Consider the following 72,089-nt stretch of genomic DNA (forward strand, 5'->3'; position numbering starts at 1 on the left):
TTTCAATGAGGAAATCATTCTCACGTGGAGAATGGCTGATTTCACCAGAAGGTGGCCTTTTCTTACTCTAAATATTCACATACCTTTGCAAAATGTTTTGAGAAAACAGGCGCCGTATCAGCGGGTAGCAATAGATTTATCCGGGATCAATATATCGCGTCTCGTTAAGACGCGATATGTCAATCCCCGAACGCGCTCACCACCGACTCCGGAACTCCACCAGAGCGAGCGGTGGTAGCGCAGTCGACGGAGGAGCCGTGGCCGTCAATCCTGCGCTGTGTGGACCCCACGTAATTCGATCTTAGATACTTCGACTTCAGCTACGCTATTCGCGTAGCTGAAGTTGCGTATCTTAGATCGATCCTCCCCCCCCCCCCAAGTGTAGACCAGGGCTTAGTGTTGGAGTTATTACATTTCTAAATATAGGGAAAGTATCAAGTGCTGTGGCAGGAAGTTGGCCATTGTTAAAATCACTATACTTTAGGCGGCTAAAATTTAAAACATAAAGGGAGTGGATGAGACAGACCTTGCTTGATAATGCAGCATCTTGAGCAATGCACTGATCCAATGGAGATGTGAGAAAGTGGGACGCAGACCCAAGCCCATGCCCCGTCCAGTTGCAAACGCTCCTGAACTCTAAAGACATTCAACATTTAAGTCCAGATTCAGATATTGTGACTTAATTAAGGGTTGCTGTTAACCAGAAGGATCCCCCGAACTCATCTGAGAGTTTTATGGAACATCATAAAAGACCGATCTTGCCAATTCAAAAAAATATTGCCTTATTCGTTTGAAGGAGACAAAATGGTTGCATGGGAAATAGCAGAGGTAAGAGGTTGTGCATTATTTTCATTATGAAGCTCCACAAGGGAGAAAAATTAGAGAAGGAAGTGGGGAGGGATCAGCAAGTATAGTGAGATTTCATGAAAGGGAGAACACACATGGATAAGCCTAGAATGTGTCTGCTTCTCTTCCTCTTACCTTTATCACACAAGATAATTATTAAGAACTAGAGCCATGTCATAAGGTTCCCTCACAGTGGCAAAGAGGAGTCTAACAACTGATGGAAGTGTAATTATTGCTCACAGTACAGTCCAGCTGGGAAAAGAATTGACAGAACACAAGGATAAGACCAGCAGCTGTAACTATCCTTTAAAGCATTATACAACTAATTAGTATGATCACTAAAACCTAGCCCGGACCAAGAATTGCATTCTGGGTCTTGATATAGGTGGGTTTTTTTGTTTGTTTGTTTTAAACATGGCAGTTGTTTTTAAATATAAAAGTGGGAGAAAGGTCCTTCTGGCAGGGCAAGGCTGAGACAATGAAAATGTAAATGGCGCCCTGCAAAACCAGTGACTATTGCCGTTCCCAATAGCGAAAGGAAAGAGTAAAGCAGAAATATGACAGGAATTGGAAATACAAGGGTTAGGGTAACCCCACCGAGCTTTTGCAGTTTTCTTCTTCTGAAAATATGACTGGGAAACTAAACTATATCCCATGCATTACAGCTACATACAAAATGTAGCACTATTAGTCCCTCTATTAGGGCCTCCTATTGGGCCTGATTCTCTGCTGCCTAGTAACTCCATTGTATGTGCGAGGGGCTGCTAAGGGATCTCAGGGGCTGGGGCGGGGATGCAGGAGGGGGTGAGGGCTGGGGGGGCAGAAATGAGGGGTCCAGGGTGTGGGAGGCGGCTCCAAGATGGGGCAGGGAGTTGGGGTGTGGGCTCCAGCTGGGGGTGCAGGCTCTTGGCTGGGGCCAAGGGATTTGGAGTGCAGGAGGGGGCTGCAGGCTGAGGTGGGGGGGTTGGCCTCTGAGCTGGGCCCAGGGATGAGGAGTTTGGGGTGCAGGAGGGGGCTCTGGGTTTGGGGGGGGGGGCTCAGGCTTTCCTCTGGCAGCTCACAGTTAGCAGCGCAGCAGGGGGGGTAAGGTAGGCTTCCTGCCTGTCCTGACTCCACGCTGCACCCCGGAAGTGGCCAGCAGGTCCATCTTCTAGGCAGGGAGGGACCGGGAGGATGCATGCACTGCTCTTGCCCACAGGCATTGACCCCTCAGCTCCCATTGGCCGGGAACCTTGGCCAATGGGAGGGTGAAGCCAGTGCTTGGGGTGGGGACAGTGCATGGAGCCCCCTGGCCCAGGAGACGGACCTGCTGGCCACTTCTGGGGTGTGGAGTGTGGCCAGGACAGGCAGGGAATAGCCTGCCTTAGACCCGCAGCACTGCCGCCCGGACTTTTAATGGGCCGGTCGGCAGTGGTGACTGGAGCTGCTAGGATTGCTTTTCAAGTGGGCGTTCCGGTCAAAAACTGGACACTTGGCAACCCTATTACATTTTCCAGCTGTTCTAATATTCCTATATTCTGTGCTAAATCTTGACATTCTTCAATTGTTTGGTCTCGTGGTTGCTTACATCTAGTACAACCCTTAAACATACATGATAATGGAGAGTTTAGGAATAAGGGGAAATTAACCTTATTTGTATCATCGCGAGGAGTGTGATTAGTATGCATAATCTAGTTGTGTGATTGCCCCTGGGCAGGATCATCCCAGTTGCATTCCAGGATAGTCTGTTTGAAATCCAATAAGGGATAACTGTCACATGGGCTTTGGATTTAGACTAGTTGCAAGCTGACTCAAGGACAAATGGGCAAGAGCTGTGAGGGCTTAGAATGAAAACTTATCATTTGGTTGAGAACGCATAAAGAAATTTCCCAAAAGGCGAGGTCAGAGATAAAGGCAGTGTAACCACAAGATAAAAAGATGTCATCACCAGTAACTACAGGATGCTTCCACTACATACAATGTCCACATTTATCAGCAGTCAGTCAGCACCACACCCTTCAAGATTCCTTTCTATTCTAACCATAATGAAACACTGCAGACACCAGTCTTTGGAGGCTGTGAGCAAATGCTGACTTTTTCCCTTAGTGACAACTGACTGCGTGCGCTGTGCTGTAGCTCACAACTCCCAGTATATATCAAAAAGCAATTCTAGAACCAGTGCACAAATAATGGGCCAAACCTTGAGGTGCTTACACATGGAAAATTCCAACTCAGGTCCAATGAGTTGCAGTGAATACAATATACCTGAATAGATTTGTGTGAAAAATGGATTTTTTTTAATTGATTGGCAATTCCTCCCTCCCCCACAAAAAAGTGCATTTTGGGTTGAATTAAAATGTTTTGTTCAAGCTGAAGCAAGACATTTTGTTTGAGTACTTAACCAAAAAAAAAAAAAAAAAAAAAGTTAAGAAAAAAAATAGGGGAAACTTCCAAACAAAAAGTCAAAATACTTCATTTAAAATATTTCAGGTGTTTTATCTTTTATTGGACCAACTTCTGTTGGTAAAAAAAAAAAAAAGACAAGCTTGCAAGCTACACAGAGGTCTTCTTCAGATCTAGGAAAGAGTGTCAGGGCAAAATATGAGGCAGAAAAAGATTGTTTAGCATAAATTAACATTCTAAGGGACCATTGAAGATGAAGTGGCCCATTAACACCTCTGCAGTCCTAGGTCAAAAAAAGTAGGGTTAGTGGGTTACACGTTGTAATAAGCCATGAATCCAGTATCTGTACTAAGATCACAATTTTAGTGTCTAGCAAAGTTCTGAATTTAAGCTCCAAGGTTTGTATTTTGAAAGTGTTGTACATGTGTCCTTTAAGCACAAGAACAGAGGTCAAATATGGTGTAATCAGTTTGTGAAAAGTGTTCTCCCAGAGATGGTATGATGTTTTTGTCTTTTATCACTTTTTCCTGTGTGAGTTGTTTTGAGAGCATAGTGATTGTCTGGTTTCACCCACATAGTTATTGGGACATTTAGTGCACTGGATAAGGTACACCATGGGTCATAGATCTTGAAAGGTGTTGTGGGGGATATTGATCACTGTTGCAGTGGACATGTGCCTGCAGGTTTTGCATCTGTTATGGCAGGGTCTGGTGCCGCTTTGAGTTGGTAGGTCCTGGTTTGTGAGGTGCTTGCTTCTGATGGTGAGCTAGATTAAGTTGCTGGAAGACCAGAAGAGAGGGTTCAGGAAAGATTTCTTTCAGGATGTGGTCCCCATTGAGTATGGGTTATAATTGTTTCCCCACCCCCATATTGAAGCAGGTTCTCTCAGGGTATGTGGGTGGCCCATTCCATGATGCAATCTACTTCTCTGCTGGAGTGTCCTTGTTTGGTGAAAGTGGTTTTAAGTGCATTAAGGTGTGTACCCCGGACTTTCTCTTTGGAGCAGATTCAGTAGTGTCTGAAAGCCTGCCTCACTGTAGACTACATATTTCTTTGTGTATTTGGGATGGTTACTAGATCTGTGAAAGCAAATATGGTTGACACATGCCCCAGGGTACAACCTGGACTGTAAAACTGCTGTGCTCTCTAACTCTCCTGCCCATGCTGTCTCATACAATAGTCAACAGCAAACCCCTCCAGGCTCTGTTCACTCAGCCATCAGCCTGCAGAGGTACACCCAGCAAAATTACATGAAGGTTCTCACAGCTACTCATGAACGATGTAGAGGGAGATACCTGCAAATTCTCCCAGCCCCCGCCTTGCACCCCAGAAATGTGCATCTTACACTGCCCAAGACCCCCTTGATCAGAGTAAACTCAATTAATTTGTCATACCATCAAAGGGTATGAATATGCACCAGCCTTTATAACCTGAGTAGATTCCCCAAACTTCAATCAAAAACAAAAACTTATTTTAATGATTTATCTAAACCAATGTATTACCTACAGAAAGGTTTTAAATAGGATAGTCATAGAACTTCAGAATTGGTAATAAAAATTAAAAAAAAGATAAAGTTTAGGAATTAGACTGCAATTTTATCAGACTAAAGTCAAATATGAAGCAATAAGGTTTCTCTTACCCAAAAGCCTACAACAGACTGTGCTAAATTAAAAACTTTTCCAGTTAGGACCACTTCCCCCAGTTCAAATGGTTCTTTGTCTTCCCAACATTTTTGTTGCCTTCAGTGTAGGTGGGGAAGAGAGATCAAGTGATGTTGTCACTCTTCCTTATTTTATTTTCTCCTTGAGGTGCTGCAAAGATCCTGGATATGGGGGTTAGGTAGCCCCATTGTGTACATGTTCCAGCAACTGTCTTTCATGTGACTTGTAAATATCTTGTTTACAACGTATCTGCTGGTGAATGGCCAGGGATGGTCACTTGACACCTGACTGGGTGTTGGTCACTCCTTTGTTGCTACTGAAGAGTTAATCTGTGGGCGTTTCCCAGAGTCACAACATGTTTCTATAACAAATATATAGCAAAATCTTATACATTCATGTACACTGATGTTACACACATTTAAACAGAATGAGGTTCATCAAATTAAGACTTTTCAAATGATACCTCACAAGGCATACTTTGTACGAAACATATCAATCATATTACAGTGATGAATATGTGGGTACAGTGGTGAATATATAGGGTACAGTATATCACAATGGTGATCTGTAGGTTTCTTGTATATAGTGATCTGAATGGTTCCATTGTTGAAGCTGATCTTGGTGTCCAGGAAGCTAATGATGATGCAGGAATGTTATAGAGAGAATCTGATGGATGGGGGATGGTTGAAGTTGTGGTGGAAATCTATGCAGGATTACAAAATCGATAATTACCTGAAATACAATTGATGATATTGTCATCCTCAGGATAGACGACCTAAACTCCCTCATGGTAGGCGACTACATGGTAGTCAGTCTCAACTTTTTTTTTTTTTTTTTTTTTTTTTAAAAAAAAAAAAAAACAAAGTAGGCTATTTTTGGTTTCAGAATCTCTCTCTCTCATATATCTATCTATATCTATCTGGAAGCACAATAATAAATCTGCATTTAACTATCACAGGAAAACCTGTGAAATTAAAAAACCACTTAAAACCGCCACATTAGGTCCATGTTTCAGTTTCTAGTATAAAAGGATACATTAGAGAGAGTCCTTATTATGCATTACAGTGAATAGTTCAATAGAAGTACAGTACTATTCTCAATTTAAGCACGCAAAATAACATTCAAATAAAATAATAATAATAATAGCAGCAGCTTGCATACAGGACCAATTATATCAAACTAAAAAAACTGCTTAAGATTCAGCTGCCAGTTGGCATTTACTAAGTTTTCTTCCTGTAGTAACTGGAGAGAGAGAGCGCGCGCGTGCGCACCAAGGGGAAAAAGAAAAAATAAGAGAAACCTTTTGAGACATATTAATGACCGAAGTTTTTTTATCCACTCTACTCAAAACATCTTTTCTATGGTAAGTACAGTTCATATTAAGTTCATTTTGTAGAACTCTCGGAACTCTTTCAGTGTATGCTGTTAATTATCAGCCGGAATGAATCACTAAAGTCATAACCTGACTCTTTAATGAGTTTCCCATAAATCTCTTCTATTCATTAGAGGTCAAACTGATCACCACCATGAATGAATATCAACGCTCTATAGAGTTGTGTAAAAAATATAATACCTCAAAAAAGTCTTCCCCCACAAATATTTTAAGTCAATAATTCTAAAAAAATAAACCAACTCCTCTTAAAACAAAACAAAACAAACAAACAAAAAAAAAAAACCCCACAGATTGGGAGGTATTATCTCTACGCAATTTGAGTGCAGTTTGATTAATACAGACTATTAGTGCAGTTTATCTTCAAAGCTATTAGTGATACAAGCAGAGTAAACTAGCATTGTCACTGAATTCTTAATTCACTGAGCTAGTCTCAAAGTAGTGAGCTATAAGTTTGTCTTTCAGTCTATTACTCTGTCAAAAAAATCCAGCAAAATAATTACAAAAATGAGACTTTTTTCACCATCTACTATAATTTCTATGGAGTGGAGACCTAATGCTCTAAGCTAAGTTATTAAAATCTTAAAGATTTATAGCCAAGTGTTTTTATAAGTCCATTATTGTAAACAGTAGTATGGAAAAATTCCATGTGGTGAAGGCAACAATAGAGTGAATCAATATAAACATCCAGGCATTATATGAAGAACGATTCAGTCAAATATCCTTCAGAACTCAAACAGAAAGAAATTCAACCTTTTTTTCTTCCAATCTTCAACAGTTAGAGATAATAGTTTCTCCTCTTCTCCCCCTTCCCTTTTTTTTTTGCACGCTGCTGGGTAGCTGGAAAAAAATATTGACAGAAAAATTGAGAACAATAAAAGTTTAGAAGAGATCCCACTTAAATGATATCAGTTGGTATAGATTTATTCTCTGAAAAGATAAGACACTATCTGTAGCTATGAGACATACCCATGTTTCACTACAGTTGTAAAAGACTAAAGTTTGGCCTTTCTTCATATCTTATTTAGTGCATTCTAAATTAGACAAACTTCTGTACACACAGTTAGGTCACAGCTAAATGGGATGGGAGGGGGAAGCTGGAAAAAAAAGTCAAGTTTTAAGCTATAGATGCAAATCATACAGTATATAAATAAAAATCACAGCATAATTTGGACAAGTTGTATTTATGACTTTCAAGGAGAAGAACACTGGAACTTTACAGGTGCAGTTTTAATTTATAGCCAACTGTGATTCCAAAAAAAAAAAAAAAAAAAAAAAAAGTTAGCATGAACATGCAAACTATCTCTGGAAGAACATTGAATGAGTCACAGAGTTAGAGCTCCATGATTTGCTTCTGCCCCTTCCTTTCAATATTATAGAATCATAGAACTGGAAGGGACGTTGAGAGGTCATCTAGTCCAGTCCCCTGCACTCATGGCAGGACTAATTATCTAGACCATCCCGGAGCGGTATTTGTCTAACCTGCTCTTAAAAATCTCCAATGATGGAGATTCCACAACCTCCCTAGACAATTTATTCCAGTGCTGAACCATCCTGACAGTTCGGAAGTTTTTCCTAATGTCCAACCTAAACCTCCCTTCCTGCAATTTTAGCCCATTGCTTCTTGTCCTAGCCTCAGGGTTTAAGAAAAAACAAATTTTTCTTCCTCCTCCTCGTAACAACCTTTTGCATACTTGAAAACTATTATGCCCCCTCTCAGTCTTCTCTTTTCCAGACTAAACAAACCCATTTTTTTCCAGTCTTCCCTCATGTTTCCTAGACCTTTAATCATTTTTGTTGCTCTTCTCTGGACTGTCTCCAATTTGGCCACATCCTTCCTGAAATGTGGCACCCAAAACTGGACACAATAATCCAACTGAGGCCAAAACAGAGCAGAAAAATTGCTTCTTGTGTCTTGCTTACAACACTCCTGCTAATACATCGCTGAATGATATTTGCTTTTTTTGCAACAGCATTACACTGTTGACTCATATTTAGCTTGTGGTCTACTATGACACCCAGATCCCTTTACGCAGTACTTGTTCCTAAGCAGTCATTCCCCATTTTGTGTGTGTGCGCAACTGATTGTTCCTTCCTAAATGGAGTACTTTGCATTTATCCTTATTGAATTTCATCCTATTTACTTCAGACCATTTCTCCAGATCATTTTGAATCCTATCCTCCAAAGCACTTGCAATCCCTCTAGCTTGGTATCATCCGCAAACTTTATAAGTGTACTCTGTATGCCATTATCTAAATCACTGTTGAAGATATTGAACAGAACTGGACCCAGAACGGATCCCTGCGGGACCCCACTCATTATGCCCTTCCAGCAGGACTCTGAACCACTGATAACTACTCTCTGGGAAGGGTTTTCCAACCAGTTTTGCACCCAACTTATTAGTAGCTTCATCTATGTTGCATTTCCCTAGTTTGTTTATGAGAAGGTCATGTGGGACAGTATCAAAAGCTTTACTAAAATCAAGTTATACCACATCTACTGCTTCCCCCCATCCACAAGTCTTGTTACCCTGTCAAAGAAAGCGATCAGGTTGGTTTGACGCGATTTATTTTTGACAAATCCATGCTGATTGTTATATATCACCTTATTATCTTCTAGATGTTTACAAATTGATTGCTTAATTATTTGCTCCATTAGCTTTCTGGGTACAGAAGTTAAGCTGACTGGTCTTTAATTCCCTGGGTTGTCCTTACTTCCCTTTTTATAGATGGGCACTATATTTGCCCTTTTCCAGTCTTCTGGAATCTCTCCCATCTTCCATGACTTCTCAAAGACAAATCGCTAATGGCTCAGATATCTCCTCAGTCAGCTCCTTGAGTATTCTAGGATGCATTTAATCAGGCCTTGGAGACTTGAAGATCTCTAATTTGCCTAAGTAATTTTTAACTTGTTCTTTCCCTATTTTAGCCTCTTCTGATCCTACCTCATTTTCACTGGTATTCACTATGTTAGACATCCAGTCACCACCAATCTTCTTGGTGAAAACTGAAACAAAGAAGTCATTAAGCACCTCTGCCATTTCCACATTTTCTGTTATTTTTTCTCCCTCATTGAGTAATAGGCCTACCTTGTCCTTGGCCTTCCTCTTGCTTCTAATGTATTTGTAGAATGTTTTCTTATTACCCTTTATGTCTCTAGCTAGTTTGATCTCATTTTGTGCCTTGGCCTTTCTAATTTTGTCCCTACATACTCGTGTTATTTGTTTATGTTCATCCTTTGTAATTTGACCTAGTTTCCACTTCTTCAGTGCCTGCATAAACTTACTAATTCTCATTTGCAGTATCCTGGTTTCATACATCTTTAAGTCTCTAGAACAGTACATTCCTTAACAGAACAACACAAAAGTGCTACATGCAAAATGTCAAGGCTGGTGGTTATGCATACACACATTGTTCTTTGCTTTATATTTATTTTTCTGTTGTTTAAACCTTTACTGAACAGTTTTGCAGAGATGTGAACTTTGAAGATGTTACCTTTGTAGATTCACCAAAAAACAAAATCCAAACCCAAATCTGAGTTGACAATTTTTTTGTTAAATGAGAAGAATGTTTTCTAGTACATAATCCTCACATGATGTAAAGGTCTGTAGCTCGACTGAAGTCAAACATCCTGATAAAGACAGGATTAAGTCACTAGCTGTGCCAGTTTACTCTAATTAGGGATCTGGCCTACAATGCTTTGCAAATACCCAATTGACTGATGAGTAGGCAGAATTTTGTACGGAGAAGTTTGGGGATGGAATCCTATGTTAGAGTTCACTTAGCTCATGCCTAGTTTGCCATGTGCTGTGCCTACACTAAGAAAAAATGGCCATATTTAATGTAAGGATAAGAAGTGCTGGGACAATTTGTATAGTGGGGGTGCTGAAAGCCACTGAACCAAACTGTAAACTCGATATTTGATGGGAATCATTTCAAGCCAAGGGGTGCGGCAGCACCTATGTTAAGGATCCATTTATAAAATAGTTTAATCTCATCCCACAGCCTCAGAAATCGGAGGCCTTGTCTGAACTAGCAAAGGAAATAAAACTCTTGGGCCAGTTTAAGAATTTCCCCTCCCTTTTCCTCCCTTCCTTGTGGCACTCAGCTTTCTCATGGACTTGAGTGGGGGGCTGGTTGATTGAAGGGTGAAGCTCCTTGGCTCCTGCATACCTGGGGGAAATGCTTATAAGCCCTTTCCCCTGCCTAGGCACCATTCTGTGCCCAAGAGCAACAATTTACATCCCCATGGGATTAGCTAAGGGCTGTGTTTTGGAGGCCTGCTGCGAGCATCATGCTAGAGCCTTTTGGGGATTCGGAAGGAATTCATCCCTCAGTGCCAGACTGGCATAGGCGGGGAGGGTTTTTTTTAAAACACCTTCCTCAGCAGCTCAGGGACCCAGTGGGCAGGTTATGTCAGAATGTATTCATGTTGTTGTAGCTTGGCTGATGTCCAGTGGAGATACTCATTTAGTGGGGGGGAAATGCTTCCAGAATAGGAAATCCCTAATCTTCCCCAGGGATAGAGGGCTAGTTTACAGATGCATGGTTTCCTTTAGATCCCTCCTTTAGAGCTATTCATTTTTTTTCCCCCCAAGGTGAGACAGATGTATCAGGAGAATAACAAACTCAGGTAGTCAGTGCAGTACTAGTGCTTGAGACACTTGCATAATTCTGAATGGGGAACACACACATCCACACTTCTTCACACCATTGTACTGCGTTGGCTTCAGCACGGAGATGGGTTTGTCCTGGTCCAACAGCTCTGTTCCCTAACCCGAGCATCCTACACTATTTAGCTTGTCAGAGAAACAGTAAGAATCATCTCTGACTTGTCTTGAGGCCCTACTCAAGGTTATAAAAGCCCAGTTGAAGACTCCTAAACCCCATAATAGCTATAGCCTTTCACCCTCATGAAAGTGCCTCTGTATTTTGTTTTATGTGTTTTCAGCTATCAGTTCTGCGATCTCTTCAAGAAATACTCCAAGGTAATCCTTCACCCCTCTCTCTCTCTCTTTCCTCTCACCAGCTGCTTCAAAGCAGCCAACATATTTTGAAGTCCTGGCCCACAGTTCCCAACACATAAGTGATCTAATTAATTTCATGCCTGTTCACGAACTGTCCAGAAGTGGTTTGCAATAATTTCCAAGTGCCTCAATACAACCGATCCTTTGTTTCTAGTATGTTTGTGAGCTGCTTGCTGAGAATAGTTGATAAGATTGATCACTCTTAAGTCACATGGTGCATCTTTCTTTCCAGATTGATTAGACAATTCCTAGAACTAGAGTTCCAATGGTAAGTGCTCATAGAAAAGGAGTTTACAATTCATTGTGTGTGAATATTTTCCAATAGTTGCATAAACCGCCCTGAAAACAAACATATTCACTAGAGTATTTGTGGAAAATGAACCAAAAAGTGGCACAAACATAGCTAAAGTGAATTTGTTTAAAATTCTGACAGCTATCAATATTTTTGCAGTCTTCATTCTGCTCTATAGTGGAAATACACATGTTGCCAACTCATGATTTTATTGAAAGGCTTGCTATAATTGGTGTTTTCTTAATGCTGTCACTTCAGAGGTTCTGCAATTATGTGAAAAAACTCAGCTTTCTTTCCTTTTATTTGAAGTCAGTTTCTAGCCCTCATGATTTCAGAGAAAAGCATGAAAAAGTGTACCTAATTTTTTAAAAAAAGTAAAGTTAAAGTTCCTATGAGTTTTAACCACTCAGGATTTTTAGAGCCCAGACTCAATTGGATAGTATGGTTTGGCAATAATATATGCTTGTACCTGTGCAAAATGCATCCAGTGACTTGTAACCTTAGGAAGTGCAGTTGCTACTTTCCAAAGAGGAGGTCATCAGCTAGGAATTTCCTTATTTTCAGAGGATCTTGCTGTAAGAGATGGGATAGCATGCTGGGTATTCAAAAGGGTTAGTTGGGATTGGAAGCCTAGGAGGAGTAATATGTGCCATCATTTGCTCCAAACCTGGCTAAAACAAACATCTGTTTTGTAGTGGTCACTCATCTGCTTCAGGACTTGTCTACACCAATTTAGGGTGTGCACGTCTGGGAGTATATTTACAGCACACCAGATTACCGCACTCTAAGTGCCCATGTGGGCCCTGGTACCATACACTGAAAACCGTAGTATGCTTTGATATATTACCACCATTTGAAACAGCAGTACACCAGAGCACTATGAAACTTTTGTACACATGGGACATTATTGCAGGGCAAGATGGTGCATTGTAGATTTACACACCAGCTTGCCACACACTAAGTCTTCATAAAGACAAGCCTTAAGTCAGACAATTTATTTTAAAAACGGTCTACCTCCTCTATCAGTAAATTGTAGGCTTTCAGAGGCCTTATTGTCTCCTTTGCTAACATCTTGTTCTTTATGTACTTGAAAAAATTACTCTTTTTTATCTAAGCCTCAAATGCATTCTTTTCACTTTTTACCTTTGCATTTCTTATCAGTTATTCTCTGAAGGTCAGTTTAGGATTTATCTGCTCCTCAATAGAGCCAGATTTTTTCCATCTTCAATTATTTCTATTCTTCTGATACACTTATCATTGCCCCTTCATGTTTGTTCTTAGCAAACATAACCCAGAGAGCATCCATGACCCTTGGGAATACCTTGCATAGAAGTGTTTTCTTGGGAAGGACATGATAAAAAAATACCCCAGCATGATAAACATCTAAATAGCACCGTTCTCACATAGCATCTTGCAACAAAGAAAGACTAAAAAACAGAAGAGTCCAGAGACAAAACAGTAGCCAAACACCTAGATAAAAAGATAGACTATTGAGCTCGTCTTAAACCAGAACTATTCCAGATTGCTAAATTCAACAATTAAAGGCACCCAATTCAGCAAAGCACTTACACCCACAGGGTCAATGAGATTTAAGCATGCACTTCTGTGCTTTTATTAACTAGCCATAATGAGTAAGCAAGAGCATTTTCAAGACCTCCTTTGGGTGCTTTGCAAAAGATTTGAGTGTCTAGTTTGGGGGACTCCAAAAAGCAATGGAATTCTCAAAACAGAGAAGAGTGGTACTGTTCTTTGAAAATTTGCTCAGTTCTAGAAGCCCAAGCTGTCAAGGTCTCAGCCAGGTTTGTCAGCCACGGAAATTTTCAAAACCTCATTACTACATGACACCATGCTCTCCAGGCACAGCTCTCTCTGCAGTCCAAGGTTACTCAAGACACTTCAGCAATTCTCTCATGGTTTCCTGTGGCCCACTGGGAGAAAGCAATGATCTCCCAAGCCCCTTACTGAAAGAAGAGTCTAAAAAATTAAGTGAGGGTGCAACTAGTTGATCATTGCATTATATAAGCATAGTAAAAACCAGTTTTCCCATTCTGTACTTGAGAGAGTTGTGGAATGGGAAGCAACTACAGATCAAATTTGCAAAAGCTTTTGGTAAGCACAACTAACCATTTGGACTCCAATCTAAGGGCTGAAGTGGGAGCTGGGCACACAGGTCATTTTCACTCAAGTCACCTGAGTATGTAGGTTTCAGAGTAGCAGCCGTGTTAGTCTGTATCCACAAAAAGAAGTCTCTAAGGTGCCACAAGTACTCCTGTTCTTCTTTCTGAGTATGTAGTGCTCTGTGGAATTTTCAAAGGCACCCTTGGGAATTCCTTACACGCTATGGGCTAAATAGATATGCCCACCTGGTACTCTGTATGGTGGAAGTTAGGAGCCTGATTTCATATTCATATATATATATATTTATTTTAAGGCTGCTTTACCTCACTAGTAGTGTGAAAAGATGGACTGTAACCCTGCTGATCAGAGATGGGCAAGTGGTAGCTGGGGGGCCACATCTGGCCTACCAGATCATTTTACTTGGCCTGCCAACAGTTAACCAGGGCAAACACAGTGGAGGTGGGGTTTGAGGCACTGGGGGAAACAAAATTGATTGACCTGGGTTGCTGAGGGGTGCAGACTTTTAGTACAGCGGCTGCTGCCGCCCATACTGCTCCCTTCTCCCATCAACACAGGCTCCAACTCCACCCCAAGCCACCTAGCTCCAGTTACTAGTCCTCCATTGGCTCTCAGCACCCAAACAGTCCAATTCTGGCCAGGCCACTCCCAGCAGTGGGTACAGGCAGGATATACTTCTGCCAATGGGGGGGCAATAACCAAAGCTCGGTGGCACGAGATGGAGCCAGAGCCTGTGTTGATGGGAAATGGAGTGGAGCCCAGGACTGGGAGTAGGCGCTTATGTACCGGTTCTGAATACCAGTCATTGGCACAGCTATCTCTGCCATTCATGCAGGAGAGGGGCTCCACATAATAGCTCTGGTTACTGCCGCCCCACTGGCAAAGGTGAACCCTAGCCTGCCCACAGTGTATGTGCGTGCGAAAAGGGGTTGGCCACAATCAGGTTCCCACAGCCATTGGGAGGAAATCCCCCAGCGTGTCATAATGGCAAAGCAACTTCCCTGCTGGCATGACAGAGGGGTGGCTGGGCCAAATGGGAGTGGGGTTGTCCCTGGTGCATGGGATCCTGCTGCTCCCAGTGTCTGCCTCCACTTGGCTCCCCCATGGACACAGGCTTTTGAAGAGCTCAGGAATGGGCGCAGGAGCCCATGCACTGGGTCGCAATGCCACTTAAATTTGTCCCAGCCTCCCCTATCTTGCCAGAAAGAAAGGGTATCTGTGGGGGAGGGATAGCTCAGTGGTTTGAGCATTGGCCTGCTAAACCCAGGGTTGTGAGTTCAATCCGGGGGGATTTGTGGCAAAAATCAGTCTGGGGATTGGTCTTGCTTTGAGCAGGGGGTTGGGCTAGATGACCTCCTGAGGTCCCTTCCAACCCTGATATTCTATGATTATGCAATCCAGCATCTCTTTCTTGAGATATAGGTTTCATGAGGAGTTTCAGACATGTTTGATCGCATGGAAGAAAAATTAAAGGAAATTATGCAAGATGGTTCTTACTTTTCTTCGGCACGAGAAAACAGTGCAGATGTAAGATAGTTACTGATATACATATGGATAGATGACGGAAATTTTAACATGAAGGAAGAACTTATGAAGTCAGCCTCATAACATGGAGGAAAGAGTCCAGATATTTTTGGTGGGTTTGGGGAGCCTGTTGCAGATATTGGAGGTTTTGAAAGTTGTCAGCTGTGATTAATGATGGAGCACCTGCTATGCATGGATCAAAGGTGGGGTTTGCAGATTTATAGAAGCACACTAGGGTGGCCTAACACTGCACTGCATTATTCATTAAGAGTTGCTGTGAGGAAAACTGCTGGACTTTGATCATTTCATGAATGTGGTCATGAAAGTTCAACACGATCTGATGTGGCAACAGAGCACTGAGTCATCACAGGTATGTGGCTTTTCTCTAAAGCGGATGCAGAGTACAGTGATTTGGAGCAATATACTGAAGTGTGATGGATGAATCATGGTAAATGCCTGGAGAGATTCTTTGCACTTTGAAAGGAGATGGTTGCCTTTCAGAAAGACACCGAGTTCTGACACTAGGGAGTTTCAGAAAAAACTGAAAGAGTCAGTTTCTTTACAAGAAGGCATTTTTGACTGATACAATTCAACATCTAAACTGTTTGACTCTACAATGGCACGGCAGGGAGCAGACTGCCTTGGCCCTTGCTGCTTACCCAGATTGTTTCTAAATCAAGCTCAGACTTTTTAAGATTCACCTGTCGCTTTTGGATTTTGCCCACGTGACTGCTGCAGTTCTGATGCAAGTACAAGAATGCGCGTCAGAATTTAGCAGGTACACCGCCGATTTTGAACATTCTTAAAATAGGTTTATTGAAATTAAGCAGCAGCATTTCAAGATTTGACTGCAACTGATCCTTTTTAAATGGAGCCACTTGCAGCTGTTGTCAGTGGCCAGGCTTCTCAACTGCAACTAGAACTGCGCAAACTGCAGACGGATCCTTTCTTTGTTCCGAAGAAGAATAAAAGGGGCATTCAGTTTTAGAAACTGCTTCCTCAGTCCTGTTGCCCAAATCTGAGAAGGTGGTCTCTGAAATGGTGTGCTGGGTTTGGGAGCACGTACATCTGGGAAAGTAACTTCTCTACAATGAATCATTCAAAGTCAAAAGGAAGGAATCGACTGACAGATGAAAACTCTTCCATCTTATGCAGGTTGGATGCATTAAAATGGATATAGATGTGCCCATCTTAGTGCACAGGCCGGCTCACCCTCGAGTTTCACACTAACCGACAAGCAGCAGTGAAAAAGCATTGAGAGGTTTTGTTTTGTTATTTTCATTTCTTAATCTCCTGCTCTTCTGTGCACTGAAAAAGGGTTAGTGAAAGATTGATGTTTAAGCTTTTTTTTTTTTTTTTTTTTTTTTTTTAAAAAAGATGGTGCTATAAAGGACTTCTATATTTAAGACCACTTTGGATTTACACTGTTACATGATTAATTGTACGTCAATATGCTGTACCTTAGCAAACATTTTAGCATTATGCAATATGTAGCCTCTTAAAAAAAAAAAAAAGTGTATGACCTGACAGGTTTTTAGTGGATTTCAAAAGCTGCTCATCCTTGCTGTAGATTATAACCTTTTAGTTAACCCTCTAGGCGCACTGAGGCAGTGGACCTGCTAATGCATTGCCTTGTGGTGAGTTTCATATGGCATATGTTATGTCACATATAGGATGTGTGACCAGCATAGAATAAACAACGTGCATGACATGGAGAAGCTAAAAGGAATAATCTCTTTTCCAAGTGAGAAAATAGTGGGTGGAAAAAAAAAAATCTGAAAAAAGTGACCTAGCTCTCATCTACAAAGCAGATTGAAAGCATTCTTCTCTACCAACAGAGCAAGAATTTGGGGGAAGGGGCAGAAAGAGAGGGAAATCTGTATGTGTAAAACTAATAGCTGTTTATTTGCAAAGAGGATATTAAGTTATTTTCTAACAGCAAAAGCAGCATCTAAACACCAGGGGAGTAATTGTTAAATAATTAGGAAATACCTTGAACGTAGATAGCTAAACTCATTTTAATAATGTGCGCATTGAGTCGCATGTATGATTTAAACAGAGGCAATTCAAATAAGTTCTTTAGTAGTAGAAAAACTGAACTTAATTTATATGTTCATTAATTGTACAATTAAACAGAATACCAATTTGACTGTAGAATGATAGCTATATGGAACACTGCACCGGAGTAATTAGTTCTACTTCTGTTTTTCATTATGAACATAATTTTTGTTAGTCTCACCCTACCCAATTAGTTTTTGTTTGGTTTTATTGATACATAAATCATTCCAGCATGAAGATTTACTCTTGCAAAATATGGTAGTATCATTTTGCTCTTGCTGAAGATGGGTTATCAGTTGAAGGATATCCAGTTACAGGAATTGAATAGCTGAAGATTTTGTAGCTATACAATTTCCAATAAGCAATATTATACCGAATCAGTAGCTAGTGTCAGTTGAGACACCAGAGTCACCACTTATTCCAGGGTCATCAGGAACGGCCAGTCATTCCCCTGGGCTGAATCTATCTTACAGACAGAAAAGGCCTAAGGCAGAAAAACATGCAACAGCTGTAGGTTTGTGTAGGTGAGCATAGACTCATAAGGAAAGGGAAGGGACCATACTGGTTTGCTAGCACAGTCAGCTCTGTTTATTGTTATGAAGCTATAAGTTAAAACATGAAGATACACACACAGGTGTTTTAGCCTAGGTTATATTGCCTTATAAATCTGAAGGTACCATGTTATTTTTCAGGTGAATTTGGTGTAAGTGAAAAATGAGCAACCACTGAAGATGGCTACAACAATTATCTTATTAGTTACTAAAGATTACATTAGCAAGTTGAAACATCACTTACAAAACTTGCCTACCGTACACCTCAATGAAACTGCAAAACCACATTGCTTGGCAAACTAGGTTTTCTTATTTTTGCAATATTAAAGTCACATACTGGTATAACAGAGCCCTAAATGGTATATTGTAATCATCATACAACCAAGGGTGGGAAATGAAAGCACTTAGTCTTTTGAAAATTGTGTTCACATTAAAATATATACAATAGACAAGGCTGGAAGGGATCACTGGTCATATGCTCTGATTGCTTGTATAACACAGGCTGTTTATCCACAGGTGGTGTAATTCGACATAGATCTATTGAAGTCAATGTAGATACATCATTTCACATCAGCCGAAGGACCAGAGCCATAGAGTTTGCCACGGCACATAAGACTCTTAGGCCATCAATCCAAATCTTCTCACTCTGGATGTGAGCTATTCCAGATGTGTCAAAGAAGGTACCACATTACACCCTAAATTATACAGTTCTGCAGATAAGGAGGGAGGAAACGGGATACCTACTATGATCAGTTCACATGTTAAAGTATTAGACTTTATTACCCCCTTCTTCGCATTAATATACAATTACAAGTGTTATTCCCCAAAGTTAATGCTATAGCTTTGTAAGAGACAATACAGCCTGTGTTCATACCTAGAGTAATCTGATTGGTACAAATGGGGAGAACTGTGTCATACTATAAACATTTCAACTATCTGAACAACAGCTCTGGATCTGAGGAGATTTTTAGCCAAGATGTCAGTGGCTAAACAAGGAAAATGCTACAGTTGATCTCAATAAAATAGCACCTTTATTATAAACTATTCCCATGATTTCTTAGATGAGTAGGACAAACAAAGTCCCTCCCTCCTTTCAGAAAAGGTCCATGAAAACAAGGAGTTTGACAAAATTTTGATTGGTGGGGGGGGGGGGGGGGAGTTGATTTTTGGAAAAAATTCAGACAATCAAATTAAAAATATTTTGATATGCAAATGCAGCCACAATGCCCCAGGGAGTTTTAAAAAGATTTTCCAGAAAGTCGTCGTCAATCCTAAGTGGGAGCTCAATTTTCAGAGCTAGAGGCACAAATTTAATACACAAAGATGACGCAAGGAATGGCTTGTGAAAAAGACAGAAAAGAGGATAAGCCTGACACAGAACTGCAGGGTGTTCTCTTCCCCTAGGCTTTAGGAAAGTTTGGATCTGGTTCCAGACCTCAAGTTGGATCTATGGGCCAAGTTAAGAAGTTAATGCAACTCTTGCTCCATTGCACTTAGTTGGACTCTCCTAGACTCGTATTCCCTTACACATGGTTCCAATGTGTGTAAGTTTGTGCAACTTACACATCAAGGAGCCAGAAGGTACCATTTAGAGTGAAGTAGTGCACATACACACCTAATGTAACTTCAGAAGTAAAAGTAACAGAGTAAGCTTAGTATCAGAGGGGTAGCCGTGTTAGTCTGAATCTGTAGGGTCCTGTGGCACCTTTGAGACTAAGAGTAAGCTTAATCTCTCTAACTCTTCAACAGCCTCTCAACTTCTGCAATGAGAGAAATGTACTCCCTACCTTGTTCCATAATAGCCCAAGTTTAACAATTAGAGCATGCTGCAAGACCCATTAGGTTTGGCAGGTGTTTGGAGAAAGCAGATTTGGGGGAGGGGGACAGTTATAGGATGTGGAGTATTCTTTGGACAAATCAGAATTTTGTGGAAGCTGAGGTGGGGAAGTTCAGGTTTTACAGATTGGTCTGTGTTGAACTGAGAATCAGCATTTCTTTGCTATTGCTTTCTCTAGGATTGTATTTTAAATTACACATCAACGATGCTTCTTTTGTGTAGGGGTGGAGATTGGGTAGGAGGTTTTACTGAAGTATACTTCTGACTTCACAAGATAAAATATTTGATTGAAGGACACAATAAAAAATGAGACTTGATTAATCTTCTGCATGACAGTCTTGGTGATGAATGAAAGAACTACAAGTTGTAAAGTGCTCAACACACATTTTCAAGAAATTCCTCTGGGGTCTGATCCGATGTGGTGCCGAGGGCCCTGAACTTCCATTGCATTGAATGGGAATTGAGGAAGAGAGGTGCCACAGTGAATGGAGTCCTTTAAGAATAGGATGGACAGCCTAACTTTTCTGGACTTTGATCTATCTCAAAAGCATGCATTATCAACAGCATATTTTACATGATATTCTTGTTTGTTCATATATCGGTCTTCAAGAGCGCACAATGGTGGAGGGAACAGTTTATCTAGTATGTATTCTAATCTTTTATGACGACGACTTAGGATAACAACCTGGCAGCTCTTGGGAAATACACATTTCATGTTACCTTGTTGAGTTCCTGCATCACCCACAATATTCAATGTTCATTTCATCCCCATCTTGTACCAGATATCTTTAGCCATTCAGCACTGAAATTCCTATCACAGCTAACTGATCTTATAACTGGAGTGTTGAGGTCCAAAAGAGGATTGAAGACTAGAAAGGCTTTTTTGTAAGTACCTTAAAGGTTAAGGCACATTTAGAGGAAAGTGGAAGTTACCCAGAATGTCATCATGCACAAGTAGGCTTATGCTAAAGAGCTCCTGATGTGACTGACAACAACTAGATCATTTTTATAATTACCACTGTATTTATAGCACACTAGGCATGATACTTAAGAATATAATTATGGAGCAGACAGTGCATTTTGCTAGAGCTAAACAAATATTATATTAAAAAGACAGCAGAAAAATTTGGGCAGAAAATAATTTCTCCAGCAGACGCGAGGAAAAACTGCCTAGAGATTCAAACACAGGAGTTTACCTAGAAGTGGAGTTTCAACAGCTGTTTAAGATTTATACAAGTGTTTATTTATATGCTATGGGACAAATTTTAGGTTTACTGGCTACTGCTCCACTAGGGGCTTCAGAAGAGGGTCACTGCATGCATGGAAGTTCAGAGGAAGGGTGAGGATGAAGGCAGGCACAACACTTGCTGAGTGCACAAAGGAATGACGACAACTGCTACACCCTTTAATGTGTGCGGTGTGCACTCCCTCTAGTCCCCCACCCCAGCTACAAGCTAGTGCCGAAAGGTAGAGTATCCTGGGCTATATGCAAGCCGTGCCTACCCATTCCCCCTTTGGCAGCACCATGATTCACCCATGTCAGAGACTAAGTATCTGTTTCAGAGTAGCAGCCGTGTTAGTCTGTCTCTGCAAAAAGAAGAACAGGAGTACTTGTGGCACCTTAAGGTGCCACAAGTACTCCTGTTCTTCTTTTTAAGTATCTGTTTGCTCTCTTCACAGATGTACAGAGCTTTGGAGCAGATATATGTCTAATTGTGATGATCGATTTAGGGATCTATTAACTTGAATAAGAGACCCCCAAACATATTAACCAGTTAGCCTTACTGTATTTTTTAATACTTTGTTCCTTTGGGAAAACAACATATGACAAGGGCTCAAAATTTACAAGTGCATGCAGCATTTGGAGACTCATTTAAAGATGCTCAAGGGAATTAAAGGAGAAGTACAGGAGTATGATATTGCTATCACTAGATTTCCACATCGATTAAAAGAATAAAAACTATTTCACAAGAATAATGGAAAAAGTTGGCTTCTTAACTATGCTAAGGTAACATACATTGTATTAGAAGACTACAAAATCCACAGTTTGTTACAAAATTGCATGAATTGAAATAAAATATGGTGTGCACCAAGTTTTCCTTTATTCACAAATTTGATGAAATCCCCCCACCCCTTGTCTCCCCCAATCAAAAGTTTTCCCCCCGTGTTTTCTAAGCTGTTTTTGCTTGGAAAAACTGGCCAGTTTAGCTTAAATGGTGCACTAATGCATTAAAACTAGTACATTTTTATTTGAAAACATACCCGGCTTTGTTAAAAACGTGTACCATTAAAACAAATCCTTGTGAAAATGAACACGCTTTTGATTTTATAACCAAATGTCAATGTCATTTTACAGTGCAGTACTGAGAGGCAAGAAAAGCTTCCTTTGCAGGTGTGGACAGAAACCTCTCTCCCAGCTAAGACATTACCAACCAACTAGAATATTTTCTCTTTGTTAAAGGCTGGTTCTGAAAGTGTGGATGGAGAAAGGTACGTAAAAGGACCCTGGCTACTGCATATTACACTTCACTGATCAGAGATGGGCTGCCCTAGAATGGGAAAACATTATGGTGAAGGGGAGCAGGCTGTGTCCCCACACTGATCTACCAGAATCAGGACACACACAAAAAGTAGGGTTTTCTCCAAGCACTCCCTTCCTATTTTTAGGTAAAGAATCTGTGACCTAGAGTAGAACAACTCTTACAAAGTGAAAGCCATTCTCAGCCAGACTTTGTGCCTCCCGGCAACTCCCTCTTCATCATCAAGACAGAGCCAAAGAGAGCCGTCGCTCGGTTTGCCAGGTGAGTCAGCAGCCCAATCCAGCAAGGTGATGAGCGCCTTCAACTCCCACTGGCTTCAATGGGAGGCAAGTGTGCTCAGCACCTCAGGATTAGGCCCTACATTCTGACTCCCAGTCACAGAGGGCTTTTTGAGCTACACCCAATTTTAACACTCCTGGGAATAGTATATCAGGAATAGTTAAGAAGTCTCCCTTCATGACTACTCTACAACAAGGAGTTCTATTTCATAGAAAATTTACAGTTTACTGTCATGGCTCTATCAAGGCAATATGAGGCTATCACGCAAAATTAAAAATAAGTCAATTATTTAAAAAAAAAATCAGAGTTCCTTAGTGTTATTGCCCAAAGAGGTTTTATTTCACCATAGGGCCACAAGCAACCTAAGTTATTGTACTTTCTCCTGACCAAACTAAAGCTACTCCAAACCACAGCATCAGCAATACCATGTCATCAGCAATACCTCCTCATTCCTAATGTGTTCATGTGTTTGTGTTCTAACTGTGATACAATCTTATTTCTGCAACCCACCATCACAGGCTAAGCATTTCTGACTCAGCTCAGATGGCAGAATGGCAAGGGTTAGAGAAAAAGTAATGCAAGAGACCAAGCTAGTAGGGTGACCAGAAAGCAAATGTGAAAAATTGGGATGGGGGTGGGGGGGGTAATAGGAGCCTATATAAGAAAAAAAAGACCAAAAAATCAGAACTGTCTGAAATTGGGACTTCTGGTCACCCTACAAGCCAGCCATAGCTACTCTATAGGCTCTACTACTCTAATATGCTCTTCTATCTAGCTTGTTGTATTTCCAAAAACCCCCACAAAACCCAACAAAAAAAACCCCAATACACAAACCTCAGACATTATGGATACACTCACATTACAGAGTAGATAAATAGAATCAAAGTGAATTATGTTTAGCACTCAAAGATGTTGCTTCATGATTTATTTTCAAAATAGCATATCTGCAAAAAAAAAAAAATTAAGAGCCACAAGAATCCAATTAGCGCAATGGAAGACTAATTTATGTGGCATGAAGTAGTCACAGAAAGGAAGCTGAAGGTATGTTTAGGAAGACTAAATTGGTGAAGTCTTGCTGAGTCACAGCTTGAAATCCATCTGAATGACATAGATGTCATTAAACATCATCAACTTAAAAATGCTCAGATGATGAATAACACCAATATGAACTTCACAGTGCAATAGAAGTTCTTAGCCATCTATTCTCAATAGAGCTCAGAGGGGACATTCTCTACTCCGTATAATGCAAGTTTCCAGCATAATGAGCACTGTGGTAAATAAGATATTGCATAGGAGAGAGCTTTTACCCAATGCCCCTAAATATATCCCTGGTGGAAAAGCTGATAAAGTGAAAGCCATGGCATTAGCTCACTATAGCTACACTATACAGTGTAGTGAGAGTCCTAGCTGCACACTTGCATTGATTTTTTTTTTTTTAAGAGGAAGAGAGATCAATAACTGTCTGCTACTGAAAACTTCAGATATTTGTTGAAGAATTGGATAGTCATGTTTGTGTTGGCGGAGACATTGCCCAGAGCTCAAAATTACCTGATTAAATAACATCTGCTTTAGTGGTTATTGATAGCTGACAGGTCAGCTCAGGAGCTTGTGTTTACCATGATTAATCTAAACAAGACTAACCCATGTTGACCCAGCCTTTTGCCACACATTTAAGTGGAGAGAATTTGCCGTTTACAATTTTAAGAGCATTTCCTTAGCTCTAATGAGCTCTGCAGGCAGGCTGAACTTCTGGACTTTTTAAGCAATGCATCTCCCCTACAAAAAGAATCAGGTTTATCTGATGTTAGGAACATTGCAAGGTGAGAATAGCATTTTAAATTCCGCTCTGCTGCAAACACTTTCAGAAGGAAAGGCAAATAATATAAAGCCGCGAAACACCAAAACTCCTGTTCTGGCAGAACACCGAATTTTTAAAGAAGTATTTTTAAATGGCTGAGCCATTACAAACATTGAATCTATCTCCCCATGTAAGTATTCTCATACTTCTTATCAAACTGTATGTACTGGCTATCTTGATTATCACTTCAAAAGTCCCCCCGCCCTTACCTGATTGGCCTCTCAGAGTTGGTGAGACAACTCCCACCTTTTCATGCTCTCTGTATGTGTGTGTGTATATATATATATAATCTCCTCAATATGTGTTCCATTCTATACATCCGAAGAAGTGGGCTGTAGCCCACGAAAGCTTATGCTCAAATAAATTTGTGAGTCGCTAAGGTGCCACAAGTACTCCTGCTCTTTTTAAAGAAGTTGGGAATTCAACTACATGCATAAACTGAGAAAGCAAAGCTCCTGCAAAATGCAGCAATCCTGCAATGAGCTCAGCACATCAGTGCTTGATCAGCTGCAATGGCTGCTGATTGATTTTTGGGTGGAATTTAAGTTTGTGCTTTTGATCTAAAAACCCTACCCGTGGGCTTGCCTCTTCCAATGTGATAGTTGCAGTCAGGGGAGCCACTCGACCTGGAACCCACTCCTTTTAAATGGAAGATACCTGCCAGCTGGGCATTCCCTATGAAAGCCCCTTGACTTTGGAGTTCGTTCACTCTAACTTGGCCCAAAATAAGTCAAAGTGTGTTGACTTTCAGGCCATCCTGCAAAACCCATTGATTTTTGGGCAGAGGGAAGATGCATGACCATTCATGTTTGGGAAATGGAGTATTTCAGATTTTCAACCTCATTTCTATCTGGTTACAGTGTGCTGTATCGCCAACCCCAAGCATTCAAAAATTATGAGTCAGGCTCCTGAAAGTCATTAGATTTTCATGAATAATAAATAATGGGCCCTTTTACTTGCCTTCTGAGCCTTCGGAGTGCTGTATACTGCCTTCACATATTTAAGACTTTCTTTCCAACCGTGAGAGCTAAAAAAACCACGTACCTTCTAAATAATGAAATCAGAGATTCTCATGTAATGTAATGAGTCCCCTAACTGGAACTTACCCCCCCCCCCCACACACACACCCCTAAGAAATATTGTGATCAGACTCGTGAAAAAGATTCATGAATTAGAAGTACTGCATGAGCCTAAACTGTTGGAGGTTCTACTTTTGCAAGTCTTGTGTTTTAAAGTTTGTCAAAAGCACCCACAGCTTGGAGCAGGCACTTTTATTTACATCAATGTATATGTAAATACAAGTTAGAGCAATTGTACATTTAAGACCTCATATTTAGCCATTTGCATATAAAATTACTGGATTTGAATGCATGTGTTAGGATAGTAACTATGTAAACAGCTGAGATGAACATTTTCATGAACATTTTGCACATGAAGTCGCATGCAAAGTAGTTTTAAACTGCAGGCTCCATTTCTCAGAATGCTCTACAGAGAGTCGGTTGCTCACTAGAGAGAAAAGTTTTAAGGCAAGATTTAAAGAATGTATGTGGCTGAGTGGCTCAAAGGGAAGCGAAAGGAAAGAGTTCCAATTAGAAGAGGCAGCAGGGATGGTATCAACATTGAAGGAATGATGTGAATAGTAGGAACATGTGAGGCCAAAGAGTGACTAGGACAAACCCATGGAGAATTTTTCTAAACCAGGAGGACAATTAGAATTGGACTTGGAGATACAAAGTCAAATGAAAAAGTCACAGAGGATGGGGAAATATGGGAAAGTAATCTAACATCATATGTCTTTAACTCCCTGATATCTAGGGAGCAGGGATTTAGGAAGACCATAAAGAAGAATGAATTGCAGTTGTTGAAGCAAGAAGTGATTAAAGCATGAATAAAGAATGTAGCAAGCCAGGATCAGAGTCAAGACAAATTCTGGCAGTGTTTCCAGAGATGGTGACAGGCAAGTTTACAGATAAGCAAAGTGTGAGAAAAGAGACAGATTGCATGACTAATTGTTCAACACAAAACATATTTGTCTTATGGAGTAACAGGATATATTTTACATACCGTCTGCTCTATTGATTTAATGGAATTGTATGCTTCCACATATAGGACCAAATTATCCGCTGGATTCAACATAGAATCCAATTCATGCACAAAAGGGGTGTGTGTTTTCATACCATCTGCCATATATGCCTATGCAATGATGGCACTGGGGGGCCTGGATCAACGTTCACGTCACATTTCCCCATCAGTACCCGGCCCGAGGCGGGGAAGCTAGTGATCCAACCAGCGGGCCAAATTCGGTTGTGGATCCTTGTCATGTGCCACCTGAGGCATGTTATGCATATGCTAAGAAGAAGAATGATGGCATTTGTGCATGCAAGCAAATATTTGCACATACAGACAAAGCAATTGCATGTGCACAATGACACCACTTCTTCTAAATGTGGTTATTAGGCAGGACCTTTTTTTACCCCAAGTAATTGTTACTGAGTTTAATCTTTCCATTTAGGCTCTTGGGTTGTTTTAACTGTTAGACTATTCGATTCCAACTAGGTATGGGCAAAGCCAGTAGTAGTTTTATTTTTCCCGAAACCTATGGTCATGCTTTTGCTACATAAATTAAAATTAGGAGTGGTCCAGAGACAGGTATCATTTTTGCCAAGTCCCTGAAGTAGAGGAGACATATGAATAAATTATTTGGATCAATTTCCAATTCAAACCCTAATAAAAAAACCTCACTTTATTAATGAGTTATTATCATTTAGTATTTGGCAGACCCAGCAGTGCTTCAGGAATCCTGAAAGAAGGATTTCATACTTTCTTATCCACGATGTACTCAGTATACTGAAATAAAACTGGTCAGGGCATTTGACAACATTTCATTTCATCAAAGCCAAAAACCACTTCATAGAATTGTATCAGTTTTGACTAAACTTTCAGTAGGGAAGTTTTTTGGGGGTCCAGGTCTCTCATGGGAGGTGTGGGGGGGAGGGGGGAGGGCATGGGAGACCAAGTCCCTGTTCTACATGATTCAAAGCAGAGTCTTCCGTCCCAGCTTACTTTGAATCAGACAGAACAGAGACTTGAGAGAACAGAGAGAGAGAGCCAGGTCTTTCATAGCCCAGGCTAGTTCCCTAACCACAAGACTGTGATGAGAAGCAGTCTTGTGCCTTCAAGCCCCAGGTCCTCAAAAACTTTCTTGAATCAAACTTTTGTTACTAAGAATAAGTTTACTCATTTGTGTCTATTTTTCATTAGTCTCACATGCTCTGTATAATAAGAACTTCTCACCAAAGATGCTCACACAACACCACTGTAAGCCAGTGTTCAGATTCAGTAGTCAGGGAAGGAAAAATAGGAGTCCAAAATGTTAGGAGCTCCATTGAAGGATCTGTACAGAAGAAGCCACTTGCAGGATACAAACAAATTGTAATGATCCTGCAGAACCCAGGGATTATGTTCCATATTCTTGAGCATCACCTACTTGCAATTTATTAGCGATTTACATGTATGCAGATATAATATAGCACTTCTGCAACACCTATTGCTAGTCACATCACACACATCCCCTTCCGTATGGATTTCTTTACTGCCAAAAAAAGAAGATGCAAAACTGGAGCAAGTCTACTCAAACTACTGGGTAACTATCACCCAATAGCTTTTCAGCTTCAGCAAGCTGGGAGAACAGAGGACACAGCCTTCTCTTAGAGCAGTTTCCTTTTCTTCGACTTCCACATTCCTTTATAACTCTCCCCAGATCAGCCATGTGATAAACAGGAATCTGATAATACCTTAAATGCCAGACTCATTGTACATGTGTCACAAACACTAATAAAAGACATCTAAGGAATTGGCTTTATTGATATCTATTAATAAAGGATAGGCCATATTTTAAATATAATAAACACACTTCAAAGTATAGTACCATAGTTTTCTAACTTCCTCAGTGATATTCAGCTACAGAAGGCATCTATGATCCTTTGAAATGAATTAACTTAATAACTAGATATTTATATTAAAACATTTGAAATGGGCTATATCTGTAAAATCTGATTCAACAGATTTTATTTTTAAGACAACCACTTTGCTTTTTTGCCTCTATGCAGCATCTTCTAGGCACAGACAGTAAATCTGGATTGCATACGTTCTGTTGTGGATTCACCTTGTGCTAATATTGAACTAGCTCTGCTGTTTTAGAACCTATAGGGACAAAGGCATTTGCTGATTATTCAAGCTGTTTTGAATATTTCAGCACATTTCTACAGTTGATCTATTTTGGTATAATTTCAAACGGTTTTAAATCACAGAAAGATTAAGGATCGAATGACCTACACTATTGCTGGTCACATTTTCACTTTGGAGTCCTGTTGGATTATTTGTTGCACATGCCACTCCTCATGTCTTTGACAAAGGACATGTATCAATAATTTAGGACTCCACCTTTACATCATATGAAAGTCTGCTTGCTCTTGTCTGTGCTGGTGCTAAAAACACCAGATGGCCCCAGATCATAGTATTCGTATCACAGCAGAGCTGTACCAAACGCTTCACCTTTCTCACATGTGAGATAAGAGAAAAAGAAACAGGGAACCACAAAACAACCAGCCAGGAGACAAGTATGTATAGCATAGAGTGCGTGCTGCTTTCTGATTAGAATTGTTTAAGAAGGGTATGATTTATTTTTAGAGGGCCCATATAAAATTCCATGGGTAAAAAATTTTAATTTGCAATTGGTCAAGACGCTTTTAGGCAGGAGTCCTGACTGAGATCAGTGGGGAGCTCTGCCTAAACAAGCAGCCTAATCTGGCCCATGGTAACACTTTGCTCATTGGTCTAGTGCTAGGATGTTTACATAGCAGTTACATCATTACCAAGGGCTCTTACCTAGTCAGCAGTTGTTTGTGTTGGAGGTGTAGGGCCAGACCCAGAGCTGATATATGCCAGCCAAGCTCCATTGACTTCCAAGAGAACTGCACTGGTTTATACCAGCTGAGGATCTGGCCCACAGACTCCTTCCAGAATGACTACCACATACAAAATGCCTAAAGAGTCAATCTTCAAGGCTTAAGCCAAACTTTTATCATCATGGTTAGGAGGAAGCTCTCTCAGGGGAAGGTTACATCCTAACTAACCACTGCAGTGTGTTTTGGACCTTCTCCTGAAGCCTCTGTTACTAGTTGTCTGACAGGATAGTGGACTGAATCAGACAAGTGGTCAGTCTAGTTTAGCAATCCCTATGAAATCCAAAGGCATGTTCTATTGATTTGTGACAAGAAAGTTAATCCTTTACTATGTGAAGGATAAGGAAGGCAATTTCACCTCTTCTCATGATGCCAAGTCCTTTATTTCTGCCAAAGTGTCCCACATTACCCAACCCCACCCCAAAAAACAAACAACCCCCCCCATGCTCATAAAGGTATTTGCATATTAACAGAGAGCAATAATGAAATAGAGCTCAGATCGCGTAACCATTATCATATGTACCTAATGCTGTGCAAGAGCAAAATTTGAGGAGGTGGGATTCACTAAACCAAAGTGATTGAGAGACACGATACACAGGTCAAGGTTTCATCAGCCCTATCTTTGTGCACACATCTATCTGTGCACACTAAGCTCACTTTTGTGCATGCATCTCATGTGAAAGTCCACTTGCCTGTGCAATTTGCATTCACAACCTGCCTCCCGCCCACTTTATGGGGTACATTTTCAAAAGGCCTAGAGTCCAGACTGCTTTTGTGCAGGAACAATTTGCACCTGGGTTTTTGGGTACACAGAGTTACAAGTTTTATTTACATTCATGTGCTTCTAAATAGTCAATTCACACTTCAAATCAAATGGAGTCAAAATGAGTCAATTTTTTGTGCACACAATTCAATTGTTAGTATAAAAATTCAGGCACAAAATGGCTTGGAGTAGGGTCTGCCTCTGCAGCATCCCCTTGTGGTCCCTCATAACACCACTCACCTTGCCTCAGTTTTCCTCTGGCTCTTCCATGGTCAGCAGCTGCCTCCAACATGGTCTGTTGCTGTGGTAACAGCCTTCTGGCTAAATCACACCAAAGGGCCACCCATTCTGGGGTATCCAAGTTCCAAAAAGGGACTATAACAAAGTCAAAAGTCTCTGCTCTTGGCAAGTCTCCCAGGGATCTTCAGTCATCATTGAATCAGAGCTTCCTGCCAGCACTTCCCTGTGCCTGGTGGCTTGTTACTGCTGCTGGCTAGGGTTGAGACCCCAGACCGTTCTAGTCCCAGCAGAGGAGGGTCTGCTACAGCCCTTGGCTTGCCACAGCCCTTCTAGTTAGGCTCTGTCTTTTGGAGTTCAAAAACTGAAACAATAGTCCAAAGGAAACAAAATAGAAGGGTCTTCTGCCTCTCCTGGGCTAATCCTGCATCCCACACTCTTATGGACTGCTAACCCACTGGGCTTTTGGACTGGAAGCCTAGCTCTTACTCACACTACTGACACTCAGGACTTTCTTCCTGGAATCCTTCCCACAGTCTCCACAGAAGAGTCCCAGTGTATATCCAGGTCATTTAACTACAGGTTGCCTTCTTCCAGGCTTGCCACAGCCTCCTTCTCTGCTATCATCCTCTCTAGAGTTATTTCCCTCTTGCAGCTCTCTAACTAACCTCTCCCTTCCCTTTAGGGAAATCCCCAGGGCTGCTTCCAGCTGGGTCTGGTAATTGGCTTAGGCCATCAGATGATCCATTTTAAAAAAGCTGAGCCCAACTCCCCTGGAAGGACCAGCCAGCATGTAACAGAGCCTGGCCTTTTGACAAATTGGGTCAATGTAGTGGGGCAGATGCCCCACTCCAGCAAAACAGGGAGTTAAAAGCTACCATGGAGAGGACAGTGGCTGGGATGAAAGGAGTGAGAGCAGCTGAGGGAGTAGCTGACCACAGGTGTGGCCAGGTCGATCAGGGCCTAGCTGGTCCTGATAAGAGGGCTGGGGGGCTAGGAGCTGAAGAAGTCCCTCTCTAATCCTGATGTGGGAAAGGCTAGCTGCTTGGGAGTGAGGTACTTGAAGTGGAGTAGTGCTAGGGAAGGGCAAAGGGAGATGGGGTGCTCTAGCCTGGTAAATCTCCAGGCCTTGTTGAAGGTCTATGAAAGGTACTGGGGCTGCAGAAGGGCAGCCTGGGGATAGGTAAAGGCAGTAGATCCTGCCCCCTTGCCAATGATGAGTGGCTATTATAGACTGCAGTCTGCCCCAGAGAAAGGGGGCTAGATGATGACTGGCAGTAGCCACTGAGGCAGGGTGGGCTTAGAGGGTTGGGGGTTTCCCTGGGAGGGGAAACCCAGAGTGTGGGGGCACTGTGGTGGGGCATCACCCTGAGGTAAAGGGCACTGGGGTCTGGGAGGGACACAGGGGGGGCCTGCAGCAGAAGGGACACTGGCCAGTAGGAGGTGATCTGGGGCTGGAAAAGAGTTAATTCCCAGACTCCACAGCAGGAGGTGCTGTGGTAGTGAGTCTGCAATCTGCTACAGTCAAATATAGATTTTTCGGGCAAACACAAAGATTAGGGGCACAGTGAAAATTCAGGCCAATAAACTCAGAGGCAAGAGTAATGATACCCTACCATTCTACTACATCCCAAGAAGTACTATGACCTAGTGGATAGAGCAGTGGACTGGGACACAGGGTATCTGGGTTCTTTTCTTGGCTCTGCCACTGGCCTGCTAGGTAATATTGGGAAGTCACAACCCCGCTCAATGCCCCTGTTTCCCCATCTGTAAAACGAGGATTATAATACTTGCCTCCTTTGTAAAGTGTTTTGAGAACTAAAGACGAAAAGTGTTATATAAGAACTAGGTATTATCATCACTATTATCTCCTAATTCTCAGTCTGATTCTTGCATAGTATTGAGCATGCTCAACTCCCGCTGAAGTTAATGGCACTCAGCACTCACGAAAGGATCAACGCTTACGGTGTTATGATATATGTAAAAGTGGGGCCAAGTGAAAAACTCAGATTTCAAGGCCAGAAGGGACCATTGTGAGCATCTAGTCTGACCTTCTGTATAACACAGGCCAGAGAACAATTCCCGCCCCAAATTTTTTTTTCTAGAGAATATCTTTTGGGAAAAACCATCCAATCTTGATTTTAAAATTGCCAGTGATGGAGAATCCACCATGAACCTTGGCAAGTTGTTCCAATAGTTAATTACTCTCATTGTTAAGACATTATCTTTCTCTCCAAGTGCAAACAGATGGACATCATACCAAACAATCTCACTGTTAAAATTTTACTCCTTATTTTCAGTCTATATTGGTTAGTTTCAACTTCCAGCCATGTTGATTTAATTACTATTTACAAGATCATTTTGATTGTATTTACCAAGACTTTTTTCCAACTTATTTAAAATCTACTCCATTTTACATCAGTTTAATTATAAACCTTTCTGGGGCTGTGGGAGAGTTCTGTTATTAATTCAAAGGCAGAGAGTCCATACTTTTAAAAAAGACTATTTTGAAAGGCAGTTAGCCCAAATTCTAATCACCCTTTCTTGGCACAAGTGGTTTCAAATGGTTGTGTCTAAAATTTGACCTTTACCAAAAATCCTCGATATAGGAAATTTCTTTCCATTTTTTTTGGACTGATTATGATCACAGAGTTTGCAATGAGACTCCTTCAGCTGATTGATTCAGGCTTGATCTTTCTTTTTAGTTTTGTCTGCGCTGCCACTAGCTTTAGAAACATTTGATCATGATGATGTGTCGTTACCTGTCTCAAACAGCTGTGGGTTTGCTGGAATCCTAGTACCCATCCTTGCTATCTCAAGACTGCCACTTTAGCAAAATGCCTCTCTGACCTCGTTTCTATTAATTCATTTATTATTCTGTGCCTGGAGCACTAGAAAGAACACTTTTACAAAGATGAATAAAAATAATTGTTTAGGGTCCTTGAGATTAATTGTATTTCATCCCAAATCTAGGCATCACTCGTTGTGGTAAGAGAATTGTACTTCCGTGAAGAATCCGTGTTGGGACATTTCCACCAGTGTCCCAGACTAACAGTGCAGATACGCACCCTCTAGCAAAAGATTCCATAAGAGCAACAGGGCATCATTAAGGAGGCTAGCAGTTATTGCAAAGCTACTTTAAAGGTACTTTTACCCTTACACTTTCAATTAATGAGACAACTTTTGAAGCAGAGTTTTATTCACCGTGAGGAAGGGCTGCAGGATTTTGCCCTTCCAGGGCACATGTGCAACTAAAGTGAGTTATAATCTCCCAGATAAAATTTGAACCTAGAGATGTTACTGCTCTCTCATGTGTCCTAATACATTATTTATTCTTTTATCATTTGAGAAATGGAGCCCCCAAGTTGCCAATCTGTTTAAAGAGTGGTGATTTTTTTTTTATTCCTATAAATGACTATTATTCTGTAAATGACTATAGTTCAGGAATGCTGACTGGGTACTGATGAACTGGTGTGGGGAAGTTAAGAACATGTGGGGACTTTCCCCAAATCTTTAATTATACTTTTTTCTAACTGGTTGCACCGGCAGGAAAAGTTTTAAATAAAAACTCACTGTCTGAAATGCTGGATTACAGCAAGGAAAGGAAGTGGAAATACCACAAGCTGGGAAAAGAAGCCAGGTCTCCTGATTGGTAGACTTCTGCCCAACCCTCTAGATAATGTGGGAGAACAAAGGCGCCTCCCTGTGCCCTCTGTGTTCTCAACACCAGGGCTAGGAGCAACTGGGGATGCTGCACTAAGGGAAGCACAAGAACTGTTCACTCCATATACTTCCATAGTGCAAACCACCTGAGAAGGGACAGGAAGGAGGTGGGGCCAAAGCCCCTTTTCTGCCCTGGCCCATGGAGCTGGCAGGCATGAAAGGGGGGCAGGTTTTGCCATTCAAAGGCAAAATGATGAAGTGTGCCCATTCTCCCAGGGATTTTCCATAAGCCTTCCCTCTATTCCTCCTGGAGAAATGCAGCTCCCAACTTCCATCTTTGGACATGATTTTAATAGTACAATCTGCCTGCAAGGCTAATAATGTAAAATTACAAAAGGAAAAGTGAATCTAATGCTATTCACAATTCTGAACCTCTCCATCGCTTTAAATTAGGACTCATGTCTTTATTAGATTGACTGTGAAAATACTTGGACATTTAGCTGCCTGATAGTGTTTGTCAGTGTCTGACAGAGGGGAAAGTAAGCCAGTAGGGTCCAGTACGGCGTATCGGCAAGAGCCAGTACGCTGTGCCGGACCGGACCACCTTCCCCAGGCTGGCGATTTAAAGGGCCCGGAGCTCCCTGCAGTGGCCGGAGCCCCTGGCCCTTTAAATCGCCTCCCCAGCTCCGCTGCCAGAGCCCTGGGGTAGCAGCGGCAGGGCTCCGGTGATGATTTAAAGGGCCAGTGGCTCTGGCTGCTGTGGGGAGCCCCAGGCCCTTTAAAGCGTCGCCAGAGGCCTGCTGCTGGAGCCCTGGGGTAGTAGCAGCAGGGATCCATCAGCGATTTAACGAGCCCGGAGCTCTGCTGCAGTAATGGTGGCTGGAGCCCTGGGCCCTTTAAATTGCCCCTGAGTCCCGCGACTCACAGCTGCCTCTGCAGCTGGTAGCTCCGGGGGTGATTTATAGGGCCTGGGTATTTAGAGGCCACGCCCCTTCTGGTTGAGGCCACACCTCTTCCAGTTGAGGCCACGCCCCCTGCTCTGGACTCCGGCATACCAGGAAATCCTTTAAGTTACTTTCACCCCTGGTGTCTGATCGCTATTTTCTAATGCATCATTGCTCTTTTTCTTCAGGATTTCATGCTGTACCAAATTTTAACTTTTACTGGGACTTTTACATTCAAAATATAAGAACTTCATTTACAGGTTTCTGGGGAATTTTATTTTTAAAACTTCTTTTTTCCTCAGGGCTAATCTTACAGTTTTTACTGACAAAGAAGGACCAGGAGGTGGTTTTTTTGATAGGGGATTCTCGAAACACAAGAGTGCACTGTATTTTTCATCCCCATAAAGAGAACCCATCTGTGCTTTGCTCAAGCGGACCAATAGGGTACTTTGCTATACACCCCAAAGGCATATCCATTAGTGGCATAGGGACCAATTTTAAGTTTGTTGTCTTATTTCTGCACTCAATAGACTGCAGCCTGTTTATGAACCTGACAGGCCAAAAGAAATAGTGCAAATCCCAGAACAACATTTTCTGGCACTCCAAATGATTAGTTAAAGGAAGATGTTGTGAGACAGATGCAGAAGCTTCATCCCAGACGGCATAGGCATCACTAGCTGTTTGACAGTTTCCCCGTAGAACATAATGAGTACTGGATATCTATTTTTAATAGGAAATGGGTCTTTGTGATACAACATATATGCATCACAACTTTCTTAGCAACAGGTACATTTTAGCATCAGCTCCCCAGATCCCTGTGTTTTGGTGTGCCAAGCTAAGTTTGGACCACAACAATTCATATGAGTAATCACCCCCCACCCCCAAGAACCCAATATCCACCTGCAGTGAAACCACTCTTTTGGTTTACCAACCATACCCCCCCATCAATAAGCACCTATTTCTGAAAGGTCTGACCCCAGTGCTTCAGCCCATTTGGGAAGAGGTAATAATGAAAAGCTGTGAAGGAGAAGTAATAATTTCCAATAAAGTTAACATGTATGTACAAACTCATCTGCAGACGGCAGGACCCATCTTTACTGTAGAATGACTGTAAGGGTTGTCTCAATCCATGTATAAAGAGTGCGGTAGTTTTCATTCCATTCTAAGTTCAATAGGCAAGTACATAGATTTCTTTGGTTAATACGCCGTGACAATGACATTTGATTTTTTTGTTCTTGTACTCAAGATAAATTCTCTAAATGGAAGAATTGATCTGGATCTCAATTTCCTCTTTGTGCTGTTTCTGCCTTACGTGGGCCCTGTTTGTTACTGCAGAAGCGTTGACGAGCCCAGCAGTGTGGCAAATTAAGTGTTCCAGTACAAGTAAATCAGAAATTCTGGAAGAATCAGATTTTCTAACAATTCCCGTGATCATTAAGTAAGTTTGTTTTCCCATTCCAAAGGCAATGCCAGCTATAGGATATCAGAGGGATCCCCGGCAACAAAAATTACAAAATAGAGAATGAAAACAAACCCATGATATAGGCTAACTATCACCATTGATCTTCCTCTATTAGAAAGAGAAATGAATAGAAGGCAAGAGCTTAGTTTTATTACTATTATGTGGGGCTTTTTATTAGTGAATCTGAAAGCGCTTTACAAAAGACATTAATACTCATCCCCTTTTTTACAGATCCTGTTTACAGATAGGTGATGGATTGCTCTTTCCCCAACAAGCAGACACTTGATTCGCAGAAGACCAGTCTTGTCAGACCAAAAAACACAACCCTGAGAAAAGATTCTTCTAATGTAGCATCCGAGCAAATAAATAAGTACTGTGTTGAAAGATGCTGTGAAGCAACAGAAAAAATATTCATCTATCTCTAGGAGTAAACTAAATGGATATGTTTTAGAGTTAGGGCAATACAATCAAGAAAAAGTCAAGGTGCACGTAGGATATTGTTCCAATGACAGAGCTATTGGTCTAAAGGACAATAACTAGTAGTTCAACCTACATATTTGACCCAAAGAGTCTTTATGCTTTTATAATCTGTTGAACTCCATGTCCTTGGGAGTCTAAATGACTTTAATAAATAATTCTCCACTTACTAAGAATTAGAGAGAAAATAACATTTAATGTTATAGTTTCTTATAATTTTGCTTGGACAAATCATTAGTCATTAATGAAATCCTTTTACTGGAACTTTGATGACTTAATTAATGACTTACTTCACTGATGATGTTTTTGATCTTTTACTGATTTATTTGCCTACTTGCTGTGTTCCAAAAGACACACAAGAGGGGCCAATGATAAGAGTGTGCTATGGGGTGGGAAGGGATTTTTTTTCCCAAGCTTCTCAGAGGACCAGAATTAGAGAGTCCTTCTGGGTGCCCTCACAGAACTGGAACTATGTCACTAATCTACCTGCCACCTTCCTTAAAACACAAAAACGAATTTGAACCACAAAAGCAAGACAAGAAACCAGGTTATATATAAAAAGGGTCAAAATGTATATCCCCAGTTCATAGGAAAACGCAGAACAAGCCGTCAGCTCACTTTCTCTTCCCAGACCTCTCTTCTGGACAATTTAGGATCTCACACGCCATACCTTTTTGTTTTTATGAAACATTGACATCTATTTTGGGGGGCTAATTCCCCTACTGTTGGGGCTGAAGTGTTCCTATTCAGTATTAGACCAATTAGGGGGTTCTGCTGATGTAAGACTCTGTTCTTTCCCTTGTAAGGAGAGACTGATATGCCTCAGATTGTTAACTTCAAATTTCTATTTCCTTCCAGCCTCTGAATTAACCTCCCCTCCACCCTGCTTCTAGAGCTTCTCACATAATCAAGAAAAGTGGAGATGTTAAAGCCTTTCTAGACAGACTATACTCCATTGTAGGGGTACATTCAAAACTTCCTATCTGTCCTTTCTTAACATTCTCACCTTTTGTTCGTAAATACCCAAGTTTCCAAAATCCAAAGCCTGAATTCTACCATGGTGACATGCCCTTCTTTTGCCCCCTTTTTGAAGTTCTAAAAAGTATTTTAAGGGAATTTAGGGCTGGTGGAAAAAGAACCAGCCTCTCTGACAGCTGGGATTTGTGGGTGAAGCCCACTCAAGCGACAAAAGAGCTTCCCCCTGAAGTTAGGGTGAGGGCCACAGAACCTAGCAATCAACAGATCATGGGGGCACAAAAATGAAAAACCAGGGATGGGGTGTGGGGTCACAGGGTCAAAATGAGTGCGTCAAAGGGGGACTCTTAGTAGAGAACTCCAGACAATGCCCACTGTTCAGAGAAGTCCGACTAGTCAGTGGACACCACCCAGAGGAACTGATAGCTCTGTAGATTGGTATTCTTCTTCTGTTCACTGGGTAGCAGCTGTGAAACATTCCCTGGTAATACACTCCAACAGGGGGGACCACGGTGCTTGCCAAGTTGTGCATATTCCCTATGGCTATTGGGTCCCTACTGAGAATGCAAACAAAGATGCCTATTACAGCCTGGAGTGTTTTTTCTTTTCTTTTTCTTTTCAACACAAATACTAGTCTTTCAGGACCTGGTCTGTGACGATGGATGAATAGATAAATAGCCATACAGGTTTAGAGCTGTGTTCAGGAATTCTAGTGTCTTGAAAATAAATGTCTGCTATTCCACCCTCTGCCTCCCAAATCACAAACATCAGCCCATCCTGGCTGCTGTTCGTCTTCCCCCAGTGCTAGCTGTTCCTCTTGCCAGAAGCATTAAGTCAAGTTTAAACTTCACTTTACATTCAGGATTGAATCTTAAACTAAAGAATAAAGAGGGCCACCTCTAATCATTTCCTTAACCCCCAATTTAGTAAATGTGGCCTCTTCGTGCCCTTTCGTTCTACTTATTTCTATTAAACAAATGTATCTATTCTCACCTAGAATTGCCAGTTGAAACTTCCACCTTTGGCTAAGACAATGTTCCCAGAGCTCAGGAGAACAGTGTTAATAGGTGGCAGAGTGAAAATGATATTTTAATTCCCTTACTCAATTACATTAAATTATGCATGATCTCTCTCTATGCATCCTTTAAATTAGGAAGTTTAAATAGAGAAGGATTCTGTTTTTCATTTCTAATTTCCTGATAATTAGGAATCTCCTCATCTCTTTCTATAAACCTTTAGAAAGTCAGTGCTCTTTTCTGAGGTTCTGACTGCAGGCCCCATTTCTGAGCTTGTAGCGACGCTCAGCAGTACATCCAGCCCTGCATCAGTTGTTGTAGTTATTGTTGTGTGTATTATTTGTTAAGTGCCGGTTTAGAGCTCCCAGCTTTTCTCCTCAGTAGACAGAGCAGCAACAGTACTTGACAGGAGACGTCGAAGTATCCGACCTGGGAGCCCCCTAACTACTTCCTCTAAGGGAAAATACATCCCCTTGCTGGGCCTGCAGTTTGAGGAACAGCCCATTTTCCCACTATAAAAGGAGTTTCAAGGGAAAATCTTTGACCATCCCTATTTAAAACCAAGTCAACTGGTCAAACACTATAATTAAAAGTGGGTCTGCTTTGAAATTATTTTAAAAGTAAATAGAAAATTTAAACACTTTTCATAGTCAGATTTCTCTCAGCCATAGCTGATCTTCTTTCTCATCATCACCTGCAATATGGGAGCACCTAGAGGCTGCAACCAGGGGGTAGGACTACCTTTTCACTATGTGTGGGTACAGTGAAATGAGGCCCCACTCTAAAGAGTTTATGGATAATTGCTGGATACAAACAACCAGATGAGGTGAGTATAGGTAACAATGAGAAGAATACGATAAGTATAACAAGCAGTGAGCACAGCTTCTCTGCTATGCATATGGGTTGTACATATTTTGTCATTATAATTATTATTGCCACACCCAAAACTTTCACGGCAAGCTTGCCCCTGCCAGAAGTTGTCACCCTGCTTCTAGCACACACTCAGATTTTTCACTTACTACTTATAGACCGAATTTAGAGATGTGTGATTTGAGGTAGGCTCAGACCTGATTTTCTCAGCTCAGTATCCAAGGAGGTGATTTAAATCGAATCCCTACCTTTGGCTTCACCCCAATTGTCTCTGCTCTTCCTGTCTCCTCAGTCCCTCGTGCAGGTACAAAAGGTTGAGAACATCTGAGGGGCTCAGGATCTACTTGTTTTTTCCTCTGCAGCTGGATTTTATTAAAGCAAAATTGATCTGATCTCTAAGACACTTCAATGTTCAGAATATTTCATGCAATAGAATAAAAGAATCATGTATATGTCCTTAACACCATTAAATGAGGCCAAAAAAGTGACAAACATCCATCCAGGTAGTAGATTAATGTCTAGCACTTCTGCAGTGCCCTCAGCCAGACATTTTTCTTTTATACTTATTGCTACAACCCTCCATTTGAGAGAATAAAATTATCTACACCTACACCCACCCTGGGAACATAATCAAATTACCCATGTTCTTTCTACTTCAAATTCAATAGAGGACAACATCTGTCTGCCAGAGATGGGACCCAGGCTGGTCAGGAGTATTGGGTTACCTCTATGCACTGGAGTTTTCTGAGGCGGATGGGAAGAATGATTATTTTTCAACTTCCTGCCCATCTTGAATGAGTTACAGAATCACCAACTCCAAAGCCTCCAAGGCAGGAGTGACAAAAGGCATAACAATTCCTTCCAGTTCTCCCTCTCAGATACTTCAATAGACAGGGACAAGAGGGTCAAACTCCTAAAGCCATCCAGGAAAAAATAAAACAAGGTTTGAATACAGGATTAGCCGGATGAGGACCATGTAGATGGGCAGTTACATTTAATCCTTAACTCACTGAAGAGATTTAAAGAAGAGAGAGAGAGAAAGTTCTCTGAAGCCTAAGCTACAACTCCTTCCATGGGGCAGGGCTGGGGGAGAGGGGAAAAGGTGAAATGCATTTGCCCAGAAAACAAAGGGAAAGATATAGCAATACTTGTTCATTTCTATCAGGAATGCAGGCAAACATTACACTTGGACAACATGACATTCCATCTGTGCTGTCCTAACCAGCTGCCTGAATTAAAAAAAAAAAAAAGAAAAAAAAAGCATGAGATGAACAATATTGAACATGTGCTTCTTACTCTGGCTAGTGGTCCTAGAGAATGAGGATCGTGTTTTATGCTGATCGGCTCACAGAATCACCGAGGACAAGCAGTTATGAAGAGGCTCGCACATACAATATTGGAGCATCCCTAATCCCAAGAGGCCTTTGTATTTAGCTGTTCTTACTACCACCCAACGTAAGTCAAAGCAGAAGTTCAGCATCATGCATAACCAAAAGCTCCTGCTCAATCTTAGGTCTGGGAATAGCATTTTTCATGCAGCAGCAAAACTTGGGAGCAGGATGTCTTGAGGGCATTAGCAAGAACTTAATAAGAACAATACTTTGCACTTATATTACACCTGCCATCTGAGTATCGCAAAGCACTTTATTAGTGGATGAAGCCTTACTTAGACACTTAGATTTCTTCCTTTGGCTGAGCTCATTTGTCTGTGTATGAATTAGACTAAGCTCCTTGCGGAAGGAAACATCACCGTATTTGTTTGCATGTGCAGGGGTTTGGCTCTTCAAGATGCACTGCTGTGTCTCACTTTACCTCCACTGGATATAGTCTTCTTCCTACTGGTGGGAGGACTTCGTGCTTTGACCCTCCAGCCAAAACAAACATGGCAGTTGCCTTACCAGGGTGAAGAGACATCCCAAACAACAACGAAACAGAAACATCCTTTAACCTCGCCAGGCTACCAAACTTCACCCTCAGTGCAGGGGATCAATAGTGCTTTGCTCTCCACCGACTGCAGACTTCCCTTCTCAATGCAACTTGTGTCCTTGCAAAGCTAACCAATTTTTCACCCTCCTTGGTGCATGGGCTTAGTGATCTCTCACTATTCTGTCCCGTGGCTTCCACACCACCTTCCCCAGGTAGCACTATAGCAGGCCCCATGACCTCCTTGTGCAAGCGGCTCCTGCCCAGGGGATAGTTGCCCTGATTCTAAAACCACTCTGCTTCATTGTTTCCCAAGCCACATCCTGCAACCGCAGATCTTTTTAAACCTTCTTGGGTTTCCTTAGTACAGCCCTGGTAGTTTCTTTCCAGGCATTCTTCTGCACTATCCTCCTGGATGCCTCTATCAGTTCTCTTTCTGTAGAGAACTACCACTTGTCTCCTTTAGACCCCTGTCATTAAGCACTTCCTATACCAGCTACTTTCACACACACCACCAGGCCCCAGCAGAAAGGACCCTTATATAAGCCTCACCCAGAGTGCCTCCTGTAATCACTTGATCTGAAAGCAAAGCCAGGCACAGGTGGGAGCTAAAGCTTGAGCTATGATTAAATCCTGACCCATGAGAGCACAGTACAGATCATGCTAATGACATTTACAATAGTAACATTATGTATAGGGATTAAAACATCTACTAAAATGTTAAGGAGTCTGGTGGCACCTTAAAGACTAACAGATTTATTTGGGCATAAGCTTTCGTGAGTAAAAACCTCAGCATCTGAAGAAGTGAGGTTTTTACTCACGAAAGCTTATGCCCAAATAAATCTGTTAGTCTTTAAGGTGCCACCAGACTCCTTGTTGTTTTTGTAGATACAGACTAACACGGCTACCCCCTGATACTAAAATGTTGTACATTATTTGTGATATGAAAGATAGAAGACCATTGTGATATAGTGCATGGAGCTTAGTAGTGAGTTTCTGCTATAGCAAGTCCTCCTGCTATGTCTGGGCTGCAGAGATGATAGGTCTCTTGCAGCCCTGCTTAAACCGTGGTTCTTTAACTCTAGCTGTAACCACTCATGCTTTATGGCTTGGAGAGCCATAGTTCAATTCCCAGTGTGTTGGCTAATAGGCCTTTCTCCATAAATACCACCTTTCCCCTCCCCTCCTTTCCCCATCCCCAATGTAGGCTAGTCTTCTTATAGGAACTTCTTCCCAGCATGCATTTCTGGGCAGGAGCTGGACCTTGAAATTTGGAAAAGACATACCACTGCAGCTTTAAAGAGGCCATTTGCAGCTAGTTGTTCCTTGTGTTAGTTCTCATGATCACAGCCGGTAAGAGCTCTTAACTTCTGTTGTGTTTTCTGTTTCTTATTCCTGGGGCAGTGGTACGTTCTTACAAATATCATACCCAAGATAAATCGCTAGGGGGAGTTTCAGTGGGAAGAATGTAATTATCCAAGCTATCACTGAGGCATGGCATGGCAGCTAGTGTCCTTTCCTTTGCAAAAAAGGTGCTGTGGGATCTTTGCTCACAAGTTATCAGTGTTTTAAGATTAATTCCAAAAATGGGTCCTCCAGCAGTATAGGCCTGCTAATATCATGGCAGGCCATTGGTTCAAAACTGATTTAGAACCTAACAAATTAAAAAATGTATATTGGAGTGACTAACTGACAAGACAGCACAGAGGCTCAAAAAGTGTTCCTTTCCCTGTGCTTCAAAACATCACAGAAAACTGGAAAAAAGCCTTTTGTTTCTCCATAAATGCACATGGACTATGGGCACAGGAGTTTACAGTTTAAAGCTCAATTTTTCACTCCCTGCCAGTCTGAACACCCTTTGAATTTTTCTCAGTTTATTTGCTATCAGAAACACTCCAGAAGCTGAGTGGTTTGGGGTTTCACCCTTTCCCCCACCTTCTTTCCCTAAGTGTTCAGCTTTGAAGATTTTAGCGTCTATTCTTCTACTACACTCCTGGGTACTGGTAATAAGGGTCAGAACCTTCACAGGTGCACTCTTCCCCTGTCGAAATACCATGAGAAAGCACTTTATTTCTTTCTAGTAGAAGCTCTGTAGTCTAGAAGCCACAAGAGCAAAACACAAGGGGGATCAGGCAAAAGACAGATCAAAACACATGAGGAGATATCCGTGTCAGGATGTGTTTTGAAATGAAGACCAGAATCTTTTTTGTTCTTCTTTCAATCAAATAGATATTTATAGTAGAAGATGTTCAAGCCTCAAAACAAGCATTGAGCCAACATTCTGAAAATTATGTTTATTGATAAAATTCCTATGGTTTTCAGTGGGGATAAGATTAAGCCCCAACTCCAGACAGCTGAAATTAACATACCCTTGATCAAACTCATCCATCCAGTCTGGCCATTTTGTTTACATCTGCCAAACATTCCAGTTCAGAAGTGCAGCATCCATCTGACAATGTAGACTCCCCAGCCATGGTAAAGGAATGAATCTTCAGCCGAGTTGCCAGTACTTCTTCGTCCTTAATCCTACAAAGACCTACACATGTGGTTTCCTAATTGTTAAATCTGATGCTCTGTTAGTCATTAGGGTGCCTATTAAAATAAATGGAAATTGGGTGTTCAACTCCCTGGGGTGGCTTTGAAAATCTCAGTCTAATGTTGTTTGTATATGTGTGAGATTGTCATGTGGTTGTGTCAATATAAGTAGTGGAATATACAATTAAATCAAAAACTCTACCTTCTAACTACTATGATCTCGTGATGCTAATAAAGGCTGAGCAGGTACACTCATTTCTTTGTCAATCATATTGTCAGTTGTATTAGAAACCTGCTATTGATGAGATTTATTTTGCTTGTCACCTGGTAACATTATGCTGAGGCCCTTACGGCAGGCCTTGACTACATGGTGTAATAGAAGTACCCATGAGCCACTTTTGTATATGTGTACGCACCTGGAGATCTTTGTTTATCATGTCCCTCCTTTCACCCCCAACCCCACTTCCCACAGTGAACAGGTTAATCGGTCAAAGAGCTCACAAAACATACAATGAATCAATACTGTGCTTTGTTCTCAGGCTTTCTGGTCTCTGATGTCCTCAGAGGCACTGTTCCTATACTTCAGGTCACAAATCTCCATCCACACCTCTCTTTCCTTATCCTTTGTCACTGCTGTCTATCTGATCTTTGCTGCACTTCCTGCCTGAAATTCTTTCAATGCCTTTTACCACATCCTTTTGTACTTCTAAAAAAAGGGGGAGGGGGAAGAGCTTGTTCTCTTCTCAGTTCTTATGATTGACAGATTTTTCTAGTTTTCATACTGCCTTCACTCTGCAATATCTTGTTCACTTTTAAAACTCAGAGTTAAACCAAACAGTCAGAACTTTCCAACATCAGTAAAACTCCAGGACAGAAATAATATATGAGCATTTTTGTTTTGTTCTGTAGTTGATGGTCATTTAAACACCAAGCATTTATTTTACAATTAGAAAGAAATAAAATGCAATTTTTTTTCTTCTAAAATCAAATACTAATTATAGAACATGAAGATACACTAAGGCCTGGTCTATACTACCCGCCTGAATCGGCGGGTAGAAATCGACCTCTCGGGAATCGATTTATCGCGTCCCGTGGGGACGTGACAATCGATCCCCGAATCGGCGCTCTAACTCCACCAGCGGAGGTGGTAGTAAGCGCCGCCGACAAAAAGCGGCAGAAGTCGATTTTGCCGCCGTCTTCACAACGGGGTAAGTCGGCTGTAATACGTCGAATTCAGCTACGCTATTCACGTTGCTGAATTTGCGTATCTTAAACCGACTCCCCGCTGTAGTGTAGATGTACCCTAAGTGAGGGCGACATCATGCAAACCCTTACTCCTTTGGGTAGTTCTTACTCGCATGAATATTGCCACTGAAGATTTCAAAGTCTCATTCAGTTAACATAGACTGGGGACTTGTCGACATAGGGACATGCAAGAAAGTTAACCTCAATTAACTAAAGGTGCAAATTTGAAGTGGATTAGTTAAATCACATTAAATCCCTGTGTGAACACCCTCATTCACAATTAAAGTGGCCATAATTCAGTTTGTTAATTCACTTCCGAGTACTTTTTCACAAAACACGCAACTAATCTGTGGAACTCATTGCTATGGGATATTGTGGTGGCCAAAAACATAACTGTATCTATCACAAAAAAGAACGAGATAAGTTCATGGAGGATAGGCCCATCAATGATTATTAACCAAGATGGTCATGATGCAACTCCATGCTCAGGGTGACTCTAAACCTCTGACTGCCAGAAGCTGAATTTGGAAGACAGGGATGGATCACTCCATAATTGCCCTGTTCTGTACAGTCCCCCGAAGCTCTGGTATGGGCATGGCCATTGCTAAGGGGGTGCGGGGCCTGGGTCATAGGCGCCGAGTTTTTAATCATCTGGGGGGTGCTCCCCCTGGCTTTGCCTAGGCCCTGCTCCCACTTCATCCCTTCCCCCAAGGCCTCACCCCACCTCTTCCTGCCCCTGCCCCACTTCTCCCCGGCCCAATTTTACCCCCTCCCCCGAGCGCGCTGTGCCCTCGCTCCTTTCCCCTTCTCCCCAGGGCCTCCTGATGCCACAAAACATCTGATCTGCGGCAGGTGGTAGGCACTGAGAGGGAGGGGGAAGTGCTGATCAGTGGGGCCCGGCGGCAGGCAGGCAGGAGGCGCTAGGGGGAGGGGGAGATTCTGGTAGGGGGGCTCCTCCTTGCTCCCCTGCCCGTCCACCTGCCTGTTGCTCACCTCCCCTTTCGCCTCCTCACCCCACTCACCTGCCTGCCTCCTACCTCGCCTCCCCGCCTGCCTCCTCACGATTTTATCGAAGCGCAGGGCCCGGGGCAGTGGCCCCAATTTGCCGTATCCAAGGGCTGGCCACTGGGTATGGGCCACTGTTGGAGACAGGATACTGGGCACGATAGACCATGGTCTGACCCAGTATGGCAGCTTTTACGTTCGCACGTAATCAGAAACACCCCATTATGCAACTAGACAGCAGAAGTAGCCAGCAGAACAAACATGCGCCCATGTGCACACACGCCCTTCAAAATCAAATGCTCATTTTGAATTTGCATTTTTTTAAAAATGTCCTTTGGATAATATACTCTGCATTCAGCATGGCATGTTCCAAAATTTTCACAAAGAATGTCAGCCAGGAATTAAAGTCCCAGTCTCCTAGGAATTAAAACTTTGCCATGGCCTTCACACATAATTGTCAGATGTCTGACAGGTTAGAGGAAGATATCTATCTAGCTATCGATATCACAATGTAATATCTGCTCTGCATGGGTCAAATGTGTAGTGGGAATATTTTTTTTTCCACAAAAAACCAGAAACAAATCTGGCTATCTAAAGTTAGTGGGTGGAGGTCAGAAAAACATCTGCCTTATCCACAGGGTACAATCTTGTACAGCTTGTTGTTGTTCCAAGAATCAATTGAGCATGTAATAAGATGAGCTCCAGTATATACAAAATGCATGGAACATATTGATTAGAATGTAAGTAAATCTGAACACGGGAGTGAATATGGGGGTTGCTGTATACCAGGCAATTTAGCACTTGTGGCACATACACCCCCAGAATAAACCACCAAGTTTAGTTACAAAACTCCCAACTCAGAATTTGGACTCCCATTTAAAGCACACGATGAATGCAGTCATAGACGCTGACTTTTTGATTTGCCGGTGGGTGCCCCACACTGGCTCAGCCCCTTCCCCCAAGGCCCCGCCCCCAGGGCCCCACTCCACCTCTTCCTGTCTCCACTCTGCCCCCTCCCCCGAGCTCCCTTCCCCTGAGCACCTCTCCCCCGCTGCTTGCTCCTTTCTGCCCCCTCCTGCTTTAAGAGCAGTGGAGGAGGGTGGGAGGGGGGAAGAGTGGAGCCAGTGTCAGTGCAGCCCCGCTGAACAGATGGTCAGTGGGGCAGCCACTGAAGAGCTGCTGGGAGCGAAGGGCCAGCCGCTGAATATCTGATTGGCAGCTAGTCCCAGGGCCACCAGAGCAGCAGCCCTGGCCAACTCTGTGGGTGCTGAGCCCCCGAGCACCCAGGGAATCGGCGCCTATGAATGCAGTAGATCTCAGGTGGTTGTAAATACGTAAGGTAATAAATAAGGTTGCTCTTTCCTTCCCTCCCTCCCAACTTTGCTTTTTTTTGTTTAGCTGATGGAACCTGATGTTGCATTATATTTGTGTGCATCAGCTGGTAAGGATCTGGACTCAAAGAATAAGGTCCCATATGAAGGACTGGGTCAGACCCAGTAACGATACTGTATTTAGAAGGCAAAAGTGCAATGCACTCAGATTTGTCTTCTGCCTATCTCTGGTTCCCTGCAGTCATGGAATGTACAGTTCTTGGAACATTACTGAAGAACACCATGGCAATGCCATTGTTCTAGCAAGTCAAATCTGACAAACATTCATTACCTTGGATGTTCAATGATGAGTAGACCTGGGATTTGCCTAGCAATCATAAATCATAAATCCTCAGCACTACACCAATCTGGAGTAAACGAGCATGGTGCAGGGTGTGTCCTGTGGCAATTGTGAGAGGGGAGAACCCCTCGGCCACATAGCAACAGCTGATCCATTCTGTGGCTGTGATAGTGATCACAACTAGTGCAAATGACCCTCTGGTTGGACACAGTCACAGGTTCAGTATTTGAATACATGTCATAATGACAGGTGGGCAGGAAACACTTTTCATGTCTTGCAAAACTTTTTGAGGTTACAAAAAATATTTCTTGTTCTGCATCAGGATGAATCTGCTATCTTTTGAAGTGTTTCATGGAAAATGAGAAAGCGCATCCTAGAATACCCCACACACTAGTGGTTAGGGCACTCATTGGGGATGTGGGAAACCAAGGTTAAACCCATATCTCATGTAAGTGCCACAACCACTGGGTAATGCAGTCAATCTCTCTCCCCCCTCGCCCTGACCAATACATAGTTAATGGCTTATACAAAGTGGATAGCTTCACCAGGATAAATTCCGAGAGACCCACCAGCCAATAGCTGAGTGGTTAGGACACTCATGTGGGCTGTGAGACCCCAATGTTCAAGTCCCTGTTCTAGCTAACTAAAAGCAAGCACTTGAACTGTGAACTCCCGCATGAGTCCCATAACCACTGGACTGTTGGCTATTCTGGGGTGGTGGCTGTCCCATTCCCCCCCTCTCCCAGACACTTTGGAGGCAGGGTGAAAGTGGGCCGGTATGGGTCCATCCGGTGTACTGGTAAGAAGCTGGTACCGGCTTGTAACCAGCCGACATTAAAGCCCACGTTGGCCTCACCTTTTAAATTGCTGGAGCCCCTGGCGGTGCGGGCCAGGCAGTGCGGATGGGCTGGCTGAGGGAAGCTGAGCCCCAACCCTGCCACTTCCGCTCGAGGCCCCACCCCTTCCAAGGGCCTGGAGCCAGCCCCTGTACCGATAAGAATTGAATATTACTTTCACCCCTGCCTGGAGGTGAGGAAAGCTTTGTCAAAACTGATACATGCCCATAAAAAGTTTTGGTTTCAACCAATCAGCATTTTCCAACCAAAACCCAACTAAAACATTTCACTGAACATTTTCTGACCACTCTAGTCCTAATGGGCCTGCTAGCCTTGCCTCCTACAATCCACCAGTATTCCTATCCTGCCCTTAAACTCCTTTCTGCACTTGCTCTATGTCCTTTCAGGCCCTAAGAACCTATGGAAGATTACATATGTACAACGCCCTGTACAGGGCGTGCACTACACTACCTTAAGAGTACATTGGCAACCAAAATGTATTTGGACTGAGAGCAAGATTCCACCCCCACTTCCATTACCCTGACAAGTCCATTTACTCAGATTTGGTGCAGGATGAAAGACTTGTCTCTAACAGCTAATTCCCTGTTTAAAATATAATCTTTGACTTTTTAGATGTGACATAAACTTTCAGATCTTTTAAGTCTGCTAAAGGGCAGAGAGCTGTGTTAGTTACCCAGCAGGAAGTATGTTTGGGTCATGGAACTTTTGTGGATGAGGTCTCTGAGTGCCTCCAATAGAGAGTACAGGACAGACACTTATGCTCTATCAGGGGAACAGAGCCCTTCTTTATCATTTTGCTATTATTTAACGGACATGTTCATTTCTTTTCTAGCAGTCCCCTAAAGTTGCTCAGTGAAGGGCTTGCTGTTAATCAGCTATCGAGAATCATGTCCTCTTTTATAACAGTGGGGGACTCATTAGGAATTCTCATTAGAAAGTTCTAAAGACATCTTCCCAGTGTCCAGTGGGTCATCTTATAAAACATACTGGTAAGAACTGTGGGGAAGGGGTATGTCCAGAAGTTTCTCGTCAATCAATCAATGTTGCAGAAGCTCAAAGTCTGAGTTCCAAGTCTACAAATTATTTAGCTCTTGAATCTAGTTTAGTCTCCGCCAATGTAATTTTTGCAGCTAACACTGTGTCATCTAGAAATTCTATAAAAGTGGTCAGGAAAAGCCAAAGCTTCAACTACTGTAATTGTATATTGCACATAGCAATGGCAGTTTTAAAATAAACTGATTTTAAAGCACCAGTATTTGAGGGGGGGAGGGATATTTACAGTCAGGCTTACAGACATTTTAACTATGCAATTGTTGTGCCTAATTTTAGATATTCATTTATCATGTGTGTTGGAATTCAAGTACCTGAGCCTCTAAATTACATCGTTGTGATGCCTAAATCTTATTATAATCTGGCCCAGAATTGAAGTCAAAATATAATTATAGGCACTGTAGCTGTACTGGCAGTAGTCTTTCATCATGCTAGATCATATCATGACCAAATAAGGCAATTCTAATGTAATCCAAATGATCATGAATTGCAAGGGGTACTCTTTAGATGGCACAATGGGTCTTGTCGCTATAAATAGTAATAGATGGGTGAAAATTTTCCATCACAACTTTTTTATACAAAATGGCTTTTCAAGAAATAGATATTTTTCAGGAAAAACAAACCCTTCTGTTTTCATTTTAAAAAAATGAGATTTTCACTGAAAACCTGAAAAATGAATAAAAAGGGCAACAAACTGTGGTTTGTTTGTTTTTTCCAGTTTTAGGCTACCTGAAAAGATTTGTTTTCTGTTTTTAAATCTTACTTCTGTTTCCATTGGAGTGATGCTCTAGAAGCACATACGGCGATACCAGTGTAACTGAAACAGACCATTTATGCGTATGCTAGAAGCTTGCAAAATAGAATTATAATGTAGATAGTTGCCATATTCAGCATATGGTGCTACCAATGTGTTTGAACAAAGCTAAGTATGTTTCATGATTTTTAAAAAAAATGAACACTTATTGATTTGTTTGAAATTGTCCATTTTTCATTTCAACAATATTATTTGAAAACTTTCAGTTTCCATTTTCTATTATTTAAAAAAATATGTTTCCCTTGCTTTGAATGGAGAATGTTTTAAGAAAAAGAGAGACAAAGATTGGGGCTTTTGGCACAATTTTAAAACAAAAAAATAAAGGAAAACATTTGTTTTGTTTTGTTTTTTTAACAAAAATGACTTTTTTCCATGAAAAATTTCATTGTTGTGAAAATCCAGGTTTTTTGGAAATTGTGGTTGAAAAAATTGCATCAGTCAGCTCTAATGTGAATATTATTCCTGGAGTTTTTCAAAGAAGTCAGACATTTTGGGAGTTAGAAGTTCAATTTATAGAAATTCTTTAGAAGCTGAGGGCCAGATTTTTAGAGGTAACAATGTACAGACATATGGTTAGCCTCTTTTGAAAACTCCACTAAGCGCCTATCTGCATCTTTAGGTACCTAAACACAGTACACAATTTTTGGAGTGCCTAATTTACCTAGGATGTGATTTTCAAAAGAGTCTATGTTTGGCTCTATTCCCTCCAATTGTCCACTGTCCTTTGGATAATACTAACCATCCTTCTTTAATGTTCTAAGAAGAACTTTTTAAAAGTTAAATAATTGTTTGTGTTATGAAAGATTCAGTTTAAGCCACAGCTTGTTTTGCTCTTGTTAACAGAGGAAAGGCGATGGAGAGAAATAAGGAAAAGTAACTGCGCCTATGGAAGTTTGATTTATGTATATGATTACATGGGCAGTTAAATTTTTCAGTGCAATTATTTAACTTTCAAAATTATTTACCTCTCAATGTCTTCACGAACTGGTTTTAGCTGAGACGCCTGTTAACCTTGAAAAGGGCATTATAAGGAAGGACCCATGCTGGCCCATACAATAAATTATTCAGAATTTACCAGTACAGCATTTTGTCTGACACAAGCGTTCTGGCAAACAGAGAATGACAGTCTTCACAAGCGTTGTTTAGAAAGTATTTTTTCAAAGGATGATTTACAGAAAAAGCTCTGCTTAGTGCCAAATTATTGCAGTAACTAGAAAAACGCAATGTAATTTTGCTGCAGAAGTGTCACTGGCAAGAACTTTAAAATAGATATCCGGGAACCATTTTATAATGTTGAGATTAAAGATATGAAAAAATAAAATTAATAATGAATGTGAATCAAGAACCTCACCTTTGGCAGGAAATCCTCTGGGTAGCTCTTTTCACAGATAATTCCAATTTATATGGTTTATTACTAGTATTGTTGTGATAATTGCATTGAAAGTCAATGAGACTTAGGCTTCAAAGTCACTCAGGTTATTTTGAAAAAATTGCCTTATATCCCTATGTTCTCCTCTGAAACCCACTGCTCTCCAGGGGTGAAATCCTGGTGCCACGGAAGTCAATAGTTGTTCTGCCATTGGCTTCAATGAGCCTGTGTATATCTACCATCACCCACAGTAGGGTAGCATTAACTTTGAGGACGCCTTTGGGGCTTTGCCAAAAGAGACTGAAATGGGCTATGCTGGATTGTGTGCTTTGGGGGCAGAGCTGGTTCCCCAGAGGTGTCTTGTGCCACTGCAGCCCACCTCAGCAGATACCCCCCCCCCCCGGGAGCTTTACACCTTTTCTCTGACAGAAACCCGGCCTACTTTCTCACCAGGGGGACAGTTTTAACACCGTAGATTAGCAAAAGAACAATGACTGTTCTTTCTAGACTGTAGGTCTTGAGTCTGATACCTTTGTCATAATTTAACCTACAGCCACGTCACTGAGATGTTTATAATAACAGGATTGTTCATTTTAATTAGTGTGAAGGGGTAAGAGAAAGAAGAGGCGAAGTATATTCCAAGCAGAACCTCCTCTAATAGGGAAGGGAGAAGAGCAGAAGACTCCTAAAGTCCACTAGCAATTTACCTGGTGAGGCCTTTGGTATTGTAATCCATAGCCTGTAAATCCAGAAGAGAACATTATGATTATTGAGTCTGACCTCCTGCGGAACATGGGTCATAAAAATGTATCCATAAATTCCTGCATTAAGGCCACAACGTTTCTTTATCTTTTACAAATATATCCAGTATTTATTTAAAAAAAAAAAGTGATGGTGAGTCCATTGCACTCCTAGGTAACCTGTTTCATGGGTTACTGATAAAAATGTGTGCCTTATATCTAGTTTGATGGAGTAATTGTGTTGGCTGGGTGAGTATGTGTTTCTTTGCATGCTAACACAAAGAGCTCCCAAAGCATGTTACTCAACCTGTATTGCATGGACCCGAGCTCAGGAATCAATCGGGGGAACAAGTTCAGGAGTGTGCCTTCTTAATTTTTCCCTTCTCTCTCTGAGAGAGTGAGCCTGAATGTAACACCAACACGAGCAGCCAAGGGTGAGCTATCTGTGCCCTTCCTTCCAGCAATAAAAGAACTGGCTTCCTAGTTAAATGAACTTGTGCTTGCTGTCATTTTTCTCAGGATTATACCTGTCCGACCTATCCCTCCACAAAGTCACACAACTATACTAGAGGGGATAGACACTATAGCAAACCCTAAAATAGAATGATAGAAAGTATATAGGCTTATTGTAATCCATAACTACTTCTTCCTCAATTGTGCTGTGTTCCTGTATCATGTATATTTGATAAATTCTCTATTGCTGCTTGTGTAAGGCAACAGCAATCTGTTTTACCTCTTAAGAAGACAATGCATTATTTTGCCATCCATGCTCTGTCTCTGGCTGTGTTCAGATGCCCCAAGTTCAGAAAGCAACCATCCAGCAAAAATGTGTATTGCCGAGATTAAAAACTAGTTGTCCTCCATATGCAGGAAAAGTCCCAGGAAAATGTAGCCAGTCAAAGCAGCCTCCGCAGTTGCAGATACCTCCAGCTGTGTGTAGGCAGTCTGCTGTCAGCTCTGTAGTGGGTCAAGCTGGGGGCAGGCATGCTTAACCCAGGTTTGCTGTTATTCAGTCATCGGAAGATGACTTGCCATCAAATGTGTCATTACCTAGAGTTATGCAAGCTATTAAGGCTCCAGAAGACCATATCAATGCTAAGCTAGTGCCATGTATTTACAAACTGGATGGGAAAATACAAAGTTTCTGTTGCAGAAAAGATTTTTCAGGCAATGAGTGGAACATACCAGGATTTACATGAGAAACTGGGCGCCTACCAGCTTTCCACTGCCCAGAGGAGAAAGAATGTGTAAGCTGAATTTTTGGGAAATTACTTAAAAAGTAATAGCCGTAGGCAACCAGGGCCTGATCCAAAGCCTGCTGAAGTCATTGGGAGCCTGTCTTGGGGAGAGCCTGGTCTTTTGGGCCAGAATGTGACTGACCCTTGAGCAGGTGGCCCTACAGGAGAATGGCTCAAGAGTCACCCAGCTGTTGTCTCTGCTCTCTCTGTGTGCCTCCTGAGGTACCAATGTTTAAGGATGGGGATGCGGTGGTGCTTGGTCCTTCCAGTCTGGGGTAATGTGGTTCTGCACAGTCTCTACACTGGCACAACCTCGCCCTTCACTCACTACTGACATAGATCCCTCTTTTTATCCTTCCCTCAGCAAATAGCATTTTATCCCTCAGCCGGTTCAGAGCTCTGGTCTGAAGGCAAATGTGCCTTGTAAAGAGTATAGCAAGTTCTTTGAAGTTTGTGGTCTTGATCCTCCACAAGTGGAAGACTTAACTGGGCATCATGTTGCATGAAAGTATTTTATTAACTCAGGTTGGACATATCTAGGACAGGAGCTAGAGTGTAAGAGAAGGAAGGGAGCAATGAGGAGGAGGTTAGAGGAGAGAGTGAGAGCTGGCTCTCATTGGCACCAGTCTTGCATTCCATAGGCAAAACGCCCACTGAGTTCAACCTAGGGACTGGGATGCTGGCTGCTACACCTCTGTGTCCTGGCACTTCCCAGACCAGGGCAGATGTAGTGCAGATCTAGTGGCTCTTCCCTAGGCCTGTGCTCACAGGCTTCTCCCAACATCCCTCTATGTGCTGGCTTGGAACTGACTTGCATAGCATGCAAGGAGTTCAGAGAGAGCCTGGAATATTCAGCGCTCACACACAGAGAGCTGCCTTACAGGGTTAGTGACATGCAAGGACTCACCCGAACCCTTGGTAAAAGGAGTAAATCCCTCTGCTAGTTACTATGAGAATATGATGTTACCTGCCTGCTTATTGCATGTGTGCCTGCCTTGCTAATTATCTTTCTGATGATGCCATGTCATGCCCTTGTGTCACGGAGTGTGGGGGAGTCAGGGCCCTGCACCCCTCTTCCTGAGACTCGCCGTGACTCTCAGCCAGCCAGTAAAACAGAAGGTTTATTAGATGATAGGAACACAGTCCCCAGCAGAGCGTGTAGGTACAACCAGAACCCCTCAATCAAGTCCTTCTGGGGGGTTTAGGGAGCTTAGACCCCCGCTTGGGGTTCCCTGCGTTGTACCACCCAGCCCAAGACTGGAAACAAAAACTCCTCCAGGAGCTCTCTTCCCCCTTCCCCCCAGCTCCTCCTCTCCTTTGTTCAGTCTCCCGGCCAGAAGGTGTCACTTCTCCCAACCCCCCCTCCTGGCTCAGGTTATAGCTCAGGTAGCTTCCTTCAAGGGAAGTCCCCCATCCCCAATGTAACTCCCCTGAAACATTCCCAGGTCAAATCCACCCCGCTCCCTGCTCCGTCACACCTTGTTAATGTGTTGATTCTATACCTGCTGAAGCATAAGTGATAGATAGCTCAGAACTGGGGGAGAATCATTGCTGGTGTTGAGTTGGTAATACAAGATGTTCTTTAAGTTGGAAAGAGTAAGATTTTACCTTGAAAAGAGTATAGTTTTGTGTTCTTGTGAGTAGTAGATATTTAAATATCTCACACATTGCACTAAAGTGTCTGTCGTTGCATCTTTTCCCATCTCTTCTCAGGCTATTGAGAAGAGACCAGGCTAAAAATGGGAGTGTTTAGATCTCTATGGGCAGTCCTGGGTAAGTACTGATTTCCTATAGGATAGGTCTCGAATCCCTATTTCAGCAAAGCATTTAAGCACATACTTAAGTCCATTCCTATTCAGCATGTTGAGCCCATGTTTAGGTCCCATTGAAGTATATGGTACTTAAGCGTGTTGTTGAAGGCTTTGCTGAAGAGCTCAGTTGGGGCTCCACGATGGCTCACAATGGTGAGATTGTATAAACTTGAAGAACTAATAATTAAAAATAATAAATGTGAAAACTAGAAATAAGAGAAACAAGCAGAGGGAATGGTATAAGTAGGTGTGACATGTATTTCTCAGGTGCCTGGGAGTTATATATCAGTAGAAAAGGAAATCCATGAAAAAATGCATATAATTCAGTGTACAATTAAAGGGAACATTCAGACAACTTATTTCACCTCTTTAGATTTGACGCAAATGAGCTTTTAAAATCTATTTGAATTTGTCAACGCCATTAATGGAAAAGTTAACGCCTTGTTAGCAGTCGCCTAATGGTAGTGGATGTTTTCATTTCTTACTCAACCTTGGTACCAAATTCAAGAAATGATGATTTATGGACTGAGAAAGGAATCACACAGGAAGCTTTTCTGATCAGAGAATTCCCTGAGCTTACCTCTTAACTCCGCTATGCTGCACAACCAAGGATATTGATGAATAGTTTTATGACTCATTTGGTAAGATCTATGAAGGCAATTACTTCATAAGGTGGCATTTTATCACATTTGCTTTCGACCTGCTGCAGTTGACTCATTGATTGGAGTTAGTCAGGGAAAGCAAATGTTACAGACTTAGTGCATGAAACTGCTGATATTTATATCTTGATTTTAGACTCAGTTTCTGACAATGTGCTGGTGATTACTTCATGTGTGCTTAATTATTCTGTCATTAGATAAGGTTTTGTAATTCAGTCTGGAGTGGCAGAGTCTGAGTTTAATATTAGCAGATGCTATTTTGCCTTATTTTTTACCATGCCTAGTTTGGCGTTCTGAATTTTTGATTGAAGAAATTGAACTTTGAATCTATGCACATTCATGCACCATTTATTCAGTTTCAAGAATTCAATTCAATTAAAACACGGTGGTGAGGGTGGAAAAAAAATCTACATTAGCACTTTCCCCACTTTAAAAACAATAGAATTCATTTTTAAATGTATTTTTTAGATTGACTTCAGAGCGATTAGAAAGATGAGCAATTTATACAAAGCAATTTATTCACTTTGAAAATCATGCCTCATTAAAAATGAAATCCAAATAAAATAATACATTGCACATTAAAGAACTTTTTTGATCACGGTAGCTTTGCATTCTTTAAAATAGTAATGTGTAATTGATACAGTGATGCAATGTACTTAAAATACCAGACTTCCAACTCTGCACTGCTCCCCAAATACATCAAGGTCTTCGTAGGTTGGAAGGCTGATCATTACATTTTGAAATAAACTTTAAATATATTGCTTATTATAATTCAGTGATGTCTGGGGGTTTCCAGACTTCGTATGTTAATTGTGTTTTGCCAACATGCCCAATGTACGGTACAATAATAATGCAGACTGGTTCATGAAACTGATAGCTATGGTTTCCTGGGGGACAACCTTCCATGGGATTATAATTTGAGTTTTTAGTTTACATGTTTACTACTATTTGCATCCCACTAAATACTACAGTGATGAGTGCGGTCTAGAATACTATATAGAACAGAATTTAACCAGCCTGTTCTAAAAATATAATGGATGTGCTTTCCTACTAGACAATGAAATAGATGGATTATTTCCTTCCCCATGCTCTCCATTTGATGTTCCCTATCCTTGGTTGTATCCCATGTCACACAAGATGTGAGTTGCTTTAGCTTCCTCTGTTTTCCCCGGGGCCATTTTAAAGTGCTGCCATAATTTGTTATTCCTTAATTTTTTCCATTGACTTTGATTAAACAAGGTTTTTGTTTTCTGAAGAGAGCAGCTCACCTTTTATCAAGTTCTTCCTTTTCAGCTCATGACCTGGAGTAGCAGAAGTTTGATTTTGACTGTAAGTTTAAACCACTTGAAAAACACTGTGAATCTGACCCTGAATTATTTTCATTCTGGGTCTGATCCAGAACCCACTGAAGTCAATGGGAATCTTTCCACTGATGCCAATGAGCTTTGGATCAGATCCTCTCTCGGGGAATCTCTACTCTGCATAGTAAATCTGGGTCTATTGGACCTGCGCCTGCAGACCTGGTCATTTCAAACTCGTGCTTGAATGTCCACGCTGCATTGCTACTCAAGTCTCATACCCATGCCCACGAGTCCATAGGATGCTACTAGAAGCAGTTCGAAGATTCCTTACTGCAGCCCATCCCTTCATACCGGACACGTAATTCCAACGTGATTTCACACATTTGCAAGAAGAGAATGGCTGGTAGGGGCATGTTGGAGATGGTATTAGATAATATAGCCTCATAACAAGAGCTAAGTGTGATACCTAAAATAAAGACATACGGATAGCAAAAAAGTAGGTACTTATTACTGTTTTACTGTTTTTCATGTTCTCTGTGTATATATATCTTCCTACTGTATTTTCCGCTGCATGCATCTGATGAAGTGGGCTTTAGCCCACGAAAGCTTATGCCCAAATAAATTTGTTAGTCTCTAAGTTGCCACAAGTACTCCTCATTCTTATTACTGTTATGTTTGGCCTGAGAGCCTCACGAAATGAGCTATTTAGGCTTTGAAAGATGAGCTTCCTCCTTTTATTTAATAAATGAATGGATTGCCCAGGGGCATCTTATTTTCTGATACTTGATTTAATGTCCTGTCTCGTTTTGCATAAAAATGATACACATTCCTCTGCACTGAGTCCTTATCACAGGAGAAGTCTGTCCCACTGCTCTTAAGGCTTTAATTTATCAGCATATATAGGCTTTGATCCTGTGAAGATGTCCACGTGAGCAGACCCTTATGGAGTCCCATTGACTTTAAGAGGACTCAGGGAGAGCAGAAAGGTCTGTCCATGTGGATAGCGTGCTATGTTCAGGGCCTTAGACAGGCAATCTTCATTTAGAAATGGAACCGTTCATATTCCCATTGCTTATGCATATTTGATTTGTTCTAATTAAGATGCTGAGTTGTGTATTTCCCCACTTTGTCTTTGTCATAAACCTCATCATGTAACTTAAGCATGCACCCATGCACACGCATGCATAAACACGTCCACAAAAACCAGGGACATCCCAGTTCATTGTTAGTTGGTATTTGATAAAAGAATCAATTTGTCCTTTTCCCCACTAGGTATAGATCTGAGTTAAGAAAAAGCCACAACAGAAGTAGTTGGTCATACATCAAAGAATTTAGATCGAATAGGCCTTTGAACAGGTAGTGTAAACATGTGGGAATGGAGGTTGAAAGCAGGGCTGCTTTTATGAAAAAAGGCTGCCTTTTATTATTCTGGACAGTGTTTAAATTTTAAACTGTTAATAATTGAATACTTTCAATGTGAAGGGCAGGGGACCCTGGAATGGGTTCGCCCTGAGAGAGGGGCCCGAGCCTTGGAAAGTGTCGCGGTTCCGGCAGCATCCGGTGAGCTCTCGCTGGTCCCTCTGTATCCTATCCCTACCCTCCAGCATATCTACCACTCCTCACAGTTTAGTGTCATCTGCAAACTTGCTGAGGGTGCAATCCACGCCATCCTCCATATCATTAATGAAGCTATTGAACAAAACTAGCCCCAGGATCGACCCTTGGGGCATGCCGCTTGATACTGGCTGCCAGCTAGACATGGAGCCATTGATCACTATCCGCTGAGCACGATGATCTAGCCAGCTTTCTATCCACTTTATAGTCCATTCATCCAGCCCATACTTCTTTAACTTGTTCCCCCTTCCCAGCACACAACCTCATTCCTATTTCAGCAAGTGTGAAAAATCGGGACGGGGGGTGGGGGGTAATAGGAGCCTATATAAGAAAAGGACCCAAAAATCGGGACTGTCCCTATAAAATCGGTACATCTGGTCTCCCTAATTCAGCAATCCTTCTCTTGAGCAGCTTCATGTGCAGGAGGTGCAAGTCCTACTACGCGTGGGGGCCATAGAGGAAGTTCTTCAAAACTTGAGAGGGAAAGGGTTTTACTCCTGATATTTCATAATCCCGAAGGCCAAAGGGGGCCTGGTAGCCCATCCTGGGTCTGCATCACCTCAACAAATATCTCAGATGAAATTCAGTTTTGATAAATGCAAAGTAATGCACATTGGAAAACATAATCCCAACTATACATATAAAATGATGGGGTCTAAATTAGCTGTTACCACTCAAGAAAGAGATCTTGGAGTCATTGTGGATAGATCTCTGAAAACATCCACTCAATGTGCAGCGGCAGTCAAAAAAAGTACAGAATGTTGGGAATCATTAGGAAAGGGATAGATAAGACAGAAAATATCATATTGACTCTCTATAAATCCATGGTATGCCCACATCTTGATTACTGCTTGCAGATGTGGTCACCCCATCTCAAAAAAAGACATATTGGAATTGGAAAAGGTTCAGAAAAGGGCAACAAAAATGCTTGGGGGTATGTAAAAGCTGCCATATGAGGAGAGATTAATAAGACTGGGACTTTTCAGCTTAGAAAAGAGATGACTAAGGGGGGATATGATAGAGATCTATAAAATCATGACTGGTGTGGAGAAAGTAAATAAGGAAGTGTTGTTTACTCCTCATAACACAAGAACTAGGGGCCACCAAATGAAATGAATAGGCAGTAGGTTTAAAACAAACAAAAGGAAGTATTTCTTCACACGATGCACAGTCAACCTGTGGAACTCTTTGCCCGACAATGTTGTGAAGGCCAAGTCTATAACAGGGTTGAAAAAAGAACTAGATACATTCATGGAGAATAGATCCATCAATGGCCATTAGCCAGGATGGGCAGGGATGGTGTCCCTAGCCTCTGTTTGCCAGAAGCTGGGAATGGGCGACGGGATGGATCACTTGATGATTACCTGTTCTGTTCGTTACCTCTGGGGCACCTGGCATTGGCCACTGTTGGCAGACAGGACAGTGGGCTAGATGGTCCTTTGGTCTGACCCAGTATGGCCATTCTTACGTTTTCTGTATTTGTTTGCCCTTAATTAAGCAGCAGATATGCCTAGTGATCTCATATTGTATTATTATTGGTTATATTATATATACTGTCATAGGGCTGAACAATCTCATGTGGATAAAATAGAATTCCACCCCCCCCCCATGTCCTACTGACCGTTGGGTAAAAATTTAAGGGTCTAAGCCCTTACTTTTCCATTATCAAGAGAAATGTAGTCTAGTAGCTAGAGCAGCAGCCTCGTAGTCAGGATCAGCAGGGCAGTTTCTCTGAGTTTCCCCACTTACTGGGGGCCAGATTCTAATATTCTTAATCAGAATAACCAGTACCTCCCCCTGCAGATAGACCCATTGGTTTCAGTGGGACTATGCAAGGAGTAAGGTTACTACTTACTTGAGCCAGGGTATCAGAATCTGGCTCTCTGTGACTTTGGAGAAGTCACTGAACTTATCTGTGTCTCATTTTCATCATCTCGAAAATGTATAGACAGAAGATGTGAAGGTAAATTCTTTAAATCCAAGTTCTCCTTATGACCTTATGATCTCACTGTTGGAACTCCACTGACTTACTGGAGTTACTCTAGGTTTACATTGGTGTAACTGAGAGAAAATTTGGCCCTTAATGTTTGCAGGGCCGGCTCCAGGGTTTTGGCCGCCCCAAGCAGCCACACAAAAAAAAAAAAAAAATCGGGATCGCGATCTGCGGCGGCAATTCGGCGGAAGGTCCTTCACTCCTAGCGGGAGTGAGGGACCGTCCGCCGAATTGCCGCCGAATAGCTGGACATGCCGCCCCTGTCCGGAGTGGCCACCCCAAGCACCAGCTTGCCAAGCTGGTGCCTGGAGCTGGCCCTGAATGTTTGATCCTACTCCCAATGAGAGCAACAGTAAAATCCCCATTTTGTTCCATGGGAGCAGGACTGAACTCTTAATGTTGGTAAGGCGGTGTTAATTATTTATTTCTATTATAGCCACACTCAAAATGTGCTAGGCATTGCACGAACATACAGGAAGAAACAGTCCCTATATATTTTTTTCCCTTGTGCAACTCTCCACTTCTGGTTTCCAACCATCAAGGAAATGCCATGAGAAAGTCTTTTTAGGTGCGGTTTCCAAGTGAATTTTGTAGAAAACTAAAATTTGCATTAATCTGGATAAGAAAATGAACAACTGGGTGTTATTCCACCAGACCTCGACTTTTATGTTTTCCTTTCTCTTTTCCTAATGCTACCATCTATTGTCTATTGCATTCTGCACATGGCTCATTTCCATACCACATGGCTCTCCAGATTTCATACTGTGGTTTACAGATGATTAGTCACTGAAAAAAGAGTGTTTGAATGGGAGGTGTGAATTAGTTGAGAAAAGCGGTGGGAAGGGGCGAGGAACGTAATATTTTAAGTAATTGGAATTATAGACTGGAAATGGGCTCTGTACTTGAAGTTAATTATGCCCTTTGCTCAAAAAAATCTAAATACATTGTCTGAAATGACAGGGACAATTTGAAAGTTCCATAATATCAGCATCAAATTCTTCTACATTACAATATGCCAAAGTTCCAGGTATTGCTTATTATAGATACAAGAGAGACTTTTCCAGTGTTCTGTTGGAAGCACAGCTTTACCAAAAATATTTGTAATTAAGACACAGATTTAGGATATTAGATTTAAAATATACAAATGGAGTTTTACAAAACTGTCCCAAAATAGTCATCTCTGGGGAAAAGAAACTTTACAAATAGGAAATTAGTGTTGCCATAACAAAACTTCAGTTACTACCCACTGTCATATAATGAATTTCAGGGGGAATTGGGGATCTAACAGTCTTCAGATCCTTTGAAATATTAGTCTTTCAACCACAGTCTGGGCATTGGCGCCCCTCCCCCCACTTCTAGGGAGCTTCTGGCATTCCCACCCAGCCTCCCCAAATGCAAGAGTCACACGCCACTTATGGCTGTGGCTGATGGGTATTGATCACCCCCTATTTTTTCCGGTGGGAGCTTGAGCCCTGGAGCATCCAGAGAGTCAGAGCCTATGCTCCAGGCTGAACGGTTCCCTGCATCTACTGTGTTATTTCCAGCAAAGATAGACTGCCCAGGCCTGTTTGCTTTCTTTTCAGAGACAGTTAACAGTGTGACTGTCCACAGCTATAGATACCACACAGCTCTTTTGATGTAAACCCATTGTATTCTTCAGGTAAAAACACTACAGAGAAAACATTAAAAACAATTTAAAAAAAGCTACATGAATACAAAAAGCTTCCCAGAGATCACCCCAACTCTAACATGAGTTCTGGCAGGACTAGTCCTTCCACACCCCACTTAAGGGGTTTACTTGTGGCTTCAAGTTCATCACAGCTTCAGTTCAGAACAAACACACTCATTGCAGGTTTAGTCCTCCCTTTATATAGTCCAGGGGTCTTTCGACCTGGAGGTTTCAGGAGCAGGTAATTAGACAATGGGTTTTCCTCTCCAGGGCTTAGCTTCAGAAGGGTGGTTTCAAAGTTGGTCATTTATTATTGTTACCCCAGGTATTTCTTAGGAAATCCACTTCACATGTATTGGTCCAAAAAGCCTTGGAAGTTCCTAATACCCGCAATTGCATTAGTCAGTTCTTAGAGGAATTGTATACAGTTTCACAATTGCATATACACCAAGGGGTTTACTTGTGGTTTCAAGTTCATTCAGTGTTAGTGTTAGTCACAGAGATATGAGGCACAGAGAGGCTAAATTACTTGCCCAGTGTCAGACAGGAAGTCTGTGACAGAGCAGAGAACTGAACTGTGGTTTCCTAAGTCATACGTTAGTTCCCAAACCACTGGACCATCCTTCCATAGAAAAAACATATGGTTACAGTAGAACTATTAAACATCAGTTTTTAAAGAGAAGGCAGAATCTGATTTATACACAAATTCTAAAGATGTCACATTGGATCAATGATACACTATTTTATGGGGGGAAAGAACACAAATGTATTGGTTCCTGGAGTTATCTCTAGTATACATAATATACATGGAACTATGATTAAGTGATCACTTCTCCTAACGTCCAAGCAGGGGTTTCTTTTCTGTTTAAAATTATTCAAGAAACTGATTTGACCAAAAAGAAGAACAGGAGTACTTGTGGCACCTTAGAGACTAACAAATTTATTAGAGCATAAGCTTTCGTGGACTACAGCCCACTTCTTCGAATGTATACATGTATGCATCCGAAGAAGTGGGCTGTAGTCCACGAAAGCTTATGCTCTAATAAATTTGTTAGTCTCTACAGTGCCACAAGTACTCCTGTTCTTCTTTTTGCGGATACAGACTAACACGGCTGTTACTCTGAAACCTGATTTGACCAACAGTTTTAATATATAGTCCAATCAGGACCAATAATCCTTTATTAGAACAGGTGTCACTACCATTTTCATCCAGTCCAGTAACAAACTGCCCAGGCTTCTCTCATGAGATCTGCCTAAAATCAAGAATGCAGATCGCCTTGTTCCCATAGCTAAGTGCTGGGGCTACAATGTTAAATTAACAAAGGGGTTTGTGCACAGAGCTCTGCAGGTTAGCGCACAGAGACAGGGAACCTTCCCACCCCCACCCCCACCCCCAATATACCTGCACTTTGGAGGACAGAGTCCAGGTTAGAAGAACGTTGGGAGAGCTGGTTCTGAGATTGCAGGGAGGAATGCAAGAGGATGGATGCAGGGAAGGGAGCTGACTGACTTCCCGATTGCAACATGGGCTGAGGCTTACAAATGCGTCAAATCGTGAACGCAAGGCTCAGTCAAGTGCATTTGAGGTTGGGAGTATGTAATGTGGAGAATTCAGCTTTGCATCCCCTGGAGTCTATAGTCTGATGGTGTCGAAAGCCAGCTTGGTCTTGTATAAAAGAACATTGTTTTTAATGTAACCTTCTGCCACCAGATACTGCTGCTGAAAATCTTTCCTTATTGTAATCAATGACAACAACAAAATAACCTTACTAAAAATGCTCATATCCACTCTGCTTCACTTTGGGTAGGAAACTCAATTGCCGGGCATAATTTTTTCTTAGCTTAGTTTGGCTTTCATTTAAAAACAAACAGCCAGCAGCATTGACTTAGGTTCAGGTAAAAAATGAGGTGAAATCATAACTCAGTCTACCCACATTCAAAGTTTTCCTCATATTTAGAAGTGTTTACAGCCTCCAGGGGTTAGTGTATTAAGACCTGAAACAAGCTAAATTTGCCTGGTTGCAGGTGGATTTCATGTTCCAGTGTGACCACACTGGGGCAAAGTCCTACTCTTAGTATATTTAGGGGTGCTGGTGGAACATAGTAGGGAAGGAGTAGAGCTGGCTGCCAGCACAGGGCAGAATGGCTCAAGGGGCCTGGAAGGCACACACTGAAAAGTGCCTGATTGCTGCTCCAGAGAAGATTAGATTGCACCACCCTTTAGCACACAATATAATCTCAGCAGATGAGAAGTGGTAGGCTTGGTCATGTCCCCAAGCCAATAGACCACATCGTCTCAGGGTCATGTTTGACTGGATTAAGTGGTAGCTTCTCCCTTGTCTAACATGGTGAGTGCTATCATCCCCATTTTACAGATGGGAAACTAAGGCCCAGATCCACATAATTTAAAAAGGAATTGGATCAGGGGGCTGTAGACTTGGTCTGCCGGGCAGGTGCCCTAACCAGTAGCCTACTGAGTCATTCTTTCTCTCCCCCGGGGACTTTTCAAGTATTTATATACAGTGGAGTAGCTTTATCAGGAGAGACTGAGGAAGCCACATCAGACTACAGCAGTGGTTCCCACACTTTAACAACCTATGAACCCCTTTCACTAAAATGTCAAGTCTCGTGAACCCCCCCTCTTAAAAATGAATATTTCCAGGGATTTTCTCCTTTACCTGAGTATAAATTATAAAAGCAGTGATCTTGGAAATATAAAATTTGTTTTTGTGACATGCTGATTACACACTATTTATTATTAATTATTATTTATCATCACAACATTTTTATTATGTTATGAAAACGGCAACACTCTTCCAAGATCTCACTTTCATAGCGTGTATCACTTTGAATAAGCCTGTTATAAGACAAGGCTCCTACGTTTCATCAAGGAGTATCAGATGTGAAACAGCAGGAAAGTATTTAAGAAGCCAACTCAGAGTTCCTCCTACACAAGCATTCAGGTCTTGAGCAGTCCAGGCAAACAGCTCACGTTACAACAAAGCTTAAACTTGTTCTTCAGAATAATTTTAAAAACAACACTAGCTGCCTATTTAATTTTAAAAACAGCAAAAAAATATCCACCTCCCTTTCCATTTCTTATAAGGAGTCTTGAAGTTTAAATCTCCTCAGTGTGATAGATATGCTTGCTTTGATCTGCTTGGCTCTTGGAAATCTAGGGGCTCCGGGCTGCTGGCCCTGTGCCCAGGGTCCCTAGGAACAGCTCCGTCCGCCATTAGGTAATTTTTTCCCGAGAAACCCCCTGTAACATTTTGCGAACCCCTAGGGGTCCACGAACCCCAGTTTGGGAACGACTGGACTACAGCATAGCTCACCGGTTAGTGGTTAGAGCACTCTCCCGAGAGATGGGGTACCCTGTCTCCCCATAAGGGAGAGGGGCAATTGAACCTGTGTCTCTCACATCACAGGGGGGTGCTCTAGTGCCACTTGGCTAAAAGCTGTGACCTAGGCACCACTATTTCCCCACCCCCACCTTTGGTGTGCAGTAAGGCAGATGCCTAGCTCATTCTTGCAAGAAGCAGCTTAAGCATCTAAGCCACTTGACTCCAGACCAGGGGTTCTTGTCTGTGGATCACAAGCAGAGATAGGTGCCTCCCTGCAGCCGGGATTTAGGCAGCTAACTCTGTAAGAGGGCGGGGCTCGGGACACCCCCCTCTTGTCAGCATCTCCCATTGGTTACCTTAAACAGCTCCCTGCCTGACGTGCTGGCTTTTGTGGATTCCATTCTAAGGTGCCAATCTCTCCCCACGTATTGGATTTGGGCCCTTGGCACCTAACTCAAGCTTTGTGGATCCCATTGTTGGGTGATTTTCTGGGTGCGTAAAGGTTAGGCGTTGCAACAGGCAGCATTGCGACACCGGAGTCCCTTTGGGAACCGAGGGCCAAGTAACACAAGTCTGTGATGGGGCAGGAAATTGAAGCCGGGTCTCCCACGTCCTGATAGAACAACCTTATAATGAAGGACTCCATTTTATTCACGGCGTGAACAGCTTAGCTACAGTACCTGGCCAGATGGCCAGCACATCCTGATACAGCGCGTTGACTGCGTTTTCATGGATAATTTTATTCCTGTCTTCTGCAATGTGAGTTACTGCATATTCTTTGTTAGGAAGATGGGAACAGGCCGCTTTGTATATCCTTTTTAAAAATGCAGTTTTTCAGACATTTGGTCTCCCTGGTTGAATATATTATGCTCTGTGATTATGGAATTGTAAACATAGGGTCCCCTACATGTAGAGTGGAGTTTAATTGATTAATTACAGATTAGTTTAATTGCCAGCAGCTGGGGACTATAAGAGGCGGTGAAGGGGATTGGAAAAGGGGAGTCATTCATCGCTGAGACAGAATAAGACAAATTAACTTGGTGATGGGGCAGAGAATTGCAAGAAGGAAATGGTAGAGACACCTGGTTGTTGTTGGAGTGTATCCAATTACCAGTCCTTTCCTGCCTTGAGTCATTTGTTCTATGAAAGTTTCAATCCTGTTGTGTCTCTTTTGTCTGTGTGGGACTGGCACACAGTTCAGTCCTATTTTATTTGTGTGCTGGCAGGATGCAGAGAAGACAGACACTCATTGAAACCTTGGCAAATTGAGTCTTGGAATCTTGCATGGATAGAGGCTTGCTGAAAATGGGTAGGATTGAAAGGCGGAGATAACTATCCAAAGGTTTGGATGTTCCTCTAAACTATATTTCTGGCAAGTGGTCTGCAAATCTTCTGAGAGCCAAGTTTCTTTTTAAATCTCCAGTGTTGGTTCTGGCTGGCTCAGAAATAGTCTTTTTTGTTAGGGTCTTGCATGCAGAAAAATGCAGAAATGGAGAAAATAAAATCATTACTAAATTTGTTAGAACCTCCCTCCCCGCCCCGCTGCCAAGAAAAAAAAATCTGATTTGGCCCAAGGTTTGTGTGATGCCTCAGTTACCTAATTTGATCTATCTAGGCTTCTGTATTGATGCCCCCATCTCCTGGGAAGTGGAGTGGAATGGTGTCATGGCGCCCTAGGGCCACAGGAATCTCAGGGTCTCCTCCACATAGAGAATCCAGCTTCTTTGTTGACAAATTGATCAAAGTATTCTGCAACATTGGTATTTTTCCTAGGGTACTTTTACCTCCTTTGTAGAGCCCCAGTTCTTTCTAAAATCATCCTACCCTACCTTCCACTTCCTTCATCCTTGAGACCCCAAATAGTGCCTAATTTCCTGCCAGTCAAGGAAGAACAATATTTTTTTCCCCCCAGAGTTGATCACTACCACTGCTTAACTGATCACACTCTTTACCATCTCAGCAACTAAGTTCTCACTATAGTCTAACTAAATTGCAACATTTATACAAAAAATAATTTAAAAATGTTACTGTAAAACTAATGATTGGTTAGCCTGGCACAATAATATGGTGTTAATAATACTATCCAATTATCATAGAGACAGAAGATGCAAGTCCAATTTCAGTTAGAGAACTTATTAGTGTGGCACTCTGGGGTTTGACGGCTGTTCTTTATCGGTTGAAATGATAAGAGCCTGAGCTGATGGAAATCAGTGGACCTCCACTGAAATCAATGGAATATACAAGAGATCTTGTTTCTTCACGATAGAGCTTATTACACATATGGGGCCAGACCCTGAAACGAGTGGAACTATGTTGATTTACACCAGCTGAGTATCTGGCCCTGTATGTAGAGCCAATGCACTGACAAGTTTTGAACTAAGGAAACCAGGATATTTCAGCAGAGAACACATAATTGATTGTTATAAAGGCACAATGGAGTGTTTCCTCATGACAATAGATCTTCTTCTCTGTTTCCCAACCCATCTGTTTTACATCTACTTTCATCTGAGTGTGCAGTTGATTGCATTTTCTTTAATAAATACATCCCTAGCCAAAACAAAATTAAGCATGATAGTGTTTAAAATTAAGTATGCATAACTAATTTTTGAAAATAGATTTTAATGAACTCAATCAGGCCATCGGCCAATCCTTTATAAATATGGCATCTTCTGAATTGCCCATACTGGGCAACTTTTATATTAAAAACATACTGGAAATTTTAAAATTGCGAAAACAGATGAATCCAAAAGTAAAAAGGGGCTATATGCCTCATTTTGCTAACCCATCTGCATGGCATACCAATCCTAAAGAATGATGAGAGCTTCTTGCCATAGTATTACAAATGCACCACCTGGGTAATTGTAACCTCAGAGGGCAGTGAAGGGGTCAATTCATTAGACTCTCATAGTTTGAAATCCATTTTCAAAATCATTTCATTTGTGACTTGACAGTGATTTGATTATTTTAATCTAGGTTCCACTGACTTCAATAGGAAAAAGCATGGGGATCCTTTACTTCTTGGAGAATTTTGTCCACATCACAAAACCAGCTCTTCACTTGCAGTTATTTCTCAAGAAATGCCTGGAGTGAAAGGAGAATTCCTGATCAGGTGTAGAATGTGGAAGTTTGCACTCGCTTGCTCTGCCTTGAGCACCACACTCAGCCAAAGTTTTGAAGGGGGGAAAAAAAGTCTTCAAATATTTTCATAAGAGCAAGAAAGGTGAAGGGTTATTTCAGTGTTTGCTGGATAAAGTAACCAAAGATTTGCTCCCACAGCTGTTCTTACATTGGAGCTGGAAACATTTAAAACCCAATGTTCAGGTGAAAGATGAAAGAAATAACAAAGTGACAAGGGCCAAATTATGCCCTTGTCCCCCCAGTGTTAAAAAAACATGCTTCATTCTCAGGAATTCTTGCTCTCGGCCCCAGCTAGCCAGTTACTATTATTTGTTTTGCCATAAAACACACCAAGATCTTCATTGCGCGAGGTGCTGTACAAACACATGTATAAAGCACAGAGGGAAACACCGCTCACCAAATCCTTGTTCTCTTTTTCTTTCCTCCTGCCCTTTGCCCTTGTGCTGAGAGGTGGGAAGATGCAAAATCAGAGCATAATGTAACACCTTCTTGTCCTTAGTGGTCACTTGATGTGTCAGTGATTATTTATTGGAGCTCTTGAAAAGGAAGGAAAGCAATCCAATACCCTGAGAGAAGAAAGTGAGTCAGTCCCCAGCCAAAAGAAAAGCCATTAAGTCAGCTTGGTTGCTGAAAACCCTTGCAATTGTCTCTGCCAAAATGTGTTTCCAATTCACAATATAAGTTTGTCTGCTAACAAAACCAGCAGCAAATGTAATTTTGCGTTATGTTTGGTTTTTAATAGTGGAAGGCTTGGAATTTTACAAAGCCATCCAGTACATTCTTCCAATGGTATCTTTGATTAATTGCTCTCAGCCTGAAGAGGAAAAGGTGGCATTGCTCATCTTTTTTATTTAAACATGAACGTTTATTTTTACTTATTATTTAAACATGAACATTGGAAATAATAGACCCTGATCATAGAGTTGTCTAAGGATGAGAGGAAAAAAAACTGCTATATAACTGTAAGTTCTCTGGTCTGAAACTTCACTGGGAGGAAGAGCTCTCTGCTCCCTTGATTGGTGAAAAGGGAAAAGTGCTGCCTAAGAGCTGTATTTGCATAGACTACCTACCCACAATTCCTCTAGTGACATTTGTGGAGTCACCATAACTGGAAATGAACTTGGATTTTTGGAGGGAACAATTCCCAGAGTAGGGACAGTACTGATTTCTAAGCAGTCTACAGCAGGATCCTAATTGCTTTTAGTGCATACTATTTTGGGAGGCTACTGCAGTGAGAGATAAGTGGATTCAGCTGAGGTTCTACTTACTAACCTCCTTAATAAAGCCAAATTTCTAAGCTAGGTTAGGTAATGGTTTCTCCACATGAGACTAGATAAGCAGGTCCCTTGAGACTGGAGATAGACCTCCAAAGAGATGCTTGAACAACATCTACTCATTGATACAAACTGTGAGTGGGGTTGGTGGATGAGTGAGGTGCTGCATTTAAGGGACTATTACCTATGGGACATTCTCATGGACAAGTGGGAACAGTTGGATGGGCTGATGGGTATGTGTGTGTAAGTAAAGATTTTACTCTTTATTTCCATGTACATTCTGTTGCTGTATTTTTCCAAGTTTGGTGGTGGTCTCTTTGCACTAGTAAAGATTTCCTAGGCTCAGATTGCTTTTGAGTGGGGAAGTTCTGCCTGTTAAGGGCATGCGGGAAGGGTGTGTCTAGTGGTCCCAGGTTTATGGATCAGGGCTTGAGCCAGTTTAGTTATTTGTCAAGGGGGACCCAAGATATATTGAACCCAACTCTTACTGCTGGCATTAACCATGTGGTAGAAAGGTTACATAACTATGGTCAGGTCCATTTCTCTTATCATCAACATGTATTTGAAGATATGGCTGGACATGAATGGGGAATATCTTTTAAGACTAAACTATCATAGATGGCAGAAAGGTTTAGTTTCACCAAGAGTGTATGTTTTAGAGGTAATTTAGTTAATGGCTCATTACTGATTCCCTCCATGTGCTTGTTATAGGCCTGGGGCCTTAAAATTCCCCCTGCCCAGCAGATTAGTTTAAAAAGACACCACTCTACTGCAGTTCAGGAGGAAATTTAAGGCTCCAAGGCTGCAGCTTTACTAACCACTTGTACAAGAAGTCATTCTGCAGGTAAATAAAATGTGGTGCTGAATGCACGGAATTCTGCCATTTGGTTCTCATAACCCCAGCTCAAGGACAGCAACGGGAAAGTAGATACCATCAGACATCAGTGCATATAACTTCATGAGTATTCATGGACTGTCAGATGAATTACTAGTGTATATAAATAGGTATATAGTTAATGCACTATACATCTACCCACTACGACCATTTGGTATCATTTCTAGAGGTAATTATTTGAAGCGTCTTTGT

At 41.8% G+C, this 72,089-nt stretch overlaps 1 long non-coding RNA gene across 2 annotated transcripts; it reads left to right on the forward strand.

Moving 5' to 3' along the window:
• Positions 1 to 31,120: 31,120 nt before the first annotated feature.
• Positions 31,121 to 38,750, forward strand: LOC135975365 (uncharacterized). Of its 2 annotated transcripts, XR_010592322.1 has the most exons (4): positions 31,121 to 31,401; positions 33,319 to 33,489; positions 36,199 to 36,390; positions 36,646 to 38,750. It is a non-coding gene; the product is annotated as an uncharacterized LOC135975365 (long non-coding RNA). The 2 variants fall into 2 exon arrangements; XR_010592321.1 differs by lacking the exon at positions 36,199 to 36,390 and having other exon boundaries at positions 31,180 to 31,401; positions 36,646 to 38,738.
• Positions 38,751 to 72,089: the final 33,339 nt, after the last annotated feature.

Source organism: Chrysemys picta, chromosome 13, assembly GCF_011386835.1.
Source record: "Chrysemys picta bellii isolate R12L10 chromosome 13, ASM1138683v2, whole genome shotgun sequence".
Lineage (NCBI taxonomy): Eukaryota > Metazoa > Chordata > Testudines > Emydidae > Chrysemys > Chrysemys picta.